The following is a 72089-nucleotide window of genomic DNA, read 5'->3' as shown; positions in this document are numbered from 1 at the left end:
AAAGGACTAATTTACATCATTTAGGCTGTTGATAAGGAACAAGGGCCTTAGGGACTGAGTTTTAGAGCTTACTCAGTGATGTCTTGCAGCTATCATGCTCTCCTTGATATCAAGGATACTTGAAAACTGACATTTCCTCTTTGAAAAGAATATTTTTTGCAAATATGCTAGTGGAGGAAATACATTTTTTATGATTTATGCTGCAGGCATAGGTATAGGTGTTTTTTTCATTCAATTTATAAGGGCTGTCATTTTGCTGATCTATGTGTTTACTTTTGATTGGTCTCTTAATAGGTGTAAATGTAAAACAAATAATAATAGTGTACTCAGAGTAGTGAGTGTCCTGCAAAAGTGTGGCTCTCCGGAGCATCAGCTGCTGACAAATCCATGTTTCTAATTTTCTTATCTCAGCGAGTGGAAAAGTACTGCAGATGCAAGACCTCATTTCTAGTCCTAGCTCTGCACCTAATTATCTCTGTGCCCTTAGAAAAACCAGCTAGAATCTCTGGATCTCACTTTTCTCATCTGTAAAAATACAAGGATTGAATTTATAGCATCAAAATTCTCTGTTGCTAACTGGCCAGACTGGCAAGATGAGCTGGGTTCAAAGGACTGGCTGTTAAGAAAACAGCGAAGAAACTACGCAGAACATGAACATGAGTTTCTAAGAATGAGGGCAGGACGCTCAATGACCCCAGTGGTGAAGTCAACTCCATGCTGGGCAGCACTGGAAAGAGCAAGAGAGTGAGCACATCCCCAAACCCCCTATTTATTGTGGAGAAGATATTTGATAGAATATTCCACCCAAATAAGGAAAGGGGTAGGATTTCAAAGGGTGGAGTCTTGCATGGTGATGTCTTGTGGTCAGCAGACTGATTTTTTTGGCAAGTCACACCCATCTCGGGTGCTATGTGGGATCACAGGTAGAGCAAGAGGAAAGGCACATTTGCTTCCCACAGCCCAATCAGGGTGCAATGCCAGACAAGTCCCCTCATAAGCTCAAATACTCATAGCTCATACACACAGCCTGTGACAATTCTCTAATTATAGTATTTTACATTTAGTTGCAAACTATTGAAAGTTTTTAATGAATGGATGATTGATTCTTGATCACTTTTCTCATTTTTTTGTTTTTTCAATTGTTTAAAAATATATATTTTATTGGTTCGTCCAGGAAACCATGTAATAGTATATGGTATTAAATTGTTACTTTGAAAAATTACACAACATTATCTAGTATAGATGCCATGGTACCAAGCATGATCCTATAAATTATCTCTTTTAATTATCACATGAACACAAGGAATTAGAGATTATCCCATTTAGAATGCAGAACTTATACCACAGAGAGAGGAAGTAACTTTCTTAATGTGACTAGCAAGTTATAGAATCAGGATGGTAAGCTCCACATACAAAATTTTAGTAGACATGTTACTTCCACTTAAAGCATTTTAAGAAATTGACAATTCCTTAACGTATTTTTAAGTACAATATGTAAGTAACTGCAGAATAAAAAGGACTTGTCTAAGGCTACTAGCTGTATTATTAAGGACAGTGCTAAAAAAGGCTATTATTAAATGTCTTTAAGGTGTTTTTCTGTTTTCTACTAGTTGTTTTTAAAAAATTTATCAGTATTATAGCTGGCTGAAAGTACATTTGCCATCTGTTTTTCAGATCTCCATCTTCTGGTTGTCCTTTGGCTATGGAGTTGCCTGTGCAAGTCTCATCCTTAGTGATGCGTGCTGTGCTTTCTCTGTGCTACCAATCCGCCATCAGTCCAGCTTTTCTTCTAGCTGTTACCCAGCATCAGTAACAGATTTTGAGCTTAAACTCTGCAGACTTGGACTACAACCAATTCACGCTGCCTGACTTTAATTGCTTCTTAATCCTTTCATTAATCTCTTGTTGATCCTCTAACAGTCTGCACATGAGCTATTGCAAACTTTCCCTCACTTCCAATTTCTTGTCTCAGCCTTTTCCTCTCATCTTGACATGGACAACTTCCCTTCTTTTTCAAGAAGTTAGTAACTATGGCTTTTTACCTACTCTCCTTCTAACATGTTCTTTTTAAACCAAAACAAAAGTAGAAAGCATCTTTCCTAAGATCAGTGCTTTAACATGAACTCAAAGTGCCATAATCACCTTAATCACCTCTCTTTCCCATCATCACTAGTCTCTTTTCTCTCTATTGGGTATTCTCTTCCACAATGTTGGAAATATGCATTATTTCATGTTGCATTCTGTATTACTCAGCTACCGTTATACATCTCTTCTTTATTTTTCAAAAGTTGTTACATTTACCTATATCAATATCACTAGTTTGTACCATCCATTTCTTTCTCAGTTCCTCACCACACTGATTTTTGTGGTTCATACTGCATTAAAAGCACTCTCATGAAAGGTTTCAGTGACTATTTTCCATTTTGTAATAAAATTTAATGACATTCATAGTTCTCATTCTTTTGACATTTCTTAAGCACTTGCCTTGGTTGTTAGTTCCCTTCCTTGTGAAATTTATCCCCTCCTTCTCAAGACTTCTTCAACACTCCTTCCTTGATTTTCTTTCCAACTTCTCTATGTTCTTTTACTGTCTAATATTTCATTTCATAATGAGTTGACTCAAAAATTTGACTACAAACTTGTGCTTCTTTTAAGTTTTAATTGTAAGTTATTCAGATATCCTATTGCTTTTAGTGCCCTAAATTCACTCTATTTAAACCAATTTTGATTTCCCTCACAATTTCTCTCTTTTCTCCATGTCTTGCATAATAGAAATGGTAACATAAGTGCCCTATTTTCCCCAGTTCCTCTTTATCTGAATCCAATCAACTATCACTTATTTGATTATATTAGTTTTCTATGCTGTGTAACAAATTGCCATAAACTTAGCAACTTAATTTGTTTGTTTGTTGTTTAGCTTTAAAATGAATCATGGTTTACTTCTTCAAGAATGATGGGAGAGTGAATCTTCTTGGAGATTAACCCATCTTTCTGTCTATCTATCTACTATCATTCAATCTTTTATCTATATTTTATCTTTATTAATCCAAAGAGTGACATACAGTCTCCCTTATACTCTATTCTGTTGGCTAGAGGCAACTCATAGGTCCTGCCCATACTCAAGGGACATAAAGGTCTTATCACCACGAGATGGTTTTGGGATTTTGTCTACCATGTTGCTCTTTCTTTATGACTCAGACAAGGGGGAAAGTGCCTTTTCCCCATGCTATCAATATGATTTTGGAGCTAAACAAAATAAACACAAAAAATACACAAAAAGGGATTTAGGATCTTAAGGGGGAATAAAATTGGGTTTGGAAAAACAAATAAGAAGAGAAAGAAGGAAGTGAAAATGGCTAAAAAGGAGCTGCCATGAATATTTTCCTTGAATGGTTTGATTCAGTGCTTGGCCTCTTGTGGTCGTTGGTTGAGAATTTTTGTTGTTGTTTTCTACATATCAAAATTTCACAGACCCAATCTTTTGTAAGAGAAAAAACAACAACAACAACCAAACAAAAAACTCTCAAGGGGCTGGGGATGTGGCTCAAGCGGTAGCGTGCTCGCCTGGCATGCGTGCGGCCCGGGTTCGATCCTCAGCACCACATACCAACAAAGATGTTGTGTCTGCCAATAACTAAAAAATAAATATTAAAAAATTCTCTCTCTCTCTCTCTCTCTCTCTCTCTCTCTCCTCTCACTCTCTCTTTGAAAAAAACTCTCAAAGATTATTAGAAAAAAATGAGATAAAAAAAAGTCATGCAAAATGTGAGCTGGATTTCTTTATACTATGTGAAACATACACAAAATTTTGCCATAAAATGCTTAAAAGCTTTAAAATTTTTCTACTATCTTGGCTTATCTTGTTGAGGATGGGTGATGGTTTGGGGACCAGCATTGTCTATAGCTCACACTGTGAGCAGAACTGATCTAATCCACTCCCATAGCATAAATTCTCTGAGTATATGATGATAATTCTTTTTAAAATTGATCTCCCTTCTAAGCTTTTTTGTTGTTATTGTTGTTTATTCATTCACAAAAGCATTACTGAGCATTTACTGTTGGTCAGGATGTGTTGGATTAGATGAAATGCTAGATAAATCAATGGCTTCTCTTTACACACCTTAGCTTTAGGATTAAAATAATATCAAACCAAGGTGTCAATGAGTGAACATACGACCTTCCTCTAGCTCACTATCTCCTCTGGGTGTTATAATTTCATGCTTGGCACCTTTACCCACCAGTTGCCACAGTCAGAATATTCCTCACATATTTTCTTTCTACTGTATCAAGTTTAGTTATTTATTTATTTTTACATACATCTCCATTGTCACTTTATTAGTTCAGGCAACCACTTCTCACTGTGACCACTCTAGCAGCTTGCCAAATGTTCCTTTTGCATTACTTATTCTTGTCTCTCTCCATTCAACTACTACAGTACATTTAGGAGGATCTTCCTAAATTCTAAACCTCATTGTGTCACTGCTTTGTTTAAATGCCATCAATGGTTCTTCATAACATAACAATGAACCTGAAAAGCAATCAAGATATCCAATATCATTTCCAGATAAATTCCTACTTATTTCTCCTTTTCTTGCTTCAATAGCCCTCTGAAGCTTTTCTGTAGCTATGCTGAATAATTTTCAGATCCTAGGACTTGCTATACTCCTTCCATCTAGGGTTTTTGTGTTTATTTCTTCCCCTTATCTGCATACTTCTTTTGATTTCAGTTCCACATAAGCTCTTTCCAAAAAACCCCCTTTTCTCCCTTTGATATTTACCTCATCATAGCACTGTCACTTTGGATTGTAATAAGAGATGACTGCATTTAACCAAATATCTATGTTTCCATAATTAAACTTGATGGTAGAAACTCTATTTCATTGTCATCAATGTTTTGAAGTGGAAGGATGAAGAAGTTCTAGAGAATGGATTCATCCATATATTTTGGGGGACAAACTCAGCCCATTAATAGGGCTAAGTTCAACTGTCCTACTTCTGCTTTTGCTGTCACCAGCCCAGTTTAAGATCCCCTCATAACATATCTGTACTATAACTGCATCCTTCACATTCCTCCCACCCGGGGGCTCTACTCATTTTCTTAGGATGCATTTAAATACCTTTTCTGAGGCTTTAACTCTACATTTAGAAATAATCAAATAAGTACTTGCTAAAATGCATCTGTTTTTTTCAGTAAGTCTTTATTTATTTATTTGAGCTCATATTCTGTGCCAAGCACTGTTCTTGATGGTTGGGCCATAACAGTGAACAAAATAGAAAAAACAATCCATGTTTTTATAGAACTTACATCCTCCTGCATGCAATATATTAGATACCCTGAACTTGTTCATCTTGTAACTGAAAGTTTGTACCCTTTCATCAAATCTCATTTCTTGCGCTCCCAGGTCCTGTCAACCCTATTTCCATGAGTTCAACTTTCTCAAATTCTATATTTGAGATCTTACAGTATTTGTTTTTCTTTTTTGGGCTTATTTTGCTTAGTAATATGTCCTTCAGGTTTATCATTGTTGTCACAAATGACATTTCTTTTATTACATTTCTATTCATTGAATTTCATTTGTTCTATTTTTAACATTGAAACACATACACACAAACACACATACACACACACAGCTCAGAGCTCAGGTTATATAGATGTAATTGTGTACCACTGGTAGACAAAGTCATGGCTCTCCATGTATTTGCAAATAATAAATCTACTATGCTGCACTATTCATCTATTGCTACAGCAATACCATGTATAGTAAATCATCCTAAACTCAAAAATTCAATGGTTATATTAAAACTCATCAGTCAGCTGGATGGTTCTCCTGATCCAGACCAGACTCAGCTGGTCTCAACTGGGTTACTCACAGATTTCTGGATAACTGGTAGATTGATTGAGGATGACTGGTCTAGGACAAGCTGCTTTATATCCCATTGTGTACTGACTGCTATTTTGCATTATGAATGTGATCAGACTGGATATATCTCACCATGTAACCATTTAACCAGGGCTTGTTCATACTCTGGTGGAGGGTTCTAAGGAACAGAGCAAAAGTGTTCAAAGGTTCCTGAGACTTAAGCTGAGAACTAAAGTAAAGACTCCTTTGGTGTTTCCTGTTGGCCAGAGCAAATTATAAGCATGATCCAAATTTAGGGATGAAGGGAATGGATTCTCTCTTTGGAAATGGAGGAACCAGTCATATTGCAAATGACATAAACAGAGAATAAGGAATTGGGGACATTTTGACAATCTACCATAAATTCCTTCTTGCAGACTTAATGTCTGATAAAACATTTACACAGGGGTTTTGCTCACCAATTATTTTACACAATTATCTAATGGCTGTATAATTTCATACCTTATTGGAATTATAAATGACTAAAATGTAAACCCTTATTTTTTATAAACTCCTTGAGAACAAGGATCATATCTCATTTATCGCCTTAACTTCCCTAGCACATAACATAACACATCACACCAAGTAGACACTCAAAATATTTGCTGAATCAGTGATGTGAACTTACATAGAGTGTGGTATTTGAATGTCCTTTTATGTCTGCTTTGATTAAAAGAACAAGAAAACACTAACTGAACATGTTCTCCCAATATTATTTGAGTAGGTAATATACTTTCCTATTTGAAGGAGAAAAAGTGCTCAACCATAGTCTGGTGTTTCTAGAGAAAAAACAAGCATTGCTTTCTTCAGAAAGTTAAAATATTGGCCCTGAACCAACAAAAGCAAAACAAATCCAGCCGTGGAGGGAATTAAAGAGATCAGTTGTCCTGTCCTATACCACAGTGAAGTGAAAACATGCAGAGTGAAAACCATATAAATTCCATGCTCATTAAGGGAAGAGGGAGGCAATGGTAAGAAATTTGTCATTCATCATACAGTTTCCTTTGAGGAGCCCAGATAATGATGACAATAAAGAGTTAAGTAAGATTCTTCATGAAAGCATCTAAACTGCTTCTGGGATCCTAAACTAGCTAGAAATGAGATAAAGGTAATTTAAAATGTGTGTGTGTGTGTGTCTGTGTGTGTGTGTATGTATGTATGTGTGTGTGTGTGTGTGTGTGTGTGTGTGTGTAAATTGTAAAGACAAGCTGCCCTCATGCATGAAATTTGTGACAGGTTACTGTGTGCAAATTCTGATATTAAGATTTTCTTCCTTATTTCCCCCCAAGGATTTTTCATATAAATGTATGAAGCAGAAGAAAGATATGGGGGAAAAATAAAATAAGAGAAAAGCTTCTCAGCCAGAAGTATTTGCTTTTGGCTTTACAAATGTATTTCTGTCAACTTTTAAGGGTTGGACAGAAATGAGGTAGATGTATGTTTTAAGAAAGTAATTTTAGTAAAATTGGACAGGGGAATAATTTTTAGTTAGATTTTAGTTTATTAAAGAATGTTTCATTTTCTTTAGGAGATACCATATTTCCTCATATGCTATTTTCTTTACAAAGGAAGATTGAAATTGTTTGAATTGAATTTGAATTTTAAGAGGTTGTTTTAAATGAAACCGACACCATGGTGTACTGATAAAGGAGGGCAGGATCTCCATCACAGATGTATGAATTCAAACAGAATAATCTAAAACATAAAGAAAATAAAATGATAATGTTGATGTAAACCATTGTATTCATAAAAATTCTTCTTCTTCTTCTTCTTCTTCTTTTTTTTAAAAATAACTTGGGCAGTCAGGTTTAAGTCTTACAACCTCAAATTTGTATTTTGCTCAAGCAATCCAGATCTTATTACATTAGGCAAACACTATTCAAGAGAACAGTGGATCATGTAAATACCTTTAATATTATTCATGAATTTTACTCCCATGGTAGGTTGGAAATATGCTACAGATATTCTTTTATGAATGACCTTATTTAGCTTCTGATATTGCATTGCTGCATTTTTCATTACAGTTTAAAGAGGCTTTGATTTACCTCCCTGCTACAGATTTAGTTTTCTTTTGTCCCTCTCTTTTGCTCCAGTTTTCTTAACTATGTTACTTTTTTTAATGTACCCTCCTACTTTTAGTATCTATCCTTACAGGCTTTTGGCACTGATTCATATCAGCAGTCAGGATTGCAGGTTGAAGTTAATAAATTCAGCTTTAGACAACACAGATTTTAATGGGTACCTGTATGTGTGCACACACATATATTTAATCAGTTTTACATTTGATGAGTACCTCACAAGGTATCATTATTGGCAGAAATGATACATCAAATAATTGTGCCACAGTGTAGACTTGCTTAACAGCACTGCTCATATCCCATGATATCTTTTGGGTATATTGTGATCTCAGAAGAATGAAAACACATGGTGTCAAAACTAAACAAAACAACTTTTTTATATTTCATATAACAATATATATTCTAGTCCCTTAAAGTATTGTTTCCATTTTGGTAAAACAATACTGAGTAAAGTTGAGCATCCTTAGGAAACCAGGTCAGAAATTGGGGTAAGGATAAACAAGTAGTTTAAAAGTTATAGGCATGTTATTGATTGATAATCACATTTGTTCATGCCATTAATTCAGTTATTAATTTTTTAAGTGAATATTTATGGAGCATATACAGTGTTTCACTACTGTCCCAAGCACAGGGGATGGAGAAATGAACAAAACTAAAATTTTGATCTCTTGGTGTGTTGATAAATGCTAAAATAAAAGTAAATTAGGAGAAAAGTACCCAATAGCTGGTGTGATTTAAGATTGTTTGGTCACATTGTCCCTAACAGATGATATTTGATCAGAGCCTTATATAAAATGAAGTGCCAATGGAGTGGCTGCCTGGAGGAAAGAGTGTGAAAGAAGGGAGTAATGGCTAGTTTAACTGGAGAGGATGAGATAGGCAGAGCCCCAGCAGATGAGCTGGAAGATGGGGGAGGGGTTGACATAGTCCCTGTAGAGGAGAATGGAGGAATGTTGGTTTAAACATTAATCAGGGTCTAGGAAAGCTTGCAGAGAGTTAAGGTCTTTAAAAGAATGTGGCAAGGAGAGAAAGGGCAAGAGAAACTAGCCATCTCCCTTATCCCCAATCCTTGGGAGGGGATCTAAACAGAGTTACTTTGATTGTAAAGTAATGCCTTCATAAACATTCAAAGAAATCCACCTGCAGAGTGGGCATGCAACCTAGCCTATGTCTTCTGCTTACAGGTCCTCCATTGTACTTTAGCTGGCTGCCACTGGGGCGTGAGTAAGTAATAAAATGTCCAAAACCTCTCCATTGAGTCCTCCAAGAATCAAGTAAGTTCTTTCTTTGGGATAGTAAAAAGCATGCTCTGGCATTTGCAGCGCTGGGGTTGAATATGCAAGTTCATGTTGTCTCTTATGGGCCATGTAAAAGGTTCAGCATTTTATTCAGTAATGTATGAAGTCATTGGGGATTTTGAGCAGAGAGTTGGATAATATTTGAAATGCTTTTATTGAAAAAAAATTTTTTAACATAGTCATTTTTAGGTGTATCATTCAGTAGTGTCAACTATAGTCATGCCTTTGAGCAACAGATTTTGGAGTACTTTTTTAAATTGCAAAATGAAAACTCTGTGTGAACTGAATGACTCTCCATTTTCCCCTCCCATCTCCTGACAACTACCATTCATTATAATTTCTGTTTTCATAAGTTTAACAAATTTAAAGTCCTCATAAATGGAATCAAACAGTATTTATTAAACAGTATTTTATTAAACTGGCTTATTTCACTCTGACATGGATGTTAATTTTTGATTAATTATGTTATCTATATGTTTAGGCTTCAGTGTGAAGGAATATAAGATTAAAGAGGAGCAAAGTGGAAGCAGAGGTTCCAATTTTGATGGTGTTGCAGAGCTATAGGAAAAAGATGGTGGTTACTTTAACAAGGCTATAGTAAGTAGCATGTGACAGGTGAAAGAATCTGGATAGATTTTGAAGGTAAGGGATTTGATGATATTTTGGATATATAATGTGAGAGAAAGGGTCTCAGAGTCTCAGATATTAATCCTTATATACTAAATTTTCCAAATAACTTAATCATCAATCTCTTATCCATTACTGAGAATAATCTTTGTAAAATCTAAAATGATGTGCTGATATTGAATCAACCCTTTCAATGACTCATGGTAACTATTTTCTACTAGAGTTTATCAGTTTTAAATATAGAAGTGGATATTTTGAAGTCTGAAGTATGGGTATGTCAGGAGTGTGTGAAAATCTGGACGGGTAGGGAGATAGGATAAAATTTTCCAGGCAGAAAAAGTTGATCTGATTTTGGCCCCACCTCACAAACTATTTTGAAATGTTAGATGGTAAATTGTAAACTACTCCTCTGTCTTCCTAAGAGGTCTGCTCAGCATTATCTGAATGTGTGATGAACTAATTGAAAACTGAGACCCAGTGAAACTAGAAAAAGTAAGGGAGTTGGTAAGGGAACAATACTATTTTTCTCTTGATTTGTATTTTAATATTAGAAACAAAAGGAAAAAAAGAATTCTGTAAACAGAATTTTCTTCTAAATATATAGGAATATTAAACAGTCATTGAGGAATATCTCTAAGTGTTAAAAGTTATTGTTTATTGCCAGGCATGGTGGTGGATGCCTGTAATCCCAGGGGCTTGGGGGCTGAGACAGGAGGATCACAAGTTCAAAGCCAACCTCAGCAATTTAGAAAGGCCCTCAGCAATTTAAGGAGACCCTGTCTCAAAACATCAAAAAAGGACTGGGGATGTGGCTCAGTGGTTAAGTGCCCCTAGGTTCAATCCCTGGTACAAAAACAAAACAAAACAAAAAAAGAGTTATTTATTATATTAATCTATATAGTGAAAACCAATGAAAGGCAGGCTGATATTTTTAAAAAACCTGGTTGTTACATCATGCCACATTCCTTATGAGAATATAAGGGATGTAATGACAGGACACATGGTCCCCTAGGCTATGCTTCTCTTCCCTTCATTGTGTCCTGTATTTTCCTGATTGACAAGGAGAGAAGTAGCAATGTGCTTTGGGAGTTGATGCTGCCTGTGTGTACTTTTTTTTGACCATTCTTAAAGCATGTCAGGCAGAATTTTTGTAATTAGCTGAAAAGGCATGCAATTCAGTTTCACTTTGCTGAACCCAATCTGTAGGATTGACAGCACGCCTTTAATAGATTCCTTCAGTAGATAATTAGACCAGTTTAACGCAAGCACTGCATGAATTAACATTTGCACTTGGGTATGAATATTCAGGGCTACCATGCTTTCTGTGGTGTGAGCTATTTCCCCAGGATTCACAGGAGTGCCTATTAGGTGCTTGTAAGGTATTGATTAGTACAGAATGGCACCAATTAGAGGGTGTGGGAACATCCCTAGAGTCAGAGATGATATGCTTATTGGTTGTACTTGTGCTTTTTCCTGCAAACTCTAACCCAGACAACAGATTGCCTGCTTCAGATAGTCATATGCTCGGGTTTTGATGTGAATTTTACTTTAAATTGCTATGCAGAAAACTACTAAGTTTCCTGGCTTTTCCTGGAATTTTGCCATCTGTTCATTTCTTTACTCTCTGTGAGATTTTTCATCTGTAAGATTAATCCAAGAGGGTGCATGCTCTAGCTGTTATAAATAAATAATTGAATAAAAATAAACAAATGAATTATTGGGCCATTAAAACTTGCCTTTCTTAGTGATAAAAAATGCTTGGCACAGCTTGCTAGTGTATCAAATATTGGTTCAAAACTTTATTTGCATGTATCTGGGAATTTCAAAGAAGTTTATGTTATTTGTAAAACCCTAAGAATATAAAAATTTAAATGTGCATGCTTTTAAAATAAACTTGGGAAATTTGGAAGTGGTGGCTGATAATTAATCAAGTTAATATTTCTGTAGGATGTTTTAAAGGAAACATAAAATTTCATTATTGTCTGAAAAGTGAGAGAAGTTGTACAATGTGGGAGTTCGTTCATAAACTCTGAAACCAGAATGTCTTAGTATAAACCCAGCCTAATACATACTATGTGACCTTGGGAAAGTTACTAAAACTTTCAGTTTCCTAATGTATAAATATGGATGATAACACTACTAGCTACTTCATAGGATTGTTGTGAGGACTGAATTTTAGATTATATATGTAAATATTATGTTAGATTATATAAGCCTATATTAGATTATGTATTATATGTTATATATTATATATTAGATTATGTGTATATATTTGATTATGTGTATATATTTGATTATATATGTAAATATATATTATAAATATTCATTTTTATATATAAGACATATGCTTATATGTATAAAATCTAATGCTTTGCATGTATTTTGAAGGTTAATGTCAGGTCTGGCTCACAGGTACAGTTTTCATGGTCTGGAAGATAATCAGATGACTTTACATGTACCCTTTCCATGGTTTTCATTGTTTCAGTTCTACATTTGGTAATGCTGAATGGGTGTATCGAGAGATTGTATGTGAACCTGCTTCAAATTGTGTTTTCCCACCCAGGGTATTAGGGCATTTGGATCAAGATATGGAAAGAATGTTAAGAAGCTTCTCTCTGCTCTAATTGGCAATGCCCCCCAGGCCTGAATCTTAGCAGAAGACCCATGCTGCTGTCAAAAAAAAAGTGAAGTGGAAGGTACAGTCCCTTTGTGGAAAAGTAAGTGGATTCCCTACCCAGCAGAAATGAAGAGTGGTATTACTTCTGCAGTAATTTTGGAATAGCCTGAAGGCCATCTATTCTTTCTTTATGGTTTTTGTAAGTGTTGAGTAAATAAAAGTTGCTAAATTGAATTGGTGAGAGACTTCTGCTGTGGGAGTTCTAATGAGCATCTTCTGCCAAAGAGAGCATGTGTATCCTTCCTTTTACAGGTTCCTCTAATGACAGAATCTCACTTTTGGAAATATTGCCTCTGCAGGGCTGGGAACATGGGAGCTGGATAAAGCTATGCTCGTAATATGCCTAAGGGAGATGAAGAATGCTTTCTGGCCAATACAAATTGTGTTAAATAGTCTACCTGTGGCTTTTTAAAAAATTGTGATTCACCCAATGTCATATAATCATACTTTTCTTTTTCTTTTAATAAGAGTGCACAGTGCATGCCAGTGTGTTGTGTGTGTACAAAAATCATTCATTTTAGTTACCAGAATGGATATGATATTGCAAAATCTAAAATTTCTGACTCCAATAAAAATAATGTCATATCATTCAAATATTTGTTTATTTTGGAAGATTTAGGGTATTGAAACAACTGATTATATATATATATATATATATATATATATATATATATAATACGTCTATTGAGGTTAGTCCTGCAATACATAACATAGGATGAATGCCTTTGGGACATTCATAGGTTTTCTTTGAGGAAGGTGGGATCCCCTGGGTGGGTACTAGGGGTGAGGTGAACATTTTTAGTCTGGTATCAGATGGAAGATAACCACCCTGTGTGCATCAGTGTCAGGATTCTGGGAGACTCCTTTTTTCAAAACCTGGTTAAATCCAATTTCCTACAGCATAGATAAATAAGAATAATGATTTGTTTTTCAAATATCTATCAGATTAGATGACAATGCCAGCAGTGCTCATGGTCCTGAATTTTTCCTTTGAACACCTATTTGCAAACAGGGGGGAAAAGGGTGGGAGGGTTCTTTCTCCCAAGTGAAGTATAAATTATTTAGATTTTCTTAGTTTTCTAACTTCAAATTTGTCCTCTTCCAAATTGAAGTTATGAAATGAAAAGCAAGATTGACAATCTCTGATGTTCCTATAAATATTAAGCACCACACATACCATAAAGGCAAGTTACTATGTTGGAGGGAATGTAAATAATGTAGTATTAAAATAAAGAGAAATATAGGATTTCATAATTCTCTGATTTATAATTTGGGATTTGTCACTGCTACTTTCCTATGGAGGAAAGGGGCCAAAAAAAGTCTTGCAAAATCTTTGTGTTGCTCTGCCTACTTCATTATAAAATGTCATATTAAAGAGTAATCATCTTGAGAGAAAATTTAACTTAAGTTATAAACATTAGCAATGAGTATGATTAAGGGTACAATTCTCGTTTAGAAAGGATGACTTTATGATTAAATTTCAACATAAAAAAATCTGGAAGCAAAGTCAACAAAAGGATAACTCTATAACTGTGTATAGTGATAATGCTCACAGCTATTTTCAACTAAAAAGTTGAAACCAATGAAGTCACTTGTGTATTGCTAACAAAAAAAACCATGTGCATTCCCCTCCTTCTGCTCCAGTTTCATTAATACAAAGTGTTAGAGCAGACATTATAATTGACAGCAAAGCCTTTTACTCAAGATTTTGCTTTTCATATGGGCGTGTGGGATGTGAGTTATGCATTAGAAATTGTCACTATTGTTCTTAAGTGCACATTCCCTGATGTACAACACGCTTCTTAGCTCTCATTTTGCCTTTTTATTTTTCTCTGCCATTTATTTCTCAAGATATATGTTCATTAGTTAAGTTAACCTTTTTTAAAAAAATTTAAGCTGGAAAGGATATCAAAAAATATATTTTCCCTAGACCCTTTTGAAAAGTTCTGTCTGAAACTTTGAGTTTTACAGAATATGAGTAACTCTTGAGTTGAAAATTGTGTAAAAGTGTTAGAAAATAATATTTCAATTTCCTCCCTAATTGTTTTATGTGTTTTTCTATAAAAGAAGTAAATGTTGAACTGGATATTTTTTCCAAATCTGACACTAGGATATCTTGAATTATATGGAACTCGGCAAAGTTGTGTGCCATTCACATTGTAAACAACTGCAAGTTGTGTGCCCTTCACATTGTAAACAGCTGTTGAAGAACATCAACCTTGGATGAGAAGGGAACAATGTCAGACAAAAGTGCCTTCATATCCCAGAGACAAGGCTGATTGTCTAGGTAAAATTGGTCAAAGCACTCAACCTTTCTGCATCTCAATTGCTTTCTTGGGTAACATGGGAGTGATAATACATACCTATTTCCCAAGGTTATTGTTGAAGACTGAATGAAATGCCTATGTCAAGCACTTTGCATATCACTGGCTTATTATAGATACTCAGCAACTTGTAGTCAGGTCTCTTTCCACCTGAGAAAATGAATTGAAACAAAGATGCTACTGGTATTGTACTCTTACTTTTCTTGCTTGCTTTCATTATGGAAAATTTGAAAAATCCTTTTTTTGTTGTTTTTATGGTAAAATAGGAGAACTCCTATAAATTGATGATATCTTTACAGTGGACAGGAGTATTTGGTTCAACCTTTTGCATGAGAGCCTGGAGATATGTAGGTAGGGCTTTAAAAACAGCATCTCTTCAACCTCCTTATCCTATGAAATTAATTGAAGTGTATAACTGTGTTTTGAGCACTATCTCTATAATATTTATAATATTTGGGAAAAAGCTAAATGTCATTTAAGGGATTGGTTAAAAAATCTTTAAGACATGCCTATTAGTAGAATATTGTGAAAGTATTGTTTCTTGGTTGATATCACTTGGTAATGAGGTTGCCTACTATTTTACACACTTTATTATTCTTTGAATTTAAAAAAAATGAGTAGGACCACCATTTGACCCAGCTATTCCCCTTCTCCGTCTATTCCCTAAAGACCTAATAAGAGCATGCTACAGGGACACTGCTACATCGATGTTCATAGCAGCACAATTCACGATAGCAAGATGGTGGAATCAGCCTAGATGCCCTTCAATAGATGAATGGATAAAAAAAATGTGGCATTTATACACAATGGAGTATTACTCTGCATTAAAAAATGACAAAATCATAGAATTTGGAGGGAAATGGATGGCATTAGAGCAGATTATGCTAAGTGAAGCTAGTCAATCTTTAAAAAACAAATACCAAATGACCCCTTTGATATAAGGGGAGTAAACAAGGACAGGGTAGGGACGAAGAGCTTGAGAAGAAGATTTACATTAAACAGGGATGAGAGGTGGGAGGGAAAGGGAGTGAGAAGGGAAATCGCATGGAAATGGAAGGCGATCCTCAGGGTTATACAAAATGATATATAAGAGGAAAGGAGGGGTAAGACAAGATAATACAAATGGAAGAAATGATTTACAGTAGAAGGGGTAGAGAGAGAAAAGGGGAGGGGAGGGGAGGGGAGGGGGGATAGTAGAGAATAGGACAGACAGCAGAATACATCAGACACTAGAAAGGCAATATGTCAATCAATGGAAGGGTAACTGATGTGATACAGCAATCTGTATACGGGGTAAAGTTGGGAGTTCATAACCCGCTTGAATCAAACTGTGAAATATGATGTATTAAGAACTATGTAATGTTTTGAACGACCAACAATAAAAAAAAATGAGTAGGCATTTCTTGTGTTTGATTATTTGGAAAGATGTCCATGAATTTAGAAAACATATTTTGTTAATATATGAAATCAGTAAGGTAGCATGGATTTAAAGAGTCAAACAATTTAACAAATTTAAGTAAGAAGTTCATTCCAGCTGGGTGTGGTGGCGCACATCTGTAATCCCAGTGGTTGGGGGGGGGGGCTGAGGCAGGAGGATGGTGAGTTCAAAGCCAGCCTTAGCATAAGTGAGGTGCTAAGCAACTCAGTGATACCCTGTCTCTAAATAAAATGCAAAATGGGGCTGGATATGTGGCTCAGTGGTTGAGTGCCCCTGAGTCCAATCCCTAGTACCAAAAAAAAAAAAAAAAATCATTCCTCTTGCCCCATACATTTCATTTATAAGTATAAATAAATAAATAAATAAAATTCATTAATAAAAATAATTGGACTCTCCTACACTATCTCACCAACCTTAAAGCAAGAAGCAGAATGAGAGCACAGAAGAGTTATGTTTCTTCCCTAAATGGTTTGGTGGACAAAGCCAAAATATTTTGAGAACTGTGAAGGTCATTGTTGACATTTTCTCCTGTGATATTTACCATTATAACCTCATTTGAGTCTTTAAATGAATTCAGAATAAAAATCCTATTGCCCTGGCAGGGAAAAAGTCTTTCCTAATATGCAGAACACACATGCCTACCCAGTGTATAAAACTGCCCTGACAAGGTTCTTTTGGAAGCAGCTGTGTCACAATAAACCAAAATGTATGCCCCATCTTCCCACATCAGACTAGACTAAGAGGTGCTGTATGGTAAGAGTCTTCTGGAAGTTAGGCTAAATGAAACCAAGAAATCACACATGTTTTAGATATCCATAATCCAACTAATATTGCTCTCTCTTAATCGACACTGAACCACCTGAACAGTGTCTGTTATATAATCTGGCTGAGACATGAGCAAATGCTTCCTGGTACACATGGTGGGAAGCAACATTTGTTTTTGTTCTTAGATTACATTACGTTTAAATGGATCTTGGGGATTTAAATTATTAGGAACAGAAAATTGACCTGCTTGGCATATTTGAGAAGTAAGGAGACAGAAATTTCCTCACTAGTTGACTTGAACAGGATGTTATCACTATCTGTAAATGGATATTTTGTCACATTATTTCCCATTAATTAGGTGTCATTGACTCTCAGCCACTTTTTGAGACTCTGGAGTTTCCACACTCACTATCTTGACATAGGCAAGGTCAAGTGGACTGCCAAAGTTATGAGGCTTAGGATTTGCTTTTTCTCCTTAGAAAAGCCCCTCTCTATTTCCAAACCTCAGTTTCCACATCTATGAAATGTGAAGAATTTGCTTATTTCTCCCATATTTATTGAGCCTCTAGTATTTACTAGGCACTTTGCTTAGCATAAGAAAATGATTACCAGAAAAGGTTTTTGTCATTGAGGAATATAACTGAGGCAGAAGGCTGCATGAGATAGAAGAGTAATGGTAACTATTTAGCCCACTATTCAGGGTTCTTGTGAGGGGCTAAAATGAGTTGAAAAGGACTCATGTACTTAAAAAATCATTATTACAATCTCTACTCCACAAAAGTTGTATAATAACCAATAAAATGAAACGGCACCCTATAGTTTCTTCATTGTTTCAAATATAGAGGCTTCATGAGTTTTAGGTTTCTCCTGAATTCTCTTATGCTTTGAGATTGTAATAGAAATCTGAAGAACTGCCTTGTTGGGAAAATTGAATGTCTATGATTTCATAAGTGTTAATAACTTGCTCCCTGACATGTTAACCATTTTTTCATTGCATTTTCATTTATCTGTTATATAGGAAAAACTCAAAGAACATTAAATAGAGGGATTAAACATAGATTCAGTTACTTATCAAGAAGGTTTCCCTGATATATAATATTTCTATAATGAAAAAATATATCTTGATTTTCCATGCAACTTCACATTTTTGTTTAAGTGACTGGGATTTCATTAGATCCTACCTGAGAGTCATTGCAATTCAATGAAAGACCCTGATAAGTGGGGCCAAAAAAACTTGAGAGAATTATAACAAGTAAAATAAACCAAATTCAGAAAGTCAAGGGTGGTTGTGTTTTCTCTCATATGTGGACACTGGAGGAGGAGTGGGTGGGAATGGAGGGGTGAGGTGTCTTATGAAAATAGATGGATAAGGTAGAGATAGGATACCAGTGGGAGGGAGGAGGGGAAGAAAGAGAGGTTCTGGGGAAATGCAATTAACCAATGTTATGTGAATGAACAAATATGTCACAATGAATCCTATTATTACATATAATTATAATGAACCAATAAAATTTTTGTAAAGACTAATATTTTGGGATTTTTTTTCCTTTAGTGCTAGTGCTGGAAGCTGATAATACTAACTCTTTAGTACTTGATGAAATATAAAGACAAATGAAATTTGGATGAAAGTATGGAAAATCTCAGGAATGCAGACAACCATGTCCTCCTTTCGTAGGTCTCACTTTGTGAGGATCTGTGCAGGTTGAGGCACAAGTGCTTGAGGACATCACTTCTTTTCCATCTTTTCATTCTAGCACAAGAATGCTTGGAAAGCAGCCTTGGACTATCTAAAAACCAATCTATGGGAAATGAATGACAGCATATGAATAGAAGAAATAGGGGATCTAATCAAGGGCTGTGATAGTTTTTCTTGAATACATTTCTTCTTGGAGTATAACTGACTCTTCCTTTCCATGATGGCAATTCCATGGATGACCTGGTAACAAAACTGTTGCATTCGTCATTATGACTATTGTAGGGAAATTGTAAAGTCAAATGCAAGATACAGAGCGATTGTGTGTTAATTTAGATTCTCACCTAGGTCTGATTTTTAATTTCTCAATTCAGGGGAAAGGCCAGCTTTTCATTTGCTGTAATGACACACTTTCAGATGGCATCTCTACATAATTTGACTTTTTGCTTCCTGACTGAAAATTTGTCTAATAATTAGAGTTAGAGAACTAAATAAAATATTGTGTTCAGCATACTCAATTTCTGTCAGGTTTCATCTCTTACTGAACAGTGAAAGATGATGCCTTGAGGCATTCTTTCATTTTCATGGTTTGGGGGATTCGTGCCTATGTATTTTCCTTACAGATTTATGTTCTCATTTTAGTTCCTATTTCCATTCCCTTTGGTTTAAATCATTAGGTTATTATAAAACTTTTCCTGTTCCTTCAGTGAAATTCAGGAAGATTGTTCTTTCCATGTCAGGAATAAGTAGTAATGAGCAGAGAGCAGACGCATCATTTGTTCAAATTTGTCACACTTCTCCACAATTAATAAATATTTCATATACAGAAGATTTAAGGGAATGTTACATAAAATAGAATCTCCTTGTTCTGCTTGCTTTAACTTAAATAAATAAATAAATAATAAAAACTTTACAAGGAATTGAAACTACCCAAGATATCTTTCCTTGGCCAATTACTCTCCCTCTCTTTCCTAAAATAAGCCCAGGTTAGGTAATTTCTTTTGTTATGGGACCTGCTTCAGAAAACACTCTTAAGTCTGAATTCAAATCAATGAGAGCTTTATTTACTGGCCAGGGAGTGTCACCCACCCTTATAGGCCGAAGCTCTGTGGGGAGAACAGCAATTTCCTGGCCTGTATTCTGGGAACTTAAAAAGACAAAAACAACAACTCAAGGGCTTTCCTTAGTGTCATGCAAGCAAGCCAATCATAGAAGTTAAGACAGCAACTGACAATCGCACCTTGGGTTTGAGCAAGTGTTAGACAACCGTATCCTGAGTTTGAGCAGGTAGTTAGTGGGGGTGAGAATCTACTTTAAAGTCTTGGGTTACCAAGACCACCATATCCTGGGTTGAGTACATTTTGTGAGGTACAAAGTATAGAAAACAATATATTATAAGAGGAAAGCTTTCATTTTAGTTTCTCAGAAACAGCTCTTGTAACAGGTTTTTTTTTTTTTTTTTTTTTTTTAAAGAAGGCAGCAAAATGGAGTCTTAGGCCTGTTTGTGACAGTTCTTGCTTTATAATCATCTTATCTCACTTATCAAAATCTTATATCTATAACCTATATTTTTTACTAATCTAAAACTTATAACTTACATTCTTATTGATTGTATTTATCAGCTCACACCATAACACTTTGTAAGTTTTTTCATTCTAATTAAAATTGTATTTATCCATAAACAACACGTAATACTATTCTGATATTTTCTAGCTTTACATATGTTTTAGTCAACTTTTTTACTGCTGTGACCAAAAGACTTGACAAGAATAATGTAGAGAAGGAATAGTTTATTTGGGGCTCATGGTTTCAGAGGTCACTGCTTTGGGTCCAAGTTGAGGAAGCATGGAGACCAGGAAGCAGATAGACCTCTGCTCACCAGGGACAAAATATAATTCCCAAAGACAAACCCCTAATGACCTACTTCCTCTAGCCACACCCTTCCTGCCTCCAGTTATTGCCCACTTAATCCATATTAGTTAATCCACTGATTAGGTTAAGGTTCTCATAACCCAATTATTTTGCTTCTGAACATTCTTATATTGTCTCACAAATTTCTGGCAGACACTTCATATCTTAAGCCATAACAACACAAATACTATTGCATTATACAAGCCACTCATTTACTCACTTTTCACTGTACTCTGGTTTTGAATTGGTTCACAATGATACATGTAGTGTTTACTCATTTTAATGATTGTATAGTGTTTTATTGAAAGAATACATGAAAATCTACTTAATCATTTTCTGTTGATCCACATTTTTGTTACAATTTTGTAACAGACATTTTATGTGTATATATATATATATTTTGTTCGAATGGAAAAAGTTTCTCTACGACTCAGTATTTTCATCTTGGTAAGATATTGGTAAATTGCTATCTAAAACGGTTGTGCCAATTGATTTTCCCATCACTATAATTTTTTTTAAAGTTCTTTTACTTGTAGATGGACACAATACTTTATTTTATTAACTTATTTCTATGTGGTGCTGAGGATGGAACCGAGTGCCTCGCACATGCCTGGCAAGCGCTGTACCCATTGAGCTACAGCCCCAGACCAATACAAAAATTTTTATATTTTTTTCATGTCCATATCAAGCATTACTAACCTCAGACTTATAAAAATTTTATTGTTGATAAATCTGAAATGATTTTACTGAATTTCAATTAGTATTTTACAGATTACTAGCAAGGTTATGCATCTATTTTATTTATTTTGGTTATTTGAGTTTACTTCTCTAAATTATCTATTCATTTCCTTTACTCTTTTTCTACTGGATTGTTTGCATTTTTCTTCACAGGTGTTCTGGACATGTGTGACATGACAAATACGTTTTTCCTGACTGGTTTTTAAAGAATGTATTTTGTTGACAGAAATTTCTAATTTTAATATAATTGAACATGTCAATCTTTTCTTTTGTGGTTGGTACCTGTTTTAGTCAGCTTTTTTCTTTTTTTGCTCTCGGGACTAAAGGATCTGAACAGAACGATTTTAAGGAAGAGGTCTAAGTCTGCAGAAGGCTGGCTCCATTCCTCAGGCTCCAAGGTGAGGCTGAGCATCATCATCATGGCAGGGAAGTGTGGCAGAGACAAGGGGCTCACCTGATCAGGAAGCACAGAGTCTCCACTGGACAGATACAAATATATACCCCAAAGCCACACCTCAATTCCCACTCCTCCAGCCACACCCTACCACTTTAATTCCCATGCAGTTAATCCCATCAGGTGATTAATTCACTGACTGGGTTAAAACTCTTATAACCCCCAATCACACGTGATCTTTTGGGGAACACCACATCTAAACCATAACAGTACTTACTAAGATTTACATAACAAGTATTTCCAGAAAATGTTATATTCTCAATTTCAATTGTTGATTCCTAAATCACTAAAGTTTATACTAAGTGAAGTTTTGGGTTCACAGCAAAATTGAGTGGAACTTGCGGAGAGTTCCCATGTGCACCCCATCTCCACACTGTCACTACTTACCTATTTACATCTAGCACCGTGATGATACATTTGGTACAACTGAGAGTCTACATTGACCTAACAATATCTCTTAAAGACAATAGTTTGTATTAGGGCTCATTCTTGGCATTGTACATCTATGGATTTTGACAAATGTATTCTGGTATCACAGCTTTTAGAATCCTATTTTTTACCTTTTTATCTCTCCCTTCCCTCAATCCTGGCTACCACTTATCATTTTACAGTTTTCATAGTTTCTCTTTTCAAGTAATGGAACACAGTTGGAACAAAACAGTATGTATTTTTTTTCAGATTGGCTTTTTCACTTAATACATGCATTTTTCTCCTCTACTCCTCCATATTTTTTCATGGTTTGATAACTCATTTCTTTTTTTTTTTTTAATTTTTTACTATTTATTTTTTAGTTTTCGGCGGACACAACATCTTTGTTTGTATGTGGTGCTGAGGATCGAACCCGGGCCGCACGCATGCCAGGCGAGCACGCTACCGCTTGAGCCATATCCCCAGCCCTAACTCATTTCTTAGCATTGAATAATATTCCACTTGAGGTACCACAGATAATTTATCCATTCGCTTATTGAAGGAAGGTTGCTTCCAAGTTTTAGCAATTGTGAATAAAGCTACTATAAGCGTTCATGTTCAGTTTTTTGTGAATATACTTTTCAATTCATTTGGGTAAATATCAACAAGTACAATTGCAAGATCATATGTTAAGTAAGTATTTACTTTTGCAAAAAATTGCTAAACAGCCTTCCAGAAAGACTGAACAATTTTGCTTTCAAATTAATAGTGAATTAGAATGTCTGCTACAACACATCCTTGCCAACATTTGATGTTGTTAATGTTTTGGATTTTGGTAATTCTAATAGGTATTTGATTGTATCTCATCATTCTTTAAATTTTTAATTCTCTAATAACATATGATTTTAAGTATTTTTCATATGTCTACTTAAAATCTATATATGTTCTCTTCAGATCATTTGCCCATTTTCAATAAAGCTATTCATTTTTCTAATGTGAAATTTTAAGAGTCCTTTGATATTTCAGATAACAGTCTTTTATCAGATGTGTCTTGCAAATATTTTCTCCCAGTCTATGATTTGTCTTATCATTCTCTTGACATTGTCCTTTGCAAAACATAAGGTTTTAATTTTAGTGAAGTCCATCTTATCAACTTAGTTTCCATGGATCATGTATTTGGCGTTGTATCTAAAAATCACCGTTATATTAAGGTCATGTAGGTGTTCTCCTATGTTATGTTCTAGAAATTTTAGGTATTTTATATATAGATTTATGATTCATTTTGAGTTAATTTATGTGAAGGGAGCGTATGAGGTTTGTCTTTATTATTATTTATTTTAGCAAAACAGATGTCTAGTTGTCCTTGGCTAATGTTCTACCACTGAGCTGCATCCCCAGCCCACATAATTTGTTGAAAAAGACAACCTTTTCTTTATGGCATTATCTTGATTCATTTGGCAAGTATTGGTTTATATTTACGTGGGTCTATTTCCAAGTTTTCTTTTCCATTCCATTGATCTATTTATCTATTTTTTGGCCAATACACAGTGCTTTAATTAATGCAGCTTTACAGAAGTCTTAAAGTCAAGTAGTGTCAATTCTGCGACTTTGTTCTTCTTGACCCAGATTTGGATTTTGAATTTCTTAAAAATTTCTTCAGTGTACTTTTTATCATTTTCTTTCTCTCTGGCACCCTAAAATATACTTTTCCTGCTGTAGCCTTGAAATTCTAGAACCCTGGTTTCTTTTATTTTTAGCATGATATTTTGAAACTAAGATTTGGGAGTTAGTATTCTACTACTACTGAGGAATTATTGCTCTGGGCGGACAGAGATAGGAAATAAATATATGTAAACTAAATTATGTTAGTTTATGTATCTACTTTTATATCTTTTATATCTACCCTTTCATGTTTGTATCAAAGATGATCATGTGTTTGGTATTTTATCTAAAAATCACTATTATATTAAGGTCATGTAGGTGTTCTCCTATGTTATGTTCTAGGAATTTTAGGTATTTTATATTTAGATTTATGATTCATTTTGAGTTAATTTATGTGAAGGGAGAGTATGAGATTTGTCTTTATTATTATTTATTTTTATTTATTTTGGCACAACAAATGTATAGTTGATCAGAAAATAGAAAGCTCCTTAGAATAACAATCTACCACTACAAGTTTTATTCTAGTTTTATGTCTTTTTCTTTTTTTCTTTTTTGGTAATTTCTTTCTCTAACAGTGGGAAAATACATTTTTTACTATCCACAATAAATACTCATATGAAAATGGACTTTTGATAACTATCAAAGAGACATTTTCCTTTCTGGCCCTCTTTTTACTTCTAACTTCAACTACTTTCCTTATACATCAGGCCTCAGAAAAGTAATTTTGTCAATAGAGAGAAATGGAGAATACCATTTCTGTAGAATGAATCAGTTTTGATAAACACAGAATCTAATTAGTATTTTTAAGCAATTCCATTTTACAAGGTTAATTTCATATAGGTTTTAGAAAATAAATCATTTGATGGATTTTGCTGAGCGCAATGCTAACACCCTTTACAAGGATTCACAATAAAAATAGCAAATTGAGACTGAATGTATCTGGCAGTATATGTCAGACATGTCCTAGAAACTGAAAACAAACAAAATTAATATTATGCATTATTTTAATTTTATAAAGGATGTTAGAGATTCTTTCTGTGAATGATGCCATACAAAACTAGCTTCTACTGTTCTGGTTATGTAGTGACAAGAATAAATGAATATCAATTAGACATTTGATTTTCATTTATTTTAAGCTTAAAATGTTAGCTATATCATTTGAATAATGTATGTACCCATTTTAACTAATAGTCTTATTTTTTTTAGCTACTTAGTTTGGAAATGATAATTTTAGCTTTAAAGTATGTTTTGATTTGCAAATTTGTTACCCAATCTCTCTTCCTCAGAAGTAGATTTCAAAACATTCATAACTTTAGAAGTGAAATACCTCTATTATGTTCATGAAAGTCCTCATCAGTGAGTTGATATCACATTTAAAAAGAAAAATAGAAACAACAGTTGCTGTAGCAAGTGTAAGTTTTAGACTCAATATTCATGAGAAGATTGTCTTAGGAGCTATCTTGACACACATAAAGGATGAATGCTGTTCAAGTTGTAAAAACTTTCAAGTTGGTGACTATCAAAGTATGCACAAGGGAACATGAGACTTGAATGAGGGTGTTATGGTTTGGATGTGGTGATCCCCAAAACACATGAGTGAGACAATGAAAGTTTGGAGGAGAAATAATTGGGTTATAGCTTTAACCTAATCAGTAAATTAATCCCTAATAGGATTAACTAAGTGATAACTGGAGGCAGGTGGGGTGTGGCTAGAGGAAGTGGTTCATTGGGGGTGTGGCTAGGGGGTGTATGTTTTGTATCTGGGAGAGCAAAATGCCTTTCTCTGCTTCCTGATCATCATTTGAGTGACTTCCCTCAGCTACATTCTTCTGCTGTGATGTTCAGTCTCACCTAAAGCCCCGAGGCAACAACATGCCTGACTTTTACAGAGACTTCTGAAAACATGAGCCCTCAAATAAACTATTTCCCCTTTACAGTTGTTCTGGTGGGTCTTTTAGTCATAGCAGTGAAAAAGCTGACTAAAAAAAAAGGGTAAGAAATTTACCCTTTTTTTCTGATTGCAAGGATTGATAAACTCTCAGATATGCCCCTAAAGGTGAGGTTTCAGAATTTTTTCTCAAGATCTTCATAAACTAATAAATTTAGAATTCCAACATAAGTTAGGCATCATCTCACCTTAATATAAAGATGCAGACTTAATGAGCCCCCAAAGGTTCTATCCTAGACTTAAGATTCTAAGAATGCCATTTATTTGTACGATTTATACTGAATAAGACCAAGGAGATTATTGGCTCTGCCTGTTCACACAGAAGTAACATGTCTAAAAATGATGGAGCAGAACTCAACAACACACCCATATGTTGGTAGATTTGGGACCAGAGCTCTTTATGATATGGTAGTGTAGAGAGAAAAATGCCTTTTCCTCATCCAACACAAGATTCATGGTTGATACCCATATAACAAAAGATAAGATTAATAAGAGAGAAGTAGAACAAATTTATTTAACTAAAATTTCATGTGACGTTAGAGCCTTCTAAAGACCCAAAGACTATAGGAAAACTGTATTTTTATGCTTGTTTAATAAAGAATAAATAGCTCTGTTGCAGCAGGATTGGACAAAAAGAGTAGAATATAGTGTTAATTAACTGGGGGGAACTAGCAAGGCCTTTTTGTTCAGATTCTTCTCTGCTCCTTTATTCTTTTCCTGGGTATAGGCAAGGGCAATCGTCACATGAGAGTCTTTAGGGGAGAAAGGTGGGAGAATTCCTTTTATGGCCGAAGGGTACAAAGGTAGTAGAAAGTTAGAGAGTGATTTTCTATCAGGTGAAATGTTCATATAGTAGAGTATCAAGTTTTGAGGCCCAGTAGTAGAATGATAAAAACAGTAAGTACATTTCATAATTTTAAAAATCATTTGGATCTGTATGTCATTCAACTATTATAATAACTATGTTTGTACTTTGCCTCCTAGGAAACAGAGGCACAGAGAATTCAGAATACTTATTCAAGGACAAGAGGCAAAGTTGGGACTTGAATGTTAACTTTTTTTCCACATAAACCCATAATCTTTTCAGTTTCCTGATGCCTTTTGTTTGAGAATATTTGGAATGAAAAATAAATTACAGACATATGGAAGATTCCATTTGTTTAGACTCAGGCAAAAATTCACTTGTTTCAGGGAAAGAAACACCACATTTCAGTAGCTGAATTTGGGCCAGCACTTCTCAATGTGCCCTTCAAAGAACAGTTGTTCCATGCGATAATGGAAGGTGTTACACTTTATTAATCAGAATTTGGCTCATCCTTAAGTAAAAGAAAAGAAAAGCCAATAAAATGATACTGATGTATACAGGATTGAAAATTATTTCTTTCTCACATAAAGAAGACTGGAGATGCACACTGTGGGACTGTGGCTGCAGTGGTCATGGAGCCAGAATCCTCTCTCTTGCAGTTTTGTTGATTTTTCTGAGCCTCATACCAGTTCAACTGGGAAGCTGAATTCTGTCCAGCTGAAAGGAACAGGAATGAGTCAAAGAAAGAAGGGCACCTTACCTATAAGAGTGTTTCTAGATTGACAATTATCATTTCAACTTTTATATCATAGGTGAGAACTTAGTTACTGGGCCAATGCTAGCAGTAAGTGGAGATGGGAGAGAAAATATTTTGGCTAAACTGCAGTGTGCCCAGCTAAAACAAGAATTCTTCTAGAAAAGAAGGGATAAATAGATATGAGAATTGACTTGATTAGTGACTGCAGCATACCCATAATTGCATGCTCTGGTACAAAAGAAAGAAAAATAATTTTTGTGATCAAATAAGGCCCAGAAATGCTAGGATAAATAGTTAAGCAAGTCTCTTTAATACCAGACTTTTCAAAGACACTAATGCACATTTTAAAACTCCTAAGAATGAGATATACAACATTAAGTTCCCATGTATACCTGACTATATAACTCTTACCTTACAGAGCTTTTCTTGGAATTAATGGTCCACAGAATATACTTCAAGGAAATACTGCTATGAACTGTTGAATCTAGAATATATAACTCCTGTCTGTTCCCAGCTGCCAATTTACTGACTGAACAAAACACTGGACCCCCTTTGACTTACTTGATTTTATTCTGTCAATCAGGGATATAGTAAAGCATACATAATGGACATGACTGTGGAGTAATTTGCAAATATAAAGGATTATAAAAATGCCAAGTAATTTTGGCTATTAAAGAGAAAAATTTTAAATTTCTGCTGAAAAAAATATGTTGAACAATTTCCAGGTAGATAATTCAGCATATAATAACCCTATTAAAGAGATGCTTTTTGAATTACACAATAAAAATAGCTATCACTTTTTGAGCACTCAGAGAACTCAGCACTGTAACTGAGCTACTCACAAAGGTCATATGGCCCTGAACCAGGCACCTCAAAAATATGTTCATGTTTACCTGGCCATTGTATATGAGTTTAATGGAACCATTGTCTACCATTGCTTTTGTTGCTTAAGCTTTGGGATTTACACCAAAAAATCATTTCTCAGGCAAATGACACAGAGCTTTATTCCTGTTTTCTTCTAGCAGTTTTATGTTTTATATTAAGATTTTAATCCATTTGAGTTGATTTTGTATATTTTGTGAGATAAGAATCTGAGCTCATTCTTCTGTATGTGGATAACCAGTTGTTCCAATACCATCTATTGAAGAGAATATGTTTTCTTTTAGAAAGCATTGTATCATCTAACATAAGCCAAGCAGACACAAAATGCTCTCTGCTAATGTATAATCCAATCTAACCACATTGAGACTTTGGGTTAATTTCACAGCTTTTCTGAGCCACAGTCATATCTTCTGTCACAAAGGGAATAATAATAATATCTTGTCTGTTTTTTAAACAATTGACTACAAAAGTTCAAACAAATGGAATTATATTATGAAATTATTTCAAGAATGCTGTAATGCTAGATGATAAGGAAGGGACCAATTATTTCAAGTCTTATACTCAAGGGGCAAATTTATAACACAGCAGACTGTTTCTCTATATGCATTTTAAAAAGTGTTTCTTCCAGTCCTCTCTGTTGCAAAAATGTCAACTTCATCTTTCTAGTAGCTCTGACCAAGCACTTAGGATGATCTGTTTCTCTTTTGTAGCTATCACAGCCAACTCAATCAGGAAACACCTTTTTATTTCTTCCCTAGTTTGCCACTATATTTCTGACATGCCCCATGAGGCTCTCTCACCAGGACAGCTGCAGTTAGCTTCCAAGTCCCCTAGCTTCTCCCTGATCCATGCAGTCTGTTCTCTATGCATCAGCTGGAGAGGTCCTCTGAATACACATTGCCATTTATGTCTCTTCTTTGCTCAAAATCTTTGCTCCTAAGACTTTCAGTTTCACTCAGAATTGAAGGCAAAATCCTCACAATGACTGTAAGAGCACAGCCCACACTTCCTCACCTTTCAGACTCATCTTCATGTTCTTTCCTCCTCCTTTGTGCCACTCTAGATGCACTGGCCTTTACCATGCGTTTCTTTTGCCAGAAACACACTTTTCTTAATTTTCCATATGATTAATTTCCTCCTTTCTAAAGTTTTTGCACAAATGTCACTTTCTCAATGAGGTTTTCCCTGGCTACCCTGTTTAAAACTACAGTCTATTCCTTCAAAGGGACGTTTCCAACTCCCGCTCCTTGGTTTATATTTTTCTATATCATTGCCACCCTCTGACATTCCATACCAAATACATATTTATTATGCTTGTTACTTATTGTATTTCTTCTTTTCTCAGCTCAGTGATGCAGGGATGTGTGTGTGTGTGTGTGTGTGTGTGTGTGTCTTTTTTTTTCTTTAGTGTATTCCAAACACCCAAAAGAATGCTTTATATAGTAAATATTCAGTATTTCTTAAATATTAAGTATTGAGTTCAGAAGAAAAGACCATTAAATGGGTCTTATATCTGTTTTATGGCTACAAAAACTGAGATGGGAGAGGCCAAATGACTTCTTCAACATCATACAGTGAGTGGCTCAGAACTAAACTATAATCTTTGCATTGTACCACTATAGAGTCTCATTTCATATGATTATTCGGATTGCAATATCCAAAGTTAGAGAATAAGAATGCTTCAAAAAGAAGGGATTGTTGGGCTGGGGATATAGATCAGTTGGTAGAGTGCTTGCCTTGCATGTACAAAGCCCCAGCACCACACACACACACACACACACACACACACACACACACACACACAAAGGATTATCAATGGCCTCAGAAAAACCAGGAGGAATGAAGATTGAGAAAAGTAAAATGCTATGGTTCTTTGTAACTGGGTGATAATTACTTTTGCTAAAGATATTTCTAGAGTTCTGGTGCTGAACCTAGAGAGCAATAGATGATGGAGTGAATGGAAAGTAAATTAAAAACAAAAAAACAAAAAACAAAACAAAAAAAAACCTGAGGGCATAATTATTCTTCATAATATAATATAAATATTCTTCAAAAATTCTAGGGAATGAGAAGGAGAAAAGACTGTAGTCACTTGGAAAGGCAGAATTATTTTTCTTGATTTTTTAAAAAATTCAGGTATATTTATAGGAAGAGGAAAGGAGGTAGAGACGGGTTAAAAAAAAGTATAGGGATGAATTGAAGAGATTTCTTTCTAGAAGGGTCAACTTATTGACTAAAGTGAAGCATTAGCATTAATGGATTTCCCTGGCCCAGGCTGTGTCTACTATATTGCAAGTCATGGGGTCTGTGGTAAAACAATAATTCAGTTAACCCACCACTTCACTTCTCTTTGTCCCTTAGAAGAAACTGTTCCCATTCTCTTCAGCAGTTTTTTCTAGTTACCACTTTCCACACCCTCCTACCCTAATCCCAGACATGTCTGTCTTCTCCCTTTGAAGCAGTTGCCATTGCCTCCTGCGCTAGCGGGAAGGACCATCAGGCAGCCTGAGCTCTTCCAACTCCCCTCCACCTCACAGCATTAGCACTGGTTTCCTTCCTTGCCTCTTGTCTTGATGGAAAGGCATCCCACATTTTCCCCAAGTTTAAAATGGAAGTCTATGATTATATTCCATCTTTAGAAGACATTGCTTTATCAAATTTTCTTTCAGAAGCTCTGAAACTCATTCACCAAGTTCCTTCCATTTATAAACAGGATCTCTGGAATATAGGATATTCCCACTAGAGATCACTTTCCTGAACTTTTAACCAACATCTAATGATGTCCTTTATCTAGTAAGCATATATTCAATTTTTACTGTATTGGACATCATATTTGGCACTGAGAATTCCCAAGGGCAACAATCTCAGGATATAGATCAGCAAACATACAAATATAAACTAATTATAATAACATTTATTAAGCATAATTATGCAGATTTTTGCAGTAAAGTGAACCTATATGGGATGCCCTCATCATAATTTTTTTTTTTTGCAAGGGACAAAGATTTTCTTTCTTCTACATGCATTTAAATTGGGTTTCTGTGGCCTGAAGAAAAGATTGATAAACTCAAGTATATCTAAGTAAGTAAGTAGCATGGAAAGTTCCCAAGAAAACTTTATGGAAGAAATAATGTGTGAACTGAACTTATGAGTAAGAATTAGGCACTAGCCAGAGGAAGGGGACAAAGATGGGTGTAAAGATGCAGTGAGGAACAGCAGGGCAGAGAGGACACCGTGAACCAAGCTTTGCAGTAAGGCACAGTATAGTGTGTCTGTAGGGAAATGTCCTTTGGTGTTTTTGAAGGGGGAAGGATGTGGTAGGGAGCAGCAGGTGGAAAGACTGGAGAAATAGTAGAAATCAGAAAATGCAGATGTCAATAGTCCATGTGAATGGGCTTCATCTTAAGGCAGTGGGGAATCAAGCAGGGTTGTCCAGAGACCAAGTCTGTGGCTCTGAGGAGGATAAATGTAGAGGGGGAAAATCTTGAAATATAACTTCTTCAAACTCAAACTCATTTTCTGATTGCTAGCTCTCTCTAAATTCACTCAATTTTTTTTCAAAAAAAAGGGAGCATTTGTGACTGTCTGCTACTTGAAGATGGTGACCTTTATTCTTCCTCCTCCTCAACATCTCGCATAATATTTGTAGGAATTTTTTTTAATTGGGAAAGAAGAATAAACCTTGAGATAAAGGAAAAACTAAAAGGGAGAAAAGTGAATTTGGAGGGAGACAGGCCATTTGTCCCCCACTAGTTCCCTTGCACTCAGATCATGCCCCATTTTGAGAAGGAAATTTATAACTACAGTAATAGTTTCAGTGTAGAAGACCATTTACGTAAGAAGGTTGGAGCCTATAGTTGCTTCATCAAAAGGTTTATGATATATGGAATAATTATCCTAAAAGAATAATATATATATTATTATATTATCCTGAGACACCAAAGTGTGTGTGTGTGTATACACACACACACACACATATGTATATATCATCAAATCTTATTTTAATTTACATAAATATAACAAATAAAAATGATTTGCCAGTCTTTTTATTTGGAACCCAGATCTAATTAGCTGCACTGATTACAGAATTCTTTGTCTTTTGGCTTTTCTTTAAACCACAGCCTCAATTTGTTACCTTTATGTTGTTTTTTTTAAAACTGGTGTAAAAGTTATATTGATCATAAAACAATTGAGTATATAATTCATTTAGTTTGTTTCCAATAGATAGCTGCTTCTTATATACAACATTTGATAGTATTATTTGGGACAACTTTCCTCTGGAGGGAAGTGGGTGTATCTATAAAAGAGCAACATGAGAGAACTTTGTCATCATGGAAATGACCTAACTATAGTAAAGTTGTATTACACTATAGTTTTCTGAGATGTTACCATTGGAGAGTTGGCTAGAGGGTACATTGGATATCTCTGTATTGTTTCTCATAATTATTTGAGTCTATGACTATCTTAAAATAAAAAGTTAAATTTAAAAAAAATGCTAAAGGTATATCAAATGGCAGGCATTACTATAGATGTCAAAGAAAACCAGAGTAAACAGAAATTCAAGTGGTAAGGCAAATTGTATTCAGGAAGATTGCAATGGGGAAAATGGTCCCCAGTATAGAACAGGGTTCCATTCTGAATACCATAGGGACAAATGAGGATATGTAGCCAATGAAGAGGAGAAGTCAATAGATGAAAACCTGCTAAGAAGACAAGTGGAAGACCTAACAGAATTTCTGTGGAAGGCAGGCCAGGATGCAGATACCCCAGGGGAGGGAGTGAGGAATTTTATCAGATATTGAGGGTAATAGGGCATTAGTGGCAGGGAATTTTTACTAACCTGACTTTGCAGATTTCTTTTTGCTAAAACTACATTTTACAAAGAAGTGCAAAAATAGGTCTAGGAAAAGGTTCAGGAGCCTGACTACAGTTTGGTAAAGCCAAGAACCTTTGTCAGATACAAAAGACACCAAAGTAAATGCAACAGATAAAAATCCTCTGTGCTCACAGAGCTTACACTCTGATGGGATAGACACTGTATGGGTAAGCCCATACCGAGTTCAATACACTTGGCCTGGGACTCAGAATCATTCTGAAGTTTCAAATATGGAAGCCTCAGGATGATTCGGATGTGGTATCCTTGAGAGGGTCATTGATGAAGCACATTTTTGTGGCAGATTGGGAAGCTGCTACAAGTTGCCTTGTAGGCAGCAGATGTGGGTGAGTGGGAGCCCATGCAAGAGAGAAGGAACACAAAGGAGGCAGCATGACAATGACTCTAGCTGACTTACTGTGAGTACAGTTTTAAAAGTGAAAGTATTGAGGAGGACACTGAAGATCTGCTGATATCAGATGGAAGGCTATAAGCAGAGAAACCTTATGTCCTACTTGTCCCTTCTTTCTCTCTAGCACTCTATATGCAGTCTGTGTACCTGATATCTCCCCCTCCTCAGTGTCTCTTCAGTCTGTCTTTCTATTTAATACTTATGGTACCCGTCAGATTATTATAATCTCTTATCTTGACTCGGTAGCCATTTAGTAACTTCATTTGTTTTCCGAACATTCTCACCATCACCTTCTGTTTGTGACTTATACGGATTTCTGACTCACTTTTAAAAATAAAAAGCTGATCCTCTTACTCTCCTACTCAACATTGCCTCTCAATTCAAACTGTATAGATTGGTTTACAAAATATTTTCAGATGTGACTCAACCATACATTTCAAAATTCTATTCTGAGTACTTCCCATAGCTTGCCATGTCCTATGAGTGGCTGACTTTCTTGCTATTTGTTAAATACCTTCCTAGTGTACTTAGACTTTCCTAACCCCTGAACTTTCTACTCTGCACTTGTGCCCAAACTCCAACTCATTTGCCTAACAAAACCTCTTCTCTAGATTCTTTCTTAAAATTCTTACATTAAAAAATCAAAGAAAGAACTCTCTTGCCTACCACCATAGCAGTTGCTACATATCTGCATTATAGCATTGACATATTGAGTTGTAATTTCTTGCTAAGTCTACCTCAGCTACCATTCTTCCTTCTAGTCAATATAACAGTGACTGGGAAATGGTTCAGATGTAGATACCTTCTCTAATTGTCTGAGGGAAATACTTTTTCTTCTTGTGCATGTCTCCTTTTTTGCTTATGAATTTCCAATCCGTAAGTGTTTGGATATTTCAGCTTCCCTTGGAAAAACACCAATACCAAAACCCAGCAGGAACTTCCTGGTGAGTGAACACATGTTCTAGGTGTGGGAGGATGGTCCTATGGAGTCCATAGGAGTTTCTGCCTTCTCCAACTCCATGCCTAGCCCTTTGTGTCTCTTCCATTTGCTGTTTCTGGTGTACAGGGATCTGACTTACTCTGATTCAGTCCATTTGTACTATTGCAATAAAATACCCAAGACTGGGTAATTTATAAATTATAGAAATTTATCTTTCACAGTTCTGGGGCTGAGAAGCCCAATATCAAGGTGCCAATATCTGGCCTCTGGTGAGACCCTTCTTGCTGTGTCCTCACATCACAGAGGAGGTAAGAGGTAGTTAGTAAACTAGCCAAATGCTTAATGAAGCCTCTTTCTAAAAAGGGATTTAATCCTACATAAGAGGGAGCAGCCCTCATGGCCTAATCACCTCTTAGAGAAGATCCCTTTCAATACTTTCATACTGGCCTCAGGTGAGTTATGAAAGGGGCACGTTCTAACCATAGCACTCTCTCACCTGAAGCAAGGAAAAAATAGGACAACATAGAAAACAGTGGCCAGAATTCAAGATATTAACATTAGAGAACTAAAGACAGTGATCCCTGAGAGATGGGAATTTTTTATTTGTTTGTTTTCTGTGAGAACATTGATCCAACAAACTCAGTTGCGTTACAAGAAAATAAAAATCTACCCACATTGACTCTTTGAGAAGAATACAGAACCAGACAAAATCAAAGAAAAACATTAAAGGTGGTGGAAAAACAAAAACAAAAAACCTTTATTTTCCTCGAGGTTACATGGCAGGTCCTTCAGAATATATTGTAGTGCGTGCTGCAGAGGGCTGAGAGAGGATGTTGGGTGCTGAAGAACTAGGGGAGCATGGGGAAGGTGAAGCAGGAGGGTTGTGTGTGTGTGGAGCAGGGGGTGTCATGGTAAGGAAGGGGAGAGGCTCCTAAGAATTTCTGAGTGTGAGAAAATTTTAAATAATAGAGATTTCAAGTAAGAACTATTATGGATGTGTATTTGTGGTCCCTTAAATGTTTGGGGAATAAAAAGTGGTATTAAAAAACATTGAACCCAGCCTCTCCAGTACCCTGCAATTCCCAGGTGACAGGGACTTTCTGCAATGCCATAGAATGTGCCTTTGTATCATCCAGGCTGGGAACTGATATGCTTGGGGAAAATCATTTCTATCTCATCTCCACGTTTGCTACTTATATTGACCTTGTGCTGAGGACAGCAACAGTAATCCCAACCATGTCCATACTGGAGGCTTTGTTCCAGAGAGATTTGTTTTAATCCAGGTATCACTGTACTATAAACTCTGTCTCTAAGATCACTGATTTTTACAGATTACTTGTATAAAGGACACTATTTATTGTTGTGCCTGATATCTCTGTAAATTTGGCAGTCATCTATATAGTGTTTTGAGGTTCTTTAACATAGGAACAGTGTATAATGATCTAATTTATCTACATTCTTACTAATACCCAAGTGGGTGCTATGTTGTCATGCTGATATATTTGAAACATTCAGAGCCATGCAGACCTTTATACTACTTTGCAAACTAGTTATCAGAGTTTCTTGCATTTGCCAGTGTTTTCCTAATGATACATGGATAGCAGCAGATATCAAGGTCCAAAGAAGGACAGTTAGAGTGCCCTGAGACATACTTTATGTTTTTATAACATCTTAATTCACTCATCCCATTTATTTCAGCTCCTGTACTCTATTATTGTGAATATTATTACCATCCATCATATATCATGATCATACACATGCGCATATTGGTACATATATTTCTATTGTTTTCTTGAAGACCCTCAGAATAATGCACATTATTTCACACTTAAAACATTTAACTTCACTAAATTAAAAACAGAAGAAGCAGGGGAAGGAACAGGAGGTGACAAATGAAGAGGAGGAGGGAGAGTGGGAAGGCAATGTGTAGCAGGAAGAGGCAAGGCATATGGGAAAACAGGGATTGTCAAGTTCGTAGAAAATAGCAAGCCAATATCTGATTGATGGCATGTGTTTGCTATCTCTCTCATGGTGCTTTAACTGAAGGGGTGCTGTAATGAGAAAGGCAACTGTCTCACAGCAGCAGAGACCCCTTCATCTATAGCAGCCATTAATATAAAACTACTGACCTAGAAGGGTCCTGCAAAATATTGGAACACAATGTTGGCTTCCTTTCATTTAACTTTTTCCATTCAAATTTGGAAGGAAATTCCAGCTTTTTTGGTCCCAGATTCCCTGAATTTCAGATTCACTCTTTCAATTACCATGAATAACTACACAAGTTCTGCACTTGACCTTAAATGCAGTTCAAAGAGCCAATATCCAGTGCTTACCCAATTGCTTGCTATTCTGGAACTTTTAGTAGAATTGGTGCCTTTTGGACTACAGATTATAAAGTTACGTACAATGGAAAGAAGGCATCTTTGAAATGACACAGACCTGAATTATAATTCTGGCTTTGAAATGTGCCGACCTTGAGAAAATTACTTAACTGTTCCAAGAGTGTATATCCTCAACCAGATAGTAGGAAGGACTGGCTGAAATAGGGATGTACTATCACTAGACCTAGCTTAACAAATCCTACAAATGCAAGTTTCTCATTTGTTTGTATCTCCCTTATCTGATCATCATGTGGAAATCTCACTTGGAAATCAACTAAATTTCTGAGATTCTGACTTGTTTGAACATCTGTGGATTTGGGCAGCCTCTGCCAGACACCAGAACCAATGGTGGAGGTGCCTGGGCAGAGCACATTCTCAGTGGAAGTGGTGGCTTCATTGATATTATAAATTCATAGCTAACTCAAGGAGATATAGCAGGGGAGAAAGTGAAAGGGTTATTGCTGGAAGAAAACCTGTGTTGCTAATTAAATGTGCAGTGTTATCTGTAGGCTAAACGAACTCATTGGAGGAATGTTTAAGGCCAACTTGGAAATGCGGGGTCAGGGCAAAATTACTGGTTTGTGCTACTTATGATAGACCTGCTTTCACACAAAGCTAAAACGATATGCTAGGCTCTTCCTGCATAACAAGATTTTTGACCCTGGTAATTTTTTTTTTTAAAATCTGGTGCCTTACCCCAGTATAATTGTATATGACTACTAATGACTTAACATCATAAATGTCTGAAAAAAACACCAAAAGATTTTTAAACCCCTTTTGGTTCCTTATACCAGAAGCATGCTATAACTTTGGTCAGAAAATATTTCCTAAATACCTGGACTTCTGCAATAGTGTGGTTAATGTCATTAGGAGTCAAAAAAACTTTTGGAGCAAGAAATTCTAAATACAATCTTAATATGACACATTTCAACACTGTCTGAAAAATAAAATCATAGGATATAATCCTTGAATGATGGGCAAGATTTAAGGAAGTTAAGAAAAACGGACAGGTCAGTCTTGAGAAATGAGCAAGCTCATATCATTGGGAATGATTGGAGCTTATTCGAATTTGAAAGACCAGATAATGAAGTTATATCTGGAAGTCAAAGAGGCAAGAAGAACCTCTGTGAGAGGTCCCGGTGGTCATAATTTTCAGTTCCCCAGCTTTCACACTACTAAACAATACGTGTATTTAAAAATATTTTTTAGTTGTAGATGGACACAATACCTTTATTTTACTTAAATATATATAATTTTTATGTGGTGCTGAGGATTGAATCCAGTGCCTCACACATTCTAGGCAAGCACTCTACCAGTGAGCCACATCCCCAATCCACAATATGTGTTTTGAGCACTAACACCTTGCTTTATACCCTCATCCCAAAAAATGACCAGTGAAGTGTTCACACTATCTCCAGTCAGTGCTTTATCAGGCATCCACCATGTGAGAAGTGCAAAGGTCTTCTTTGCCATTGTATAGTCTGAAACCTCTTATTTGCTTTCTGTTAATAATAGGATCTGTTAGCTACTGGAAACCCTTCTCGGGATTGTATCTCAGAATGCCCTGGTTGGAAATAAAGGCCCTTGACAGATTTCGGCTTTCAACCAAAAATCATTTATTTATTTTTTGTACTTGACACTACTTTGAAGGTATTGAAGAACAGCCAAAAACAGCACCTTGCAAAGATGGCGAGATATCAATTGCTTTTAATTACTCCCTAGATTTCTCCCTTAATTACTGATAATGTTAGCAGGGATTTATTGCAGAGTAATAACAGTGATGCTCTGCGTTTGCAGCATGCCCTCCTCCAAGGAGTTCAAAGCATTTTATAGATATTACTGAACTGTTATTATGAAAATTTAAAATGTTAAAAAACATTCCCATGAATAAAAAAAATTGTGAAATAGCCATATTTGCATTTTTTTAGGTGGCATGTATTCTAAGGACAGTTTACAGAAATGAGCAAATTTGAGTAGTCCTTTTAACTTTTTCCCCTCTATTCTTTATGTTTTGTTTATTATACTTGGTTCCCATGTTTGCTTTCTTATGAAAATATTTTCCCAAATATAAAATAAAGTATTATAAAACATCAAATAGTAATAATAATCCCCCAGGAGTATGATACTCTGCCTACCCTAAGATTGAAGTAACTGATCCTAATGCATTTTTTTAAAATTTATTTTTTAGTTTTTCGGCAGACACAACATCTTTGTTTGTATGTGGTGCTAAGAATCGAACCTGGGCCTCACGCATGCCAGGTGAGTGCGCTACCACTTGAGCCACATCCCCAGCCCCCTAATGCATTTTTTAAGAGTGAAAATTCTTATATAGTAGAAAAATATCATGAATTTATCATGATATACTTACATTTTTACATTCATTAATTGGAAAATACACACTTTGAAAATCTATGAATTAAAGATTATTTATCATTTTGTTCATTATCCTAAAAACACTGTGAGTGTAGCTCTAAATTACCCTCATTCTGAAAATGCAGAATATTATTCCCTTTGTCTACATTCAGTGTGCTTCTACTGTTTCAGACCTTGTAGCACTATTGCTTCTCAGAGATCTGCTTCCCAATATTGGAAACAACTGATTTAAGTTTTAAACCAGAGTTTTCAGGAATAGTTGCTCCAATACAGAATAATTATGTTGCGCTCCAAAGGAGGGACTGAAGAACATCATTCAGTAGCTGAGAGCTCCTCAATGGTTGGTGAGCTACTCTTCAGGGTTAAAACCACTTATACATTAAAACAATGGAATTTACATGCTTCAGAGGTTTTCTTTCCTCTTATCTTGTCTGTTAGAATTAATAAGTTCGAAGCATTCAGCTCAGAATGGAGGCTTGATTGCATGCCTTTTGCTAAGGATCTGAGACGTGAGGAGACTGCAGTTTGAAACACTTACAGAGTAAGCACCTTTGGGGTCTGAAACTGCCTTGTATTATTTCCTATTGTTCATATTTAAACACACCCTGTTGCCTACAAAGATATATTAAAAATTGTAAGGTTTTATGTCTAGGCAAAAGATGATAATGAAATCTAAGTTCTTAGTTTCTAATTTACTCTATTCGAGTAGCAAATTATGGCAAACAAGATCAAAAAGCATTAGGATTATCTTCCTTTAGGATTTTGTTTAGTGGCCTTCACTTTGAAGTTGTAGATAATCCTAGGAAACACATGGTTTGGAACAAGGCCAAGGAATTTTTTATTAGGAGGCATTTATTCTTAATTCTAGTTTAGATTTTACCTTAAATTGTTTGAGATGCAACTAGAGATATCACACACAACAAAAATGAATTTGAGTAGCATCTTTCTTTTAAAGAAAGAGATTATAAGCAGCATTTTGTTTATTGGATTGGATATTAAGGTGGAAATCCTGAACCAGTGATTGCCTCTGAATCACTCACTTGATTATATTAATTATCTCTTATGCCTTGGTTCCCCACTTACAGAATGAGGTTAATTATAGCCACCCTCATTTATCTCATAGGATTTTTTAGAAGTCTGGATGGAATAATAAATATGTCAGTGTATCTAAAGCAGAGTATTCCAAATTATAACACTGTTTTAATATAGCAATGTACTAGGAGGGAGACAATTTTAATTAATGAAAACATTTACTATAAAAGAAAGATCCTCAGAATTGGATACAAGAAAATAAGTAGGGAAGGGAATAAGGAGAAAGGAGAGGAGATAATTTTTTCAATGAGAAAAAAATTAAGATCTCAGCTTTATCATTTAATTGGAGAGAGGCTGTTGTCAGGATTGGGCTTTGAGAATGGCAGGGGTCAAAGCCAGAGATCTGTGTGGCCCACGGGATTCTGAAGGCAGAGAGCAGAGCAGACAGTGCTGGCCTTTGGGTGGACATGTGTAAAGCTCCAGTCAGTGATTGGTTTCCTCAGTAAACTGACTTATCGGTTGTTTTTCCTAAATTGTTCAAGGAGATGCTCACTCTACTGTAGCCCCTGATGGAGAGGTTATAGTTATCATTGTCTTTTGTTTCTTATTCATCAGATCTAAGAAGTCTTCAAATTCCATCAAAACGACTTTTTCCCTATAACGTTGCACCCAACTCTCTTGCCTTTTCATCTTCATTGCCAGCTCTGCAGACCTGGTGTTCCCCATCTTGCACGGGTGTCTGCTCTTTTCTTTCTGATGCTTACAGAATATAACAAGCCCATTGCTACTTTTAAATAATTACATCCATGAGGTCATGATGTCCTTGAAAATCTGGTGAATCCTCATCTGCTACCAGATGGTCCTTTAGTCTATTCTACTTTAAACTCACCTTTTGAAATTCACCATTTCTTTTTTTATTGATTAAAATTTTTTTTCTTTTACATAAATGAGGCACGACTTTTTGTTTCTCTGGTTGCACATGATGTAGAGACACACCATTCATGCAATCATACCCATACGTGGGGTAATAATGTCCATCTCATTCCCCCACCTTCTCCCCTACCCTCTCCCTTCCCCTCCCTCCTCTTTGGTCAATCCAAAGTTCTTTCATTCTTCCCTTGTCCTCCTCCCATAATGGATCAGCATCCACTTGTCAGAGAAAACATTCAACCTTTGGTTTTTGGGGATTGCCTTACTTTGATTAGCATGATATTCTCCAACTCCATAAATGCCATGATTTCATTCTTCTTTAAGGTTGAGTAATATTCCATTGTGTATATATACCACGGTTTCTTTATCCACTTATCTATTGGAGGGTAACTAGGTTGTTTCCACAGTTTAGCTATTGTGAATTGAGCTGCTAAAAACATTGAAATGGCTGCATCACTGTAATGTGCTGATTTTAAGTCCTTTGGGTACAGACCAAGGGTGGGATAACTGGGTCAAATGGTGGTTCCATTCCAAGTTTTCTAAGGAATCTCCATACTGCTTTCTAAAGTGGTTGCACCATTTGCAGTCCTACCAGCAATGATTCAGCGCACCCTTTTCCCCCACATCCTCGCCAGCACTTATTGTTGCTTGTATTCTTGATAATTGCCATTCTGACTGGAGTGAGATGAAATTTTAGAGTGGTTTTGATTTGCATTTCTCTAATTACTAGAGATGTTGAACATTTTTTTCATAAATTTGTTGATTGATTGTGTATCTTCTTCTGGGAAGTTTCTGCTCATTTCCTTAGCCCATTTATTGATTGGGCTATTTGCTTTTTGGTGTTAAGTTTTTGAGTTCTTTATATATCCTGCAGATTAGTGCTCAATCTGATGTGTGTGGTAAAAATTTGCTCCCATTCTGTGGGCTCTCTCTTCAGTTCATCAATTTGAAACTCACCATTTCTTAGCATGTATCCTGTACTTTATTCATACATATTAAGGGAGATGGTATGAAGTATGACTGACTTCATACCATCTTCCTTAATACCCTGTGCTTAATTCCAGCCATTTTTCTCCACTTGTAACGTTCTCAACTTTCTCTTTCCACACTCAGTCAATACTTCAACTTTACTCTGAAGTTCTGACATCTGTGTGCTGCATATCTCTTCTCAATTCTCTCTTCAGTGACATCTTATTAGAGTTTGAAATCAGCCATCATGGGAATATTTACACAGTAGCAGTTGGCAAAGAATAAACTAATCACAACCAGTTTTTGATCATTGAACTTCTGCTACTGCCTCTAAATCTTGGGAGTTCACACAGTCTTACTTTTTGTATCATAGATTTGGCCCTTCTATATGTGCTAAAGTGAAAACATTTAAAAGTTGTTTAATTTATAACTTCATTCACAATTTCCTTGTCTTCAGAAGTTCACTAAATCCCAAATTTTCGTTATCCTTCTCTGTCAGAAGAAAACTGAGGCATTTAGCCTGCAACACTTCTTGATTTCTCTGGTTGGCAAGAGTTCTGTTGCTTACATATTCAGAAATTATACTTTTGTTTTTACTCTTCCAGAGCCTATATACCCAAAAGCTTTTATCTGAATCATTTCTGTGTACACATGTGGATGCTAAACAAATATTGACTTTTTCACATGGCAGTGAAGAACAATAGTAAGGCCTTTTGATTTTGATTTTTGCATTTTGTTCTGAATTTGAACCAAATTTATAGCACAGCTTTACCTAGTAATCTTATTATTTTAACACTGAGTCAATACCTTTGATACTGACTAAAATCTGTAATTGTTCCAGATACGACAGGGATGCCAGCAGGTGAATAAGAATCCAACATGTTGAATGTGTACTACATGCCAAACACCAAGCTCATAAAATGTGTTTTCTCATTTAATCCTCAAATGGACTTCCCGAGGTGGTACCATTAATATTCATTTTCAAATGGGGGAGTTGGTTCTGCCATGGTTATGTGACTATACCCAGTGGCACCACAGGGTGATGCAATTAGTTTTTTAACGTGCAGACTACTGCTACTACCTTTAAATCTTATTTCTATCACCAACACGTTAATTCCACATAAGGGCAGCATTATTTGCTAGAATTGTATTACAAACTTTGCCCATGTCAGGTCAGGAAAACTCTGATAATTAGACTAAGTGTTTTCAAGTCAAGTTCTTTTTTTAAAAAAATTTATTTTTATGTGGTGTTGAGGATCGAACCCAGTGCCTCATGCATGCTAGGCAATCACTCTCACTGAGCTACAGCCCCAGCCCAAGTCAAGTTCTTTTTAAGTTAGGTTTTATTTTCAGGTTATGCTACCATCCCATTTGGTGAAGGTTTCATTTAGGAGCTTGTAAAAATGATTCTTTAATGAGGGCTTATTTTGTGCCTAGGGCAGTTTTAGATGGTCTGGGAATTAAAAAGAGTTGGGGAGAAAGATCTGATATCTTTCTTCAAAGACATGTAATTAAAAAAATGGCAACTAGCATATATGGAACAATTTTGTTCATAACCTCTATAGTACTAACTGATAAAATTTAAAAATTAGCAGATATGAATATAGGAAAAAGTATGACTTTAAGGAAGTAGTGGGAGCAAAATTTTGAAGGTTGGTTTTGAAGAAGGCAGACGAGAGGATAGAATAAAGAAGGGATGTACCCCAAGTGGATATACCGAGGCAGAAAATGAACATGAGATATTGGAGATTATCATTTCTGAGACTTTGAAATCTCTGAATACTATTTTAATTCCATCAACCCTCAATATTATTTGTACAAATCGAAGAACTTCAAGGTCATGACTTATTTTATCCAGACCAAACAGCTGCTTGGATGATAGGGAAAGTCAAATTAAAGGCCATGTTTACATGTTTATTTTGTTACACCTGGAGGCACTCAGTTACCCCCAGAATCCATCCCCCCTCTCCCTACTCCTGGGTTGCCTCCTGGCTCCTGGCAACTGAAAGCACTAAAGCCTTAGACTGGGAGACTGTGCTGCAGGCTTGGGAAACTTTATTTTAAAATGGTTGCTGCCACTTTTCTTAAAAAAACAAAACAAAAAAATACCTCAATTTATTACCTCGGGGTCTGTGATCTCACACTAGAGAGAGAGAGTCATTGTCTCTTCAGTGACTTAGTCATTCTCCTGCGTGATTCAGTGGGCGCCTGACTGCCCTTCCGCTCTTCTCCCATTTGTCTTGTTTTGTAGACTTGGTTAAATGTAGTGCTGCTCTACCTCGACACTGCCTTCCTGTTTCTGCTTTTGGAACATTTTGAGTAAACAAGTGTTCTACTGTTTTACGGTGAAAAGCTTTGGTTACAGTGACCCTCCCAAGGAGCCCAAACAGGATTACATGCCAGGATCTGGAAGGAGTTGATTTCTTGTTAGGATACTCCTCAATGGACCTATTTATTCAGAGACCTACATCTTGACCTTCTTTGGATGCCTGTAATTTTTTCAGTTCAGTGGGTTTCCTTCTTATTAGCACCATGAGAGATTGGGAGGAGTCTATAGTAATAACTGTCTGTCCTCTTTCCCCTCATCTCCCTTTCTTTTCTGGAGACTTTCATTTTTTCTGTAACACAGCCACAACCACGGACAGCACTTATTCTTAGGTATCAGTTTCCCTCAATCTTTTCCTTGGGTGATACCCATTTGCTAGCCTCTCGTTGTTTCCTCCCAGGTTCTCCATAATGAATTTGGCTGTGTTATAGTTTGGATGTGAGGTATTCCCCCAAAAGCTCACATGTGAGATAATGCAAGAAGTTTCAGAGGAGAAATGATTGGGTTGTGAGAGTGTTAACCCAATCAGTGAATTAATCCCTGATGGGGTTAATTGAAGTGGTAGGGTGTGACTGGAGGAGGTGGGAATTGGGGTATAGCTATGGTATATATATTTTGTATCTGGTGAGTGGAGTTTCTCTCTCTCTCTCTCTCTCTCTCTCTCTCTCTCTCTCTCTCTCTCTCTCTCTGCTTCCTGATCACTGTGATGTGAGCTGCTTCCCTCTGCCACACTATTCAGCCTCGCCTCCAGCCGGAGAAATGGAGCTGGCCTTCTGTGGACTTAGATCTCTGAAACTGTGAGCCCTCAAATAAACTTTTTCTCCTCTAGTTTTTCTGGTCATATCCTTTAGTCACAGCAGCAAAAAGCTGACTAAAATAGCTCTATTATAAACCAGAGTCAATATCGTCTTCAACAAAAATGCATCATAAAAGGTAAGTTCATGAAGTGGGCAGCATGTTCTCAAGTTCTTCACAACAGGGATTTCCCTTGGATGCTAGATAGGCAGATTCTCCTGTTTGGAGTGGGACTCTCCAACTCCAGTTCACAGCACCTAGATGGTGGGATGCATTTCCTTAATTCTAAAAATGATATGAAATATGCATCATCCCTGCAATGCCCAGGGGAAGGAATGCTGTTGCTGCCTTGCCCTTCAAGAACTCTTCAAACCCCTAGAAAACCCTAGAATACCCTGGAATACCTTAGGGTACCACATTGAACTCTGAGAAATTAATCACATGAGTATTTCAACTTTAGAAAGACTTATGCATTTCTGTGTGCCACAAAGGTAATGGGACATATAGCGGTAGCAGAGTTAGTTTCATGGAAAACATCATTTTTATCCTCTGAACCCCAATTTTAAACTCCCTTTTAGACTATTTGAAATCCATGGAGGGTAATTATACTTAAAAGAATTTTTCCTTGACATATAGCCTGGTGGTAAGTTTCACTGGTCAAGGTTCATGAGACCTGGAGAATAGGTTATTCTCATTACCTGGTACATATTCCTGGGGTAGGCAGATGACTGCTGAGAGTAGAGCAGTTGGACAAAAGAGGCTGTGGGATATGTTCTTTGGATTGGGTGCTGTGTATATGAAAGGAATGCTCATCTCTAGAAAAGAGCAAACCTGCCAGTGGGATTCCTGTCCAGTGGCAGCAAGGCCCCAAGATTTCAAAGCATCCATATGAACATATACCCTGAATATAATTGTTAAAAGCTTCAAAAATGATTCTTGGAAAAACAACACCAACTACAACAGCCCAATTGGTAACACTTGCTAGATTATGTGAGTGCTAGAACACAGCTGTGACTCCCTATAATCTGTTTCAAGGCCAGGGCCCCTGACATTGCTCTGCAGGAAGGCTTGAATCAGAGAGAAAATGGAATAAAGATTTTCAGGGATCCCTATGGCAGGTAGTTGCAATCACCTGAGGTGTTGGGAATAGATGCAGTCTTGATCAATGTGAGCACATTTTTTCCTATGTATGATGACTCATTTTAATTCTCTGTGCAAACCTCTAATGAGTTTACAATTGCCTTTATAGTGATGAAATGTTACATAATATGGATTAAAGAATGGAACATGGAATTAGAACTTTTCAGAGAAAAAATTCTATTCTGCAATGTCTTGTATTCATACAATTTAAACTTTTTTAAAAAGAAAGTTTTGCCTCTGTTAATTTGTGTTTTTAAAGATATTTTTATAAGTAGATATTTCAGTACCTTTATGAGTACTTCCCATAGATGTCTTAAAATCAGAAGTAGATGATTAATAGGAAGGTTAGTGTTATGGTTTGGATGTGAGGTATCCCCCAAAAGCTTGTGTGTGAGACAATGCAAGAAGATTTAGAGGAGAAATGATCAGGCTATGAGAGCCTTAATCCAGTCAGTGAATGGCTATCCTGATGGGATTAATTGAGTAGTTACTGAAGGCAGGTAAGGTGTGGCTGAAGGAGGTGGGTCATTGGAGGCATGCCTTTGGGGTACATATTTTGTATCTGTGAGTCTCTCTCTCACTGCTTTTTTTTTTTTGGAACTGTGGGTCAAACCCAGGGCTTTGCTAATGCAAGACAGATGCTGTGCCACTGAACTGTATCCCAGCCCTCTCTCTGCCTTCTGATCATCATGTGAGCTGCTTTCCTCTGCCACACTCATCTGCCAAAATATTCTGTCTCATCTTGAGTCCCTGGGAATGGAGTTAACCTTCTATGGACTGAGATCTCTGAAACTGTGAGCCCCCAAATAAACATTTTCTCCTCTACTATTTTTCTGGTCAGGTCTTTTAGTTACAGCAGCAAAAAAACTGACTCAAATAGTCTCCTGATTAAAAATTATTTTTTACCTAATGTTGATATTTCTCCATGGTTTTGTCAGTCTAAATATTTTTGGGGGGCAGAGGCATTACCTGCCTTTTATCTGATCTTCTTTTCAAGAATATTTGTCCAGAAAACAGAACTTTGAAAATAAAAATTGTGCCCCTACTGGAGAAAAGTGGTTAGACATCTTGTTCCTTTTGAAAACTTTAGTTCCCTTTGCTGAGGGTTCCTTTTCTGTAATATTGTCCATTTTGTTCATAGTGTGTCCACCAGGCCCTCTTTCTGTATTCCTATAGGAACTGAGATTCAGGAAACATGGACAAATGTAAGCCTTCTGCCCACTCCCATTTTGGTAACAAATTATGCTTTGCCTCTGATTCTAGAATCTCATGCCTTCTATATCAGTATCCACAAAACTGTGGCAGTCTAATTTGTTAGATTGCAAGCAGGACATAATCTCAGATCTTTCATAATTCTACATCTCTAGAGAAATGTGCATATGCATGCTAAGATACCTTACAAGAATACACGGGGCAGAATCACATGTGATATCTGAAAACTGGACAAAATCCACCCATATGACTGTAAATGATGGAGTAAAAAAAATGCATTGTGTACATTTATATGAAGAAATTGTGCACAGTGTATACTATACACAAACCACAACTATGCAGCAACATAAAATAATCATAAAATGATGTTAAGAAAAAGAAGCAAGGCACAAAATAATGCATCCTGATCAAAACAGATAAAACACTTCCTTATTTTTAGAGATGAAAACATTGGTAATGATAATATAAAGAAAAAGAAGATATAATAAAAGCTATGGCAGTAGTTTTGCTCTTTGTGGAGAAGGATACATTCAGGAAGAGACACATGGGGCTTCTATGGGGCCATCAGTGTTCTCTGCCCTGGAGTTGAATTGTGGTTATTAGGTCCATTCACCACACTGTGCACCTGTTTTTCATGTACATTTTGTGTATTTCATGTTGAGTGGTTAGGAATTACATTAGAATGAATTTTTTAACCTGTTATACTTTGAATGATAAAACAAAACCTATTTGTTTACTGTGAAGAATGTAAACAGAGAAAAAAGGGAGGTTTATATTAAGGATTAATTGAGTCTTTATAATCATGAGCAATCAACTTATTAATGTTTTGTTGAATTAGATACCTTTAAAATGTTACTCTTTTATAAATGTGCCAGAGGATTCAGGTGAAAATTAAAGTTGTTTTGACACTGATTTTTGTGTTCTCAGTAGCATTTCATTCTTGAGAATGAGTATCATGAATGCAAACACAGGGAGTGCATCCTTTGAAGTGTTTTACAGAAGACGATCGGGGTAGGGTGGATGATACTAACTTTGCTCAACAATATGCAGCAAGGTCATCTGAAAACTGCCCTGTGTCTACTGTTCGAGGGAAAAAAAAGATCCATTAACAAAGGAGGTATTTGGAATTCTTGATGCTATCTTCGTGTGTTATACTATTGAAAGAACATAAAATATATGGTAATTTGATAAAATGCATGTCGTGGTCAAGAAAAATTTCGTTTTTCTACTCCCTTATGTTCATGTCTGTGTATTAAATATTAATATTTCTTTGATCTGCTAATGTATGCATCTTTAATGTATCCTCTTTGCTGATCACAGCATCACTTTCTATTTATTTAAATAAAATACAGAAAATGTACTCTTCCCAGTCTTAAATCTTTTTAAAGGAAAAAGTTTTTTCCTGGCTTGTCGATAAGAGTTAAAAGAGAATAATAAAAGTCATAATTATGGGGCTGATTTAGCTGTGTAGTATGTTGAGAAGCTAGAAAATTTAAGTTTTGTTTTAAGAAATTTGAAATTTTCTCATTTTATATCTTGTGAAAATTGCATTACAGATTCTCAGACCACTTATGGAAGGTACTGTAGGGATGAAGAAATGAATATCAAGCCAAGGGAAGGGACTAACACAAGGCCACAGAATTAGCAGCCAGATTCAATTGGAAGAATCCAGGATTCAAATACAAGTCCAGAAATTCTTTCTCAGTGAAATCCTAAGAACCATGTCCCCAACTAAAAGCCATATATTCCTGAGAAAATTCTTGTAGGACACCTCAGCTTCCAAATCTGTCTACTTACACTTGTCCACTGAAATTGAATTTGTGCTGTCTAACTTCAGTCTCAGTCCCTTTCCGTGGCTAGGGTGTACGTAAGGAAGAGAGAAGAATGAGAGAGGGCTGATTTTTCAGTAGTATAAATGTAGGTAACCAGGACAATAGAAGACTCAGTAGCAGACACTCTTGTTCAACATATTAAAAAATGAATTAATATCTAATATTATATATTAGTGATCTAATACATAGGCAATCCCCTTGCAGTACCTTCCAGTACGTACAGAGCTGCTGATGTAAAAGTGGAAGCAAGTCAGCCTCATCTAATAGAAAGTGTTTTTCCACCTCTCCCTGGGATAGGCATTTTGGTCTGAATTTTCCTGGCTTGTACTTATAAGACACTCAACTGTTAGCTCAATTAGGATATGGCTGAGTGAATGGCTCATGGAACAGTAGCGGGAGCACTGGACTGGAAGTCAGAGAAATTGAAATCTGGTTCTAGGCTTATTTTGATAACAAATGGTGTGAGTATAAATAAATCATTGTTTTGGTTTCTGTTTACTCATTTCTATAATAAAGAAATAAATGAATCTGATGATTTCTGAGTTCTTTTAGCTAGCTCTGTATTTCTCAGGCATTAGGAATAGTGAATATCCTTCTTTATCATCAGCAATTCTGAATAAAAAGGCAATGACTGTATTTTTAATGTAATGGTAGAAATAGGGTATATTCTCCATATTCAAAGGTCGATGACCTGATATTGTTGTCCTCCATGATAATAATAGGTACAAATTATAGAGCCCTTAGTATGTTTCAGTCACTACATTAAGTACTTTTCAAAGACTATCTCCTTCATTCCTTTATGAATTAATTATTATTGTAATAATTCTATTGATCATGGAACTCAGACGTTGAGCAGTTTTAGTCATTTGACTAATGCCCAGCAACTACTATTGTTTGGTAAGAAATGACTTCATTTCTGTATTACTCCAAAGGCCCTGCTCTCAACCATTGTAGCTGGATGAAACCTACTAATACAGATCATCAGGGGGAATCAGTGGGTCAAGATAGGAGTGTCTAAATTGGCTGCAACTTTTTAAAAAATTGTTTTATTTCAAAGGAAAATATATAGTTAAATTATTCTTTGTTTTTCATTCTCTCTCTCCGTGTGTGTGTGTGTGTGTGTGTGTGTGTGTGTATTTTTTTTCCTTTTTTTTTTTTTTTTTTTTTTTGCAGTGCTGGGATGGAAACTCAGGCCTCATGTACAATAAGCCATGCCCTACCACTAAGCCACATTCTTAGCCATATATTCATATTGTCTTATTGTACAAAATTATAGCAACACACGGTAAAATGGGAAAATTCCTTAAATCCAGCCCTCTACTCCCAAACAATAAAATTCCTTAATTCCTACTCTCCTCCCCAACAATAAAACACACATCTATAGTCAATAGGTTGGGAGGTGTTGATAGGAAATGAAAGGAAACATAAGGGAACCTTCTGAGGAGATGGTAGTATTCTGATTCTTGATCTTGATGCTAACTATCTGGATATGTACATCTTATGTCAATGAATCAGGCTACAGATTTCTGGTCTGTACACTTTTCTGTATACATGTATTATCTTGACAAAAAAGAAAATGCCATGATACACAAGCTTACTGTACAGTTCCTTGTCTCAGATCCCCCCTTTTGGGAAACCATGAGAAAGTCATGGAAAAAATGGTCTGCAAAAATACTTTCTTCATTCCCTGGGGATCGATGAGGCTAGACTGCAATTCTCAGAACCCCCTTTGGAAACACCATTTGTTGGGTGTCTCCTGCATACTTGGCAAGCTGTATTCAGTGTGTTTTTCCATGGGATGCCATCCATAGTCCTAGAGAAAAACCTAACTCAAATTGTGATTAATTTTATTTTTTTGAATTTATTTATTTTTTTGTGTGTGCTTAATTTTAAATCCCAATTCAACCAAATCTCAGGTTTTCACATTGGATCTTCTCAGGGGATTAACTCTTCACTATTCATCTTGCTTTCATTAATTTCTTCTTTCTAGCTTTTTCTTTGCATAGTCTTTTTGTTCCCCATTGTTTACCTTGTTTTCTTGAGGAAGAATTTCACCCTAAAGAAGCTTTATCCCTTACCATGAAACCCTGAGTAGCAAGTTTCATGTTTGTAGCCTAGGACTTTCCACTCTCATATATCTTAGACCACCATGTCTGCAGAGAGCTCCTGTCTACAGTTGCTCTTAGCCATGGAGGTACTTATTTCTGCCCACCAATATCCCTTTCTTTGTCTGGGCATATGGAAGGTTAAAGTCACTGGTGGGTGAGTTCCAGCCATTTTTTAAAAACTGAAAATGATATAATTCACTTTGGGAGCAATGCATATAGATTACTAGAAAGACAAATAGAGATTTTCTAGAACTTTGACTTATCTTTTTGTAGTGACAGTCAGTAATATATGAGATGGCTGCTCTTTCACTCCGGTATCCAGAGAAAGGTGAATGTAGAGTATAGTTCCAGCTGACCTGTGATGGATGTGTTACATGATGAGAAATTTGTCTATATGGCTTCCAGCCACTGAGATTTGGGGATGGCTTCATGCTGCATCATAGCCCAGGCATTGCAGGCAGTTGGCCCTGAGTAAAACTGGTATTCCCATTGGTATGAAGAGAACTGCTCTCCTAGGTAGTAAATCTAATTATGAGGTTTAGCATTTAGAAATTCCTGTATTTAAAAGCTATCCTGTTCAGTATCAACTTAATATATGAGTGATGGTCTTTTTTTTACCTAAATAGTTGTTTCAGATCTTGTGTTGGGGAGAAAAATATTATTTACAGTCTTTCCCCTTATAACTCCATCAGGTTATTAAAAGAAGACAAGTTGCTCAGAAAGGAAACAGAAGCAGATAAGGCCAAGACAATGCATGACTGTAAGAAAAATATTAGGGATTTGTCTTTTAATTCTGTTGGAAAGTTATGGAAGGGTTTTGTGGGAGAACCAAATATGCCCACAACATAATCTACCCCTATCAGTTTTAAGCAGAGATGTGACAAGATAAGCTTTGCACTTTTCAAAGATCAAATTCATTGGTTTATGGAAAATGATTTAGAGAGGTGTGACAATGAATTTGAGGAGACCAGTTATGGGGACATTGTAAATCCTGACAAAGGTTGACAGTTATTTAAAGTAAATGAATTTCTGCAATGGTTACAAATGATAAAATATACACATATTCTCATTATCTTACTTCAGCTAGGAAATATTTTAGAATATTTAGAGGAATGGGAGTATGAAATAACTTTTAGGCAATCCATCAAGCGTCTCCTCTCTCTGTGTCTCACTCTCTTTCTCAATCTTCCTTTATCTTTTATGCTTTTGATAAAAAATAAATAGAAAGAATCTTGGATTATTTTTCCAAATAATAACACAAATTTAAGTGTTCAAATTCTATACATGTTTCAATAAATCAATTGGTATCCTTCAGATATTTAAGCATTAAGACCACATCACCCTTGATCGTCTGAGAATATTCACAGCCCACCTGTATCACATCTGGCTCAAAGACTTCTTTGTAATAAGATACCTCTGTGCAAAGCACTGTTGTGTTACAAGGTAACCACAGTCTTCCCTGGATGACAAAGAACTCCTGCCACACAGTCTCCTATCATTAGAAAAAGAGGGGGAAAAGTTCTTTAAAAAGGAGACCTCTAACCACAGATGGAGTCGGTTTTTATAGAAGGATCCCTGACTGCTTGCTCAAACAGGGAACAGGTCTAGAAAATGCCAATTAAAAGGTACCAAATGGCTTGTGCAGGGGGAGTGCTGCTGCATGTCCCTCTCATCTCTACTTGCTGCATACAGGCCAGCAGTGAAGGGAGAATCTTCTTTTCCAAATAGTGCTTCTGTCTAACCAGGAGGTCACATGATCCTTGATAGATGTGTGCCAGGGAGATTCTGTACACAAGGCCAAGATTTTCCTAGAAAGGCAATTCAAGTTTATCCCAACACTCGTGGGGGCAATTGATATGCTCATGTTCTACATCATAGAGCACAATTATACTGATTTCAGCTTCAAAGATTTCAAAGGATAATGAATAGATCATCCATTGGGGCCATAAAAAAAATCCATATTTCTTAAACACCTACTTTTGAGCCATGTAAATTTCTGAGCACTCCAATTATTAACTAAAACAAAATGTACATCAGATGTATTTTATTTTTTTATGTAAGAAAATTTAGAAATGACCTCAGTGGATATTGAATAGCCTGCATGCACAAAAGTTGAATTTTGTTTTGGGGTAGCAGTTTAAAGGGCAATAATACAGTGGAAACCATATGTTGAAGCTGCTCCTCTTATACAAGAAAAAGAAGATGGAAACAAAACCAGTGGGTCTATGTGATGTTATTCTCTTTGGCAAGCTTGTGGCTCATTCAGAAGTCTTATTGAATTACTGAGTTTTGAAAAGAAAGGAGTGAAGATTTGTCCCTGCTTTGCTTCCTCAAGTTATATAATTGGCCAGTAGATGGCGCTCAGAGCTTTACGCTGGTGGAGGTTTGGCAATACAGAATGTACACCACGGATCTTTACTGAGTTTAAGGTAGCTTGCTCATGACTAGTTCGTTCATTCATTTTACAAGTAATTATTGAAAGCCCACTATGTGCTAGAACAGTGAGTTTTTAATACCTTACAGGGTCAAATACAACTGTAAAGTAAGTAAAATCTTGACTGAATCTCTTCATACAGTAAGACTATTTTATTTCATGTTGCTGTATAACAAATTCTTTCAGCTTAATGGTTCATGATAACAGTGACTTATAATGTATTACCATGTTTTAGGTTGGCTAGGTGGCTCCTCTTCTGATTTCATTTGGACTCAGTGATGTAGCTGCATTTAGTTGGAGGGTCTCCTGGGCTAGGAGGCAGAGAGTGTAAGTTACTTCTCTGGCAATGGGTAGAATCTGTTGCCTGGGGCATGTAGGTTTACCTGAATATGGTCTAGACCTGCTTTCTTGCATGGCAATCTCAGAGCAGTACTACAGGTGAGCAAAGCCAGAGCTTTAAAGCCTATTGAGACATACCTGTTCGTGTAAGTTACGTTATGTCCCGTCTACCACCTTCTATTGGTCAAAGCAAATTCAAGATTAGCCCAGGTTCAACAATAGGGAATAGACACTGACTTCTGAGGAGAAAGTAATAAATCATATTGCAAAGCGGTCTGCATACTGCTACTGGAGGTCTTGGTAGTCATAATTTTCAGTCTATGAATAACAAGTAGAGAAATAAACAAAGATGGAATTAGCCATGCTTGCATCCTGCAGTCTGCTTGCAGAAATATTACTGAAGAACCCTGGGCTTTCAATTTTTAAGAAGAGGGGACTGTATATTTAAGGAAAAATGTCTGTTCGGCTAATGAGGTCATTGTTTTGATGCAGAGAACAGGGTTGTATGGATTTGGATTATCTATCACATATCTCTTTATTATTAATGATTTACATTATTCCCAGATGCTTAGTTTTTTTAGCAGTGGACAAACTCTATAGTAGTCTGTTAATTCAGAATCATTTCTTCCCCAGAGTAATGATGTTACCGCTGTTGACCGGTGACGAGTTCTTGCTCCCCGATGTTGAAGAATAACACCAAAGAAGCACGCCGAGGCAAGGTCAGAGTAGAAATTAGAAATTTATTAAAGGACAGAAGAAAAGACTTCTTCCGGAGGAAGAAGGGGACCCAGAAGGTGGAATCCGTGGAAGTGCAGTTGTTTCCCCTTTTTATAGTTTTGGTGATGGAATGTAGGTTGGAAGGCCCAAGGGGTGGTACACAGGTGGGCCTAATTATCACCTTTTGGGATGGGATTATCACTTCTCTGGGATGGGCTATTTCCAAATCTGTTGGGGCTGTTGGTTAACACTTCTTTGAGGTGGACTTTGGCCTAGGGCCTTTTCAGGACTTCATTAACATTCCATGAGTTGTCCTGTGTTTTCCCTGAGTCATTTCCAGCATGGCCTCCATTTTAGATTTCACTCGATATTAGACCCGATTTACCTAACTACACTAACTACCTAACTTTAAATCTGGCTTCAATGACATGAGATATATAAAATGGTTGAGCTCCACTGGCAAGACAGTATGATGTTGCCCCAATATTTGATGTAATCAGATAATTAACCTTTCCTACAATAAAGCTCAATAAGAGCTGGGGTTGTGGCTCAGTGGTAGAGCGCTCGCCTAGCATGTGAGGCCCTGGGTTCATTCCTCAGCACCACATAAAAATAAATAAATAAAGTTAAGATATATAAAAAAAAGTTCACAACAAAATAAGAAGGAAATACTCATGAAATTATAAAAAAAATAATGCTCAATAAGTCCAAAAATGTATTTTAGAAGTTACAGCTTTTTTGGTAAATTGTTTATTATTATTATTATTATTATTATTATTATTTGGTACTGGTAATTCAACCCAGGGGCACTTAACCACTGAGCCACATCCCCAGCCCCTTTTTATATTTTATTAGAGATAGAGCCTTGCTAAGTTGATTTGGGCTTTGCTAAATTGCCGAGACTGGCTTTGAACTTGTGATCCTCCTGCATCAGTCTCCCAAGCTGCTGGGATCACAGGTGTGTGCTACCATGCCCAGTTTTAGTTTATTAAATCTTTATTGTGTAGTTTACATAACATTATCTTTAAACACTATAACAATCTTGAAAAGTCAGTGTCAGTTTCTAGTTTACAAATGAAAAGTTGAGTTCTAGGGAAGATGTATAAATTACCCACAGCCAAATATTAAATACAGAAGAGAATCTAGACTTCCAAGTGCCTATATTCATTCTTCCCTTCTCCCTGAACTCCAGTTTGTTGGAGATTGCTGTGTAACAGCCCTAACTACATTTCAAGAGCTCTTTTGGATAAATAGAAACTACTAATTGAAATGTAGGTGAAAATTGTTACGTAGGATGTCTAGGAAGACTTCTTTAAAAGGAGACTAATTTGGCTGATATGCGTATCTTTGCCATTGAAACTTTCTTCGGCCTGGAACAATTTGTGATGGCTGGAGCTCCAGCAACCATAATATAAGCAAAGACCATACTACCAGGATGGTAATGCAGACACCTGGAAGAAGCAAAGGCCCTTGGAGAAGTTGTGGAACTGATTGCTTAGTTCTTATGTGAGAGGTAAGTAAAACCCCCATCTTGTTTAAGCCAGGGTTATTTTCTTAATATAAGTAGCTGTGTTATGCTCGAATTCGGGACCCCCAAAAGACCACCAGAGACCAAGATTGATGTAAGCAGGAAAGAGGTGTTTATTGCGAGCTAGCATGGTCCTCCTTGCGCACACAGCAACTGGTGACACTGAGAGGCCCCGAGCCCAGGGCTTGCAGCAGTTTTATACACTCTTTGGGGAAGGCAGGGACTTCACGTACATCATAGCATCTCTTAGCAAATCATCACACACCACAGGAAAATCAAATAACAACTCTAAAACATGATTAGCACATTCACTGGCGGGAACAAGTTTGGTAAGGGTGATTAGTCAGCACCAGAGGGGGATTGTTTGAACTGATTAATTTAAGCCATGAGGGGAGTTTGTGCTAAACTACATGGTTTCCCAACATGTTATCAATGACCATAAACTACTGGGAGGGTCATCTGGCATCCCAGGTATTTTTCCTGTCTCATGCTGATTGGTGGCTGCTAGGGGGTTGCTATGGGTCCCCACCTAGCCTGACTGAGTCAGGGACACCTGGTGCAGCAGATCTCTCCTGTTATTTGTAGATAAACAACTCAGCAGGTTGGGTATGTGCCTAGGAGTGCTCTGTAGGTCTTTCCAAGGACAAAGGTCATGTCCCCTTCTTTGGACAGGCTTTGCTCTGAGGTAGAGGCTGGTTTTTCAGCTGTACCAAATCCCAGCTGTTCAAGATGTCTAAACATACCCCAAATTGCTGTATCCCAAACAATAAACCTTTTTTTTTTTCCTTTTTCTCAAAACCGTGTCTTCATTATTAAATTGGCATTGATTGGCATTGGGGACAGGGACTCAGCTTTCAGTTACATTAATATGTCTGATCTTGATTATCTGCCCTGAAGTGGTTTATCCTCAAGGCTTACTTCTTTTCTATGACGGTCCGGTCCCTTGCCTTTGCTTGAACTTTGAGGCACTGAAACACCTGTAGTGCTTTGATCTTCAGATCTCATGCCCAACATCAGTGCATCTTCCAAATTTCAACTGCATAAAAAGCACATAGGATATTAATTTAAAAATCAGACTTTCAGATTCTCCATGGAGATTTCCAGGAAGTCATCTTGTGGAAGGACCCAGAATTTTGTGTTTTTAACCAAGACTGAGGGCAATTCTTAGGTATGTGATTCCTAGGTTGGCCTTTGAGAAACTCAGCAAAACATTTCCCCTTAATAAGAGCCTCCTGCTGTGTTGTCTGACCCAGTCTTGCAAACGTGCAGTGCAGTGGGAGAAGGTGTATTTTGGTACTGAGGGAAGAAGCATACATCTGGCCTAAACAAGGTAGAGATTATGATTTCCTCTCACATAAGTCCTGCTATGACACGAATACTAAAGATGATTCCTGAAATTTAGTAAGTTAGGTCAAGGTAATATGGGTTATTTTTTACTTTCTGAGGAAAATTTCTTGTATAAAATTTGTACTAATTGGTAATGCTGGCACGAATTGTACCAGATGGATAGGTAAGTCCCTACTTTTGTGGACTTCCTAGTTCCCTGTTCTTAATTATTTAAGATTAATTTTATTTTGCAGAACATTCACAGAGAGTTGCCAATACATTCCCTCAGAGGACATAATTTAAAACTTTCAAAGATTAAACTTTTAATAAAACTTCGAAAATGTTGCCAATATTTTTACAGAAGCTACTAAATGATTTCAATTCAATGCTACCTATTAAAGAGAGCAATTATGAGAAAGTGAAACATAAGCCACATCTGGAAAGACAATATGAGTCAATCTGCAAAGTGGTAACATGAGTCCTCTTCATATGCTCCTGAAACCCAACAAAGTAGACGTGAAAATTTAAAACAATCAACATATTTATTTAAGAGAGGGTCAGACATTTTACAAAATCTGCAGTTTTACCTGAATATCCCTTATGTACTTATGTTCTTTGATGTTATTCTTTCCCTTCACAGTTTTTGTTTTCCCTGGGACATTTTTAAGCCACAGTGATTTCTTTCATACCACCACCGTCACTATCGCTGCCGGTGCTGTTATTACTCCTGCTGTATTTCTAACTTTTCCTTCAGCTATTTCATAGAATGTCAATATAATGTCAATATTGCAGGTGTGCTGTCAATTTCATTTTTATAAAGAAACTTCTCCCTGTGTCCATAAGACTATTTGATCTCATGGCCTGATGCACAGCGACTCTCTTGAGATCACTGTTGTCCGTTGCCCTGAGGATTTTCTTTGCTTCTCTTTTGTGCCAGGTCCTATTTTCCTGGCTTTCTTTTCTTTATATTTTAAGTTCATCTTGTGCTCTGGTGGAACACAATTCAGTGACTTGGGAGGTAGACTTTTTGAGGCCGTCTATGTTTGAGACTATCTTTATTATAGCATCATCCTTAACTACTAGTTTGGCTGTGTCTGCAATTCTAGGTTGGAAATAAGGTCTCCTTTTAATTCTGATCACAATGCTCCCTTATCTTCAGGCTTCCATTTTAGTGTTGAAAAATCTAATGTTATTCTAGTTCTTAATTGTATGTAATATGATCTTTGCCCTTAAACCTTTTAAAATAATGTTTTCCCCAGGGATCTAAAACACCGTGTCATGTATTTTGGTATAAATCTATTTTATCTATTATGTCAGATCTAAGATCTTTCATTCTGGTAACTTGAAAGACCTAAGCAACCTCATTCAACTTGGGACGTCATTTTGCTCTGAAACTTAACCTCTGACCTACTGCAGTCTTAAAGTCAGGAAAATACCACAGAAAAGCTCTATGGAAACAGTTCTTGGAAAAGCCTCAGATGGTGATCACCTAAGATAGGCCAAGATATCCAAATATCTGAAATTCCAGATGGCCCCCACCTAGGTGTGGTGATCAATTTCTAAAGCAGAAGCCCTGCAGCTTGGCACTACCCTCCCCCTTGCGACATCCTCACGGTTTAAACCAATCAATTCCAGATTCTTTCCCGCCACTTGATAGGCTAATTAATGTTTTAGAGTTGTTGTTTGATTTTCCCGTGGTGTGTGATGATTTGCTAAGAGATGCTATGATGTATGTGGGGGTCCCTGCCTTCTCCAAAGAATGTATAAAACTGCTGCAAACCCTGGGCTAGGGGCCTCTCAGTGTCACCAGTTGCTGTGTGTGCGTGCGGAGGACCAAGCTAGCTTACAATAAACACCTCTTTGCTGCTTACATCGACCTTGGTCTCTGGTGGACTTTTGGGGGTCTCGAATTCGAGCATAACAAACTCATGTTTTTCAGTCCTCTGAATTTGCCATTAATTATTTATTTGATTATTTTCCTCTCTTTTCCTTTGTGGAATTCCTATTATTTGGTTGTTGATCTTTAGGGATGAATGTCTAATTATATTATGTTTCTGTCGTATTTTGTATCTCTTTGTCTTTCTGCTATACTTTTTGCCAAGTTTCTCAATTTTATCTTCTAACTCTTACATTGATTATTTAATAACTGGTATTATATCTTCTATTTTCCAAGAGATATTTTATTTGGCTTCTTTTTCTTTCTTTCATTTTCAATAGTGTGGCACATACTTTTTTGCAATAGTGTGGCACAAGTGTATGCCTCTCCTTAAAATGGATTGCTGATAAGAAGTAACTACTCAGGTAGGTGCCCCATTTCTGAATTCCCCTTGCATTGTGCTAGTAGAAATTGAGCAGAAATAGTAATAGTAATGTATTTTTTTCATGACCAATGAGTTAGGAACAAAGTATGCATCCTTTAAGATTTCTTTCATTATCTGTCAGATGAATGGATAGACCTGGAAGGATCAAAATGATGGAGAAGACAAACGTGGATGGTGCCTGGGACCCTGAGTAACTCCATGGAGCAGAGCCACCTCCTGTCCCATTCCTATTGATAATGTTAAGCAGTTGAGATGCCAAGGTGTTTCTACTATAACAATTATTTGAAATCAATATTACATTTAAGTGTTACCTTAAAGCAAATATCATTCTGGTTTATTTCACGGATAAAATATCTTCATTTATTTCTCTGAGACTATTATTGGTGTCTTTTAAATGTATTCTTCTTCTTCCAGCATAGCATTATTTTCCTTCGGGTTGCTATTATGAATGGGTATTTAGTCCATCCACTGTCTGCCACTTATAGATTTGCCTCAAATATCTATATTGATTATTTATATTTAAAAAGAGTACATAAAAAAATTCACTTTGAAAGCTTTGTGTATGTGGTGGGATGTGCATGCACAGGGGACTTCAGAGTAAGTTGACTGGTATGTTTCCTTTAGAAAATCCTTTAGGAGAAGAATTTTAAAGTTATTTTCCTGAACTTTCAGTTTTGCTCAGGAGAGGTGTTTCTGGTCTCCCACTTGGATGGCACAGTCCTCAGAGTGGGCAGTGTGGGACTCAGGTGGCAGAAGAATGCTGAGGAGTTGGGGAGGGGGGTCCTCAACATTCTGGGTAATTAACTCTTCTTTTTTTTTCTAGGGTACCTCTGCCTGCCCTTCTGTCTGGTGCTTTTCCAGCAGAGGAAACCTTGGTTTTACTCTCTTTTCAGAGTTATGTGCCTCATCTTCTGCCAGAGTGAGTGAGGCCTGGTTGGCCAGCTTCACGAAGCTGGGGAGGAGCCAGGGGTCTAATCGTTTCTTAAAAATGACTTTCAAAGAATCGTGTGGATTTCTTTCTTTTTTAGATCTTTGTTTCCCCTGACAGGCCTTCCACGGGTACCTGGTCCATGAATGTGGGTCTCTAGGGGATCTGTCACTTATATCAGGTAGCTCTTCAGCCTCTCCTACAGCTGGCTCAGGATTCAGCATTCCCACATTTGCCAAGCAATTTGCCATTCATCCAGCTGCTGTTGCTTCCAAAGCTTTGTTGGTTTTGCCTTTTTTTCTAATATCCTCTTGTCCATGTGAGTTTATGCCTTTGTTAAAAATACACAGTTTATTGAGCTTTTAGAAGACAGCATAAAATGCTTTCACTTTATCCTCTTTATTTGGAAACCTCAAAAATTTCTGAATTAACATCAATTCAATTTTATAATTTGAAAGACACAAGACTTCTGGTGTCTTTTTTCTGTTTATTTTTTCTTTCTTCTGAATTGCTCAGTGGCATCAGGGGACTACTTAGTCTACAGGGCAGATCTTGCGTACAATCTTGTCTCCAAGAAAGAATAGGAGAACTGACTGATTCACCAGTGGGACTCATTTTTCTACCGTGGTTGTTTCTGTAGCTGCTGTACAGTGCCACTTTGGTAAATTAGTTTGTCAGAGTTCACCACTGCATTTATGCCTTTTCTAGTCCAGATTCTTGCACAGGTAAATGTGAAGGTAAATCTCATTTCTTCAGTCATGGATGGTTCCCATTTTCTCTTAGAATTGCATCTTTTTAGTTCATACTTACATATTCAGCTATTGTTTCTGGAGTCCAACCTGATTGACTTAAAAGAATATCCAATTTAAGCCACATATTGCATCAGAACCAAGCCTCAACCACATAACCTCTTGGGCCCTAGCTGTTAAGCCTGGGTCCTTTGTGCAGATCCCTTGGCTCTTTATAATCAGAGCTTCTTAGAGGATCCCAGAGTCCTTTCCTAACAGAAGTCATTATAGTGATAGAACTGGACACAGCATGAGAACTTCAGTCTCTCATTTATAGGAGAGGTAGATTTTTTTCCCCTTCAACTAATAGCATTTGTATGCAATTTGGAAGGTGAAATAGAAGCAGAAATTCATTATTGCTCCTCTTGGCAGTAGTGGTCAGATATGAGGGCTTCACTTGATATGAGATCTTGCAGAGGCCACTAAGTACTGTCCTTGTTATAATAGACCTCTGTGCTGGAAGCAGCTCTGACTGCCATCAGTGTTTGCAAACTTCTGAATCTCTGACGTAATGGTGATCCCTGAGAGCTAGAGGCTGTATTTCCTGACCTCTGTTCCTCCCGTGGGTCTGGCAGTTTCATGTACACATAACTTCTTCTTATTAATTATCTTTCCACTTAATATACTAGAGTGACCAAATCCTGACTGCTCATTATGTATCTTCCACTCAGACATAAACTCATCCATTATTGGAGTATTTGGAGAACATCTTTGTCAAGTTCCACACACATATTCTATTACACACTTTTCTCAGGACGTTGAGTGCCAGTTTGCCTACACTCAGAACATGGTAACTTTGGAATGGGTTACTATCCTTTTGGGGTTATAGTGTGGGTTCAAGTTAAGTTTTATTGCACAAGGCATCCTGTGGTGGAAAATCCAAAAATCAAATGTCAATTATTTGAGGACTGCCTTTATTCTCCTAAGAGATCATAAAATAACATAAAAAAAATCAACTTCTATGGGTAAATGAATGAAAGAAAACATTTTGAATTTTATCCAGAAGTCAAAGGTGCATTAGTAGGCACTGTTAAAATGCTATTGCAGACAGGGCTATAATTCAGTGGATCCTAGCCTAATTTAAGTTTATTATTGTCCATACTGTCATCCTATGAAAAATTAGAAAAAGAATTGTTGGCCTCCTTTCTCCCAAAGGAGCTTGATGATTGGATTTATATATTTGCTATGGAAAAAATTCTCTTACATTAAATATGTTAACAATGTTCTTGTGACTCAGCCATTATCTTCAATTCTGCTTATTTTTGTCTCACTGAAAGTTTAGACTAAAAATCTCTGAAAGAAAATACTTCATCCTAAGAGTATAATCTTGTTAAGTAAGTTTCCTTGAAATATGCATAAATTTTTAAGTTCACTGTTATGGTTTGGATCTTAGATGTTTCCCAAATATGTGTTGAAGGCTTGGTCCCAGCTGGTGGTGCTATTGAAGGTGGTGGACACTTTAGGAGGTGGGGCCTCTTATAAGAAGTAGGTCACTGGAGACTTGTCATTGAATGATGTGTCTTGTCCCATGCCCCTCCCTCTCTTTTTCTGTTTTTTTTTTTTTTTTTTTATCTCTCTAATCATCTTTCTCTGCATTTTTTGGCCTTGATGAAGCGAGAAACTTGCTCCCTTGTACACTCTACACCATAATGTTTGACTTCACCTCAGGCCCAAAGTGATGGGGCTGAAACTTTTCAAAACATGAGTTAAAATAAATCTTTCCTCCCTTAAGTTGTTTATCTCAGATATTTTGTCATAGCAATGGAAAGCTAACTTCTATATTAACTATATAACAGAAAATATCCGTCAAGCTCAGATAATTAAAACTTTCAGGATATTCTTTTTGAAGCACTTTGAAATATACAAAGTATTGTTTTATTTCCTTTATTTTAATGAAACCTGTTGGTAGACTACAAAGTGACTCTCTGATTAACTGAGAGATTTTTCCCTAAATTGTTAAAAGGTAATAACATAAAGGCTCAGGCAAAGGCTACTTGTTGTTTGAAAAGAGCAGAGAGAGAGATATCTCTTGGAAACCCCCAATTTTTTTTTTTTAACAAAGTGAGGCAGGTCAGTAAAATAAAAGAGAAATTACTATCACATGGATCCATGTCCTAATGTCTATGCTAGAAAAAATATGAACTTGGTCAAGCTTCTGAATCTCAGTATTTGTATCTATTAAATGGACATAAGTTGTAATCAACCTGGACAGTAAATAACAAAGCCTTAAAGGAAGATGCCTCCCTGAGTTCTCTTTCTTGTTTTCTCCAGGATCCCTGGCTGGGTAGAAAAGTACTACTCAGGTACTGAACTCCCTGTTGTGCTGATATAGTGACACCCGGAGGCTTGAATTGTGCTGCTATCAGCTTCCTCTACCTGGACAACACTATTAAGCTTCTTCTCTTCTCCTAGCCAAGAAGTCTCCTTCACTTGATGTCTTTAACTCTAACATCTACATCCCTGGTGATGCTGACTTCATCTAATAATTGTACACCAGCCCCTTCCCTTTCATCCCCCAGAGGACAGAACTCCTTAGAGGCTAAGGCCTGGTCAAGCCTACCCAGACCTTCAGCTAGAACTGCAGGTTGCCTTGTAGCCCCTCCCTGCTGCTCCATCTGGACCACCCTTCACTCACAGTAGATTTTCCTTTGATGTTTTAGAGAGTCTCTGTATTGTAATACAGCTTTGAGGAAAAGTTCCAGGCCTCAGATAAGATCACATCCCCAAAGGAAAACAAATTCAAATTACCCCTAATCCAATGCAGGAATGCAGCTGAACCTCACTTAGATGTCTGCTCCTAAGGGCGCTCCTCCCAGAACATAGAACATACCACAAGGGGGCAGTGTTGCCTAGCCTCACATTCCCTGCAACAGTCATGGGAAAGGTAGCCCCGAGCCTTTCACTGAGTTCAAGTTTAGATAAATTGTGAAGCCAAAATAAAATGTTAAAATAACCGCAACTGTTGTTTCTAAGTCTTTCCAGTGCCGAGTATTTATATATTATTTCATTTAATGTTCATGTGTTCCACATAACATTTGTGGATTCCTCTGCTTGGTGAAATTTCGATGACATTGCTTCCTTGACTCTGCCTGAGGCTCCTGAAATTGTACATGGTGCTTCTGTTTGCACAAATTTATTTATTATTTTTAATACAAATTTTCGTAGGAAATTTATTCCGTTTTCACCAAGTCTTTCAGAGGATTTACAGGAAGGTATCAAGTTGGGCCCCTTCACCCCCCAACACACTTCTTGTTTCCATCCCCTTTCCTCCCTGAAAGAACCAAATTCTTCTCTTTCAGTTCAGTAAAAATCTAGCGAGTGTCTGTTGCTTGAAATTTTTCTCACCTGAGTTGAGTTACTTATTCTCAAACAACAGGAGAGAGAGATTTGAAAGTGCAACCTTGGTGGCATACTTTGTGTGAACTCTTTGTCAATGGAATGTTTATAATTTAGAAACTTTGAGCATATGCAAAAAGGCTCTTATACTAATCAGAATTTCATAGGGTTGTTCTCTAGCAGTTACATGTGGAGTGGGTTAATTACGAACCAGTGCCTGAAAAAAGTTTAGCACACCGAGAAGATATCAGAAATATCTCAAATGAATATTAATGTTTTGAAATTCTATGTAATTGAAATCAATTTAAATGTAAAAATAATTTGAAGAATGCTAATGCAATGGCAGAGTCCCACAGATAAATATGTCAAAACACATTAGAATTTCTCTGAGGCTATGGCAGAAACCTGCATTGCAATCAGGCTGTGGAATAGGTATACTCAACTGCATTTTTTCTCTTTTAAGCCTTCCTTTTCTAGTTTTCTTATTTGCATCTTTAGTCAGAAGATTTTTTGTTTTAGTTTTGTTGATTTTCCTTGGAAATAATACTTCCCTCCATTTTCATTTTGATTTCATTTAACATTTACTGACATATGCCCAGGTTTTTGTTTGGAAGTCATAAAGAAGCTTCAGTTTTAAAGGGATCAATAATTTTAAAAATACCTTTGTGGGACAAATTTCCCTTATATAAGGTAACCAAAGTATAAGCAGAGAGTAGAAGTGTGGTTGAGAGGGGCTGGGGAATGGAGGAAATGTGGAGATGCTCTTCAGTGGGTCTAGAATTTCAGTATTGCAAGACAAATGAGCCCTAGAGATCTGCTGTGTCACACAGTGCCTATAGATGGTAAACTGCATTATGCAATTAAAATATTGCCAGAGGGTCGATATCATTAGTATCATTACCACAAAATAAAAAGAAAAACAAAGGGGCATGAGGAAACTTTTGTAAGTGATGATTACGTTTGTCACCTTGATCATGGTGATAATTTCATGGATCAAAACTCATTAAATTATGTATACTAATATGTAATTTTTAAATAGAAATTATGCCTCAATAAACCTGTTAAAAATAAGTACGGGAAAAAAAAAGGTCCGTACATTCTTTTATTAAACTACTATGAAAGTCACATGGAAAGGACAGAGGAAGCATGACTGTTCCCATTTTACAGTTGAAGAACCAAGGCTCAGAGACATGCAGTGAATTGACACAGGCCCCTGCATAGCTCTTTTCAGGGGTCTTGTGCTTAATCATTTTCAAGGTGATTTCACAGACATTATTTCATTTGGATGGAGTGCTACATTTTCTCTCTGCGGAGGATCATCAAACTCTGCCAATTCCTCCTTATGTGCTCTTCCACCTGTCCAGCTCTCTTTATTCCTCAGAGCTCAGAGAAGAATGTCAAGCCTCGTCTAACTTCCCACAGGAATGGGCCTACCCCATTTTAAACCTGGCCCAGTAGCACTTATTTGTACCAATCTTATGACCCTTATGACCCTAATGCCTCCTTCACTGAACTATTTTCTGTATCTAATTTACTGATTCTTTATTGTGACATAGCTGGGAAATTGTAGTCTCTCCATAAGCACCACAGTATTTTTCCAAATAGTTATCCCCCCAAAAAAATTGTCAAAATAAACATTTGCCTTTTCTTTCCATCACCTGACATCACTAAACCTGTTCTTCTGCCTGAACTTTAGCTACCTGTCACTATTACCCCTCAGACCAAGACAAAGCAGTGGTACTGTGAATGCTTTGTAGTTTATAAACCAATAATAAAAGCAAAACAATGAGAACTTCTAATAGTTTTGCTTTTATTAATGCCTTCTCTTGAGATCGTCTAAGAAGTTTTCTCCTACTCTGATGCAGTTCATCTCTCCCTTCCTCATTTCTTGTGTTTAGAGCTTGTCTGTATTTCTGTTCTCTGATTTTTCATGGGCACTTAGAGGGCAGGTAAAAAGTGATAATCTGCCTTCCAAACTGATTATGCAAACTACATAAGATGACTGTAGGATGCTGTAGTATAATTTTTGCATTTTAAAATATCTCCCAAATGCCTAGAACAGAACTAGACAAATGGTAGGAACAACAACAAAAATCTTGTTGAATTGAATTGATTCACATAACTTATTTCTGGGAACGTCTGGCTTTCAAGATTACATTACACTCCACTGATACCTTCTTTTATGTTCCTCCACATGATCACATCATAAAGCAGCTTTCATTCATTGTTTAGAATATATACAGCCGTTTATTGACTTTGGTTTTATTTCTTGATCAAATTGGAACCCTTTAGACTATAAATTGGGTTGTAAATCTGGTATTATTGGACTTCCTATTACAAAAATTACATTATCCCATTATCCTCATGTTCTAAATAGGTTATATATTTCAGTTATTTCTAGAGCTGTCTTCTGAGAGATTGTGACTATATAACACCTGAGGAATTTGCTTTGTAATTTCTAACAAAAATCATGAAAATGAATTGACATTTCAAGGTTTTAATTGGGTCTTATTGTAATAGAGCTTAATTTTAAACATCTTTATGAAAATAAAACATTACATTATTTTAGACATTTTTGTAATGTTTCTATGGCCAGTGGGAGGGCACTGATTTTTATGTAATCCTGTGTTTCAGTCTTCCTGAGTTCATGTGTTCACTGCCTTCTACTATGTGTAACTCATAATAGGTTCTCATTAAATAATGTGGAATAAGTAATATAAACATGAAAGGTTTCATGAGTGTGTACATTTTCTCTTTATTCTGATTGATTCACTGATTGACAAGTTTGAAATAAATCTGCAGGAAAAAGAATATTTCAACAATCTCCAACTGAGGTTCATTGAACACTGGCTTTATAAAAATTTGATAGGTATTACTAAAATTAAAACAAAAAATAAGCATAAAGATCTATAGAAAACAAAACACCTTAAATAAAATTAAGCAAGCTTTTTTCCTTTTTTAAAGAATAGGATTTCTAATGGCTTTAAATGTTAATCTAACTCTGTACTCCTCAATATAACTCAAATTTACCTAATTCTAGTATTATTAGAGCTTTTGACTTTAGGTAAAAGAAACACAATTTACAATGGTTTGGTTTAAAGATAGAACTGATCTGCTTATATAATGAAACATCCAGGAGTAGATTAGCTTCAGGCATGCATGGCTACATACAGGTGTACAAACGGGGCATCAAAGACAACATTTCAGTAAGAATAAATTCAAGAGATCAATTGTACAATAAGGAGACTAGTTAATAACAGTGTATTATGAACTTGAAAAATCACTAGGGTTGTAGATGTTAATTGTTCTATCCCCCAAAATGAGACATAGGTAATACCTCTATTGAGGGACTCAATTTAGTCATTTCACAATGTATACGTATTTCAAAGCATTATGTTGTACACCATAAATATATATAAGTTTTGTCAATTAAAAAATAAATAAGTAAACATGAGCCATCAGAGATCGGTCTTGACATATGCTTTCTTTTGGATGAATTTATTACCAAGGATAGCCATGATAACTTCAGTCCTATGTTCTCCTGGTGTTTCCTGGGACAACAGTTCTGTCCTGATAGTTTCGGGAAAATTGTACTTAGGGATAAACTTTTTCAAAGAAGAATCTTTTCTGGTTTCCTTCCAAATATATTTGTAGCTGCTAGAACAGTCTCTATTTGTACGTGGTGCTCAGTAAATTGAATCTCACTTATTTTGCTTGAGCCACATCCCTGAAACAACTGTTGTAAGCAGTGGGATAGAATGACCCAGATAGATCATGTTTCCAGTTCTAGAGTTGAGAAGAAAAGGGATTAGATACACCTGGACATGAACTGAGAGCAGATAAAAGAACGAAAGGAAGGAAAAAAATACAATAAAGAAATCTGCGCTAATCTCTTAATAGCTTTTTCCTTCCTTATCTTAGCAATGGTCTTCTGAATATCTAGCTCAGCAGATAATAATCTAGTATCAGGCCTACAATGTGATTTCACCTCACTTATAAGCTAATAAGTCATCTGGTTATTATTTTGTGGATGCCAGAATAAGACACGAGACTCTTTTTGTCAGAGACAAATGACTTTAATACTCATGACACAGCAGGTAGCGGGACCAGCTGTGCATGGGCATCAATTCCCCTTGCTCTGCCCCAGTCCTGTGTGATGTGGGACAGACAGATGCTTCCCATGCAGTGGGCTTGTATCACACCTGAGGAACAACAATGTGGGAAATTCACTACTTTTATAGCAAGTGGGAAGCAAGCCTGCCCTTTGTGAGGGGGTGTGGGGAGGATGTTACCTCATATCTCAAGGCTGCTCAATGCGCCATAGTTCTGATAAATAACCTGTGTAAGGAATAGTGACAGTCTTTCATCCCCCAAACACCTAGCAAGATGTATAGGAGCAAGAGAGATACATGGAGCGCTGTCTCCTAACACTTAGCCTTGGAAATATTGCTTTAATACCATTCATCCAGCGGAGAAGGTGAACACGGAATGTTGAAGGTTGGCAGAGCTTCATAGCATTTCTGAAGCCATGTCACATAAGCAGTTGCTTCCTTATACGAGATGCATCATGTTCAAATTTAGGCAAAGTGTGCATGTGACTTAGGGACAATGCATTTATGGAGAAAAGAGAATAATCTCTTCACCTTTTATGATTACAGAACATAATTTCTTTGGTATGAGAAAGAGAATAAATGAGATTATCTTGGCTTTCAGGGAAAACACTTAGCTATTCTTTCTTTTAATACATTCAATATCCAATTATTAAGAAATTGCTCAATGTTCCCTGTGAAGAGTTTATGAAAATGAAGAGCCCAAAAGGTCTTCTGTGGGCCTTGTTCTCAATCAGGCCTCTGTGGTGGTTTGGCAGTTTATCAAAAGCCACATTAATCCTCATAAATAGTGCTTGATTGTCAAAAGACAGCCCCCTTGTTCCAGCCTTGCAGATTGTGCCACGCTTATTATTTTTCTTGACTTCTTGTACACAGGCCGTATGATTACCAAGTGATCGTGTGTAAACAAGAGGCTGTTTTGTACCGATAAATGGATTCCCACTGTTGCACAAGCCCCCAGGAGGCTGCATTAAAAACAAGCTGAGATGCAGAATAGAGTACAGCATTTATTTTAACAGCAGGCACTTATCATTGGTGACATTACCTGATATAGCTGATAATCTAAGGCATTATGACTTTTGAGCAAAATTTGGTTCATAAAGACATACAAGGAGATAAACCATGGCTGCTAATAGAAATTGCCAGCAATGCTTTGAATAGAATAATCTTATCTTCATTCATCATCCAGCTAGCTCTCTCCTCCCACTGAAATGAGACAAGGTAAATTCACAACTCCCATTAATGCTAATAGCAGCTTCAGAAGTAAATCCCTTGTTCCTCCACAGGTGAAGACAGCTGCCCTCTCTTGTTTCAACATGCTGCAGACTTGTGTCAGTCTGAGCTAATTGGTGGGAATTTGGAGTACAAGCGATTTGAAATTAATCTTTTAGAATGGTGGCCCATGGAGTGATGATCGCAATTGTTGGCTAAAAAGCAAAGACATTTTTCCTTAGAGTGTTGATTTCAGTAGATAGATGCTAAGTTGTCACTGTGCCAGGTCATCTGCTGGAATCCTTTCTACTTTTGGCATTATCCTGTCCAGACGTGCCTATGTAAATGGAAAAGAAAAACTATGGATAAGGCCTTCTGGCACAGGATTCATTCTCTTATGATAGAGAAAAAAAGTAAATTTAGCCATTTCTCTACTTTGGGAAACTGGGCAAATATCTTAATATTTCTGCATTTTTATTTGATCATCAATAACAATTTTTTTCCAATATTTCACTTACAGTGTTTTCCATGATGGTTAAATGAGATAATGTGGCTACAACAGAAAGGAATAAAAATAAAGAACTTAGAGAGGCTCCAACTGGATTTTACTGAGAGAGGATTGCTAGGAAGAAGCTGATGTCTGCCAAGTTCAGGTTGTCCCCCTCAAAGAAGGAAATGGCTCTGCATAATAAAGGAGAGAAAGAGATTTAACATTCCCAAGGGAGAACTGAAGGCTGGGGGAGGGGAAAGAGATGCCAAACCCAGGGTGGTAGAGGAATGGTAAGAGATGGATCCTCAGTGGATAAAGACCTGAGGGAAGGAAAATAGCCAAAGGAGGTTATCATGTGATTCACAGATAGAATCTGACATATGACTGCTAATTTGCCCCTGTGACATATTGAATAAAATCTACATTGGTCACTTATGCATTTACACAAGTCAATTTTCTGGAAAGCACAGTCTTGCTGCTGGATATTGTAACCAGATTGGGTTTAGATACATAATTCTGGTTGTTATAGGATGCCAGAAGTGAAAGTTGGAGACAGTGAGAAAGAAAAGAGGGAATTCCTAGTGTGATGAAAGATCAAAAAGTAGACTTTCAAAGAAAATGAGTACTTGGAGGAAGTGAAAGAAACAAGCAGAGTAAAGGAAGAGGGAAAATGATGTCAAAAACATTTTGTGTGTGTGGAGAGGAACTTTTAGGAGAAAGCTATGCTTTGAATGCTATGTTATACATCACTCCTGAGGGGGCTAGAATTAGTGGTTGTCCCTCATCTCAAAGCCTGGTGAGGAGGAGGCTCCTCAGGTCCACTCGGAGCCCCTGACCTGTTTTCTCTGCAGATGGGCTGTACTTAGCCTTCAA

At 36.6% G+C, this 72089-nt stretch overlaps 1 long non-coding RNA gene across 1 annotated transcript; it reads left to right on the top strand.

Moving 5' to 3' along the window:
* The first annotated feature begins 12226 nt into the window (after positions 1-12226).
* LOC120883977 (uncharacterized) lies at positions 12227-65028 on the top strand. The gene is made up of 7 exons (XR_013436935.1): positions 12227-12620; positions 14691-14867; positions 55095-56691; positions 60250-60333; positions 60475-60613; positions 61177-61272; positions 64341-65028. It is a non-coding gene; the product is annotated as an uncharacterized LOC120883977 (long non-coding RNA).
* The last annotated feature ends 7061 nt before the right edge of the window (positions 65029-72089 follow it).

This window comes from Ictidomys tridecemlineatus, chromosome 3 (assembly GCF_052094955.1).
Source record: "Ictidomys tridecemlineatus isolate mIctTri1 chromosome 3, mIctTri1.hap1, whole genome shotgun sequence".
NCBI lineage: Eukaryota > Metazoa > Chordata > Mammalia > Rodentia > Sciuridae > Ictidomys > Ictidomys tridecemlineatus.
Note: the sequence above shows the minus strand (reverse complement) of the source record. Positions and strands in the feature narration are given on the sequence as shown.